Source organism: Elephas maximus, chromosome X (genome assembly GCF_024166365.1).
Source record: "Elephas maximus indicus isolate mEleMax1 chromosome X, mEleMax1 primary haplotype, whole genome shotgun sequence".
In the NCBI taxonomy this organism is placed as follows: domain Eukaryota; kingdom Metazoa; phylum Chordata; class Mammalia; order Proboscidea; family Elephantidae; genus Elephas; species Elephas maximus.
This window is the reverse complement of record NC_064846.1, coordinates 86,809,097-86,881,185: the sequence shown is the minus strand read 5'-3', so window position 1 is coordinate 86,881,185 and position 72,089 is coordinate 86,809,097. Positions and strand designations below refer to the sequence as shown.

Sequence of the window (72,089 nt, the reverse complement as noted above, 5' to 3'; positions counted from 1 at the left end):
TGGGAATGGGTTGTCTTTGTTATGTTAATGAGGCTGGATTAGTAAAGGGTATGTCTTGAATCAGTCTCTTTTGAGATATAAAAAAGATTAAGCAAGCAAGCAAACAAGCAGAGATGGGGGAAGATTGATGCCAAGGCACATGGAGATCTCTAAGGAACCAGGAAACAACCCAAAGAGACAGGGACCTTCCTCCAGAGCTGACAGAGAGAGAAAGGCTTACTCTAGAACCAGCACCCTGAATTCATACTCTAGCCTACTAAACTGAGAGAAAATAAATTTCCCTGGTATTTCTGTTATAGTAGCACTAGATAACTAGGATAGCCACTGAGCTCTTTGTGACCTCATCTCCCACGTCTTAGTTATCAAGTGCTGCTATTGGAGAAATACAAGTGGGTGACTTTAACAAATGGAAATTAATTTTCTTTTAGTAAGTAGGCTAGAAGTCCAAATTTAGGGTGCTGACTCTAAGGGAAGGCTTTCTCTTTCTGTCCACTCTGGAAGAAGGTTCTTGTCTCTTCTGTTCCTCAGCAGTCTTCATGTGGCTTAGCATCTATCTTCCCCATCTCTGCATGATTAATCTGTTCCTTTTATGTCTCAAAAGGGATTGACTCAAAACATACCCTACACTAATAAAAGTAAAAAAGAAAACCCATTCCTAAATGGGATTATAACCACAGGTATCGGAATCGACTCGACAGTACTGGGTATAGGGGTTAGGATTTACAACATTTACTTTTGGGGGACACAATTCAATTAATAATACCCCCATGGTGTTGTAAATTATATCAAATCCCCTTTTTCTCATTTATTATAGAAATATTCAAAGTTTGTCTTCAAAACAGGGAAAAAGTGAATATCTATGAGATTTTTACACATTTTTCCCTAAAGGTGAAGGAGAAAATTAGTTGCATAAGCAAAGTTTCAGAGAAATGAAAGGTGGTGTATTCTATAGAAAAGTTTCATAAAAATGCCTAAGGTTACTGGATTTCAGTTCTCTCTAGTAGAATGGGTTTCAGATATGCTTTCATTTTCTTTTTGTTTTAAGAGAACATGCAGTCTATCTAAATTTAAGAAATCCATTTCCTGGCTGCAATGTATTACCTTGTATTTTAACCATGTGGACCTTCATAGTAGTTTTTATAGACCCTAATATAATTTGAGGAGCCCTGGTGGCACAGTGGTTAAGAGAGCAGCTGCAAACCAGAAGGTTAGCAGTTTGAATCTATGAGCCACTCCTGGGAAACTCTGTGGGGCGGTTCTACTCTGTCCGATAGGGTTGCTATGAGTTGGAATTGACTCGAAGGCAACAGGTTTGGTTTTGAGGTGAATATAATTTAAAAACAAAATCTTGTGATGTGATCTATAACTGAATAGTATGTACTAACTTAATAAGTGGGCAATAAAGAAACATACTGTATTTTAAAAAATGCCATTGAGTCTATTCTAACTCACAGTGACCCTATCAGACAGTAGAGCTGCCCCATAGGGTTTCCAAGGAGCAGCTGGTGGATTTGAACTGCCAACCTTTTAGTTAGCAGCCAAGCTCTTAACCACTGTACCACCAACTATATATGTTCAAAATTGTTTGGTTCTCCCATTTCCTTTGGCTCTAATATAAGTGCAAAAACCAACCCATTGCCATTGAGTCAATCCTGACTCATAGTAACCCTATAGGACAGAGTAGAACCGCCCTATAGGGTTTCCAAAGAGTGCCTGGTGAATTCGAACTGCCGACCTTTTGGTCTGCAGCCCAGCTCCTAATCACTGTGCCACCAGGGCTCCAATATAAGTGCAATGGGTACATATTGCCAGAGCATGCTATGTATAATCAAAGATCTATTGCATTTAAAAAAATCAAGTTATCTAGTTTTAATTATAGTGTTTATTTGTGAAATACTTGAACAATGGGAAAAAACTTATTCTTGTGTCTGGTATCTATTTAATTGATAAGCAGTTCCACTTTTAGTATATGCCTTCTACGTTGTTGTTGCCGTCGATTCCTACTCATGGCAACCTTAAATATGGCAGTAGGCATTTTATGCACGGACTAATTAACTTTATTTAGGTATTGCCTTGTTGCTAGGTGTCATCGAGTTGGATCCGACTCATAGTGACCCTGTGTACAACAGAACAAAACACTGCCCAGTCCTGGTCCATCCTCACAACTGTTGCTGTGCTTGAGCCCATTGTTGCAGCCACTGTGTCAATCCATCTCATCAAGGGTCTTCCTCTTTTTCACTCACCCTCTGTTTTACCAAGTATGATGTCCTTCTCCAGGGACTGATCCCTCCTGATAACATGTCCAAAGTATGTGAGACGTAGTCTCACCATTCTTGCTTCTAAGGAGCATTCTGGCTCCAAGACAGACTTGTTCGCTCTTTTGGCAGTCCATGGTCTATTCAATATTATTCGCCAACACCACAATTAAAGGCTTCAGTTCTTCTTTGACTTCCTTATTCATTGTCCAGCTTTCACATGCATATGAGGCCATTGAAAACGCCATGGCTTGGGTCAAGTGCACCTTCGTCCTCATGGTGACATCCTTGCTTTTCAACACTTTAAAGAGGTCTTTTGCAGCAGATTTGCCCAATGCAATGCATCTTTTGATTTCTTGACTGACGCTTCCATGGGTATTGATTGTGGATCCAAGTAAAATTAAATCCTTGACAACCTAAATCTTTTATCCATTTCTCATGATGTTGCTTATTGGTCCAGTTGTGAGGATTTTTGTTTCCTTTATGTTGAGATGTAATCCATACTGAAGGCTGTGGTCTTTGATCTTCATCAGTAAGTGCTTCAAGTCCTCTTCACTTTCAGCAAGCAAGGTTGTGTCATCTACATATTGCAGGTTGTTGATGAGTCTTCCTCCAATCCTGATGCCCCATTCCTTTTCATATAGTCCAATTTCTTGGATTATTTGTTCAGCATACAGATTGAATAGGTATGGTGAAAGGATACAACCCTGACACACACCTTTCCTGAATTTAAACCATGTGGTATTTCTTTGTTCTGTACGAACAGCTCCCCCTTGACTTTAGTACCTCTTGACCTTCAAAAAAAATAAAACAACCCACTGCCATCGAGTCGATTCCGACTCATAGCGACTCTATAGTACAGTCTAGAACTGCCCCATAGAGTTTCCAAGGAGCTCCTGGTGGATTCGAACTGATGACCTTTTGATTAGCAACCATAGCTCTTAACCACTACGCCACCAGGGTTTCCCTCTTGCCCTTAGTGCCATGAATTTTACGAAGTTAATATTTTGTTCTAAACCTTTCCACCAACAGTGACTTAGAAAGTAGCATAGTTATCTTTTTTTTTGTTACAAAAAAATTTAGCGACCTTAATAAGTTTTATTTGATGAGCCATATATTCCAGTGTTCATTCATTGGAATATGCCACAAAGTTGGTCATGCTATTCTTTTTGAAACATTCTCCTCTTAGTTTCCCTAATAATATACACTCCTTACTTTACTTCTTCCTCCCTGCTCACTTCTTAGTCTCCTTTGCTAGCTTTACTTCATCCATCTGCCCTCTAAAGTTGGATTCATAACGCATCTGTTGTGGTTCCTCTTCTGTCTCTACACTCTTTTCCTAGATTGGTTCTTTGATTCCCATGACTTTAAATTCTACCTGTATACAGACTGAGAGCAGTGGTGTTTCAGTGGTAGAATTCTCGCCTTCCATGCGGGACACCTGGGCTCAGTTCCCAACCAGTGCACCTCAAGCGCAGCCACCACTCCTCTGTTAGTAGAGGCTTGCATGTTGCTATCATGCTGATCAAGTTTTAGCAGAGTTTCCAGACTAAGACAGACTTAAGAAGAAAGGCCTGGTGATCTACTTCGAAAAATCAGCCAGTGAAAATCCTGTGGATCACAACTGTCCAATCCTGTTGTGCATGGGCTCCCCATGAGTCAGGGGTTGGCTGGATGACAGCTAACAACAACATATACAGATTATTCCCAAATTTAGGTATCCAGGTTAACCTCCTCCTCAGAACTCGAGACTCAAAAACCCACTGCCTACATTATGTCTGCAAGGTGATGTCTCTCAAACATCTCAAATTTAATATATTTGTAACTGAACTGATGCACAACCTTATTTCAACACACATACACCTGTTTTCTCCCTCTTTCCTACAGTTCAGTAAATGACACCAACATTCACACACATTGCTCAAGCCAGAAGACAGGGATTAATTCTTCACTCCTTCCTCCTCCTTACATTCCGCATTTAATCCATCATCAAGTCTTATGGATTCTACCTCAAGAACATTTTTGTCTCTTTTCGTTTCTCTCTGTGTCAAATGAGATTATACTGAAAAGCGTCCTTTTGGTTTGTCAATATGTACGCTGTACATGAATTTAAGAATATTTTCAGTGTAGTTAAGGTCAGGGAAATGGAAGCCAGCTTGGATAGGGTTAAAAGTGAATGAATGGGTTGGGTGCAGAAGAGGATGAGAGATCAATCAGAATTCTTTTGTTTATTTAGTTTGAATATGTAGGTTCAAAATATAAACATAAAAAAAACATACACACATAGAAATATACATATATATACACATATACATATGAATTAAATAGTGAAGTTTCCTTCCTATCCCTATCCTTCATTTATCTGATCGTCTCTATTCCACCAAACCCAAATGATTAATCTCTTACTTTTGTTACTTTTTACAATATTGTTTCATAGTTTCTGTTCACAAGTATAAATATGTGTTTTTATTTTATCTCTAAGAGAGATTCTTTTTTTTCCCCAAGATTGGAAATCCTATCTGTGTTGTCCTTGGCAAGGTCTCCTCTACTTCTTGATGCCACTTTTCTTTATCAGGAAGAGGAGCTCAAATGAAGTCATTGGTATTTCCTTCAGTATGACCTCATACACTGTATATTGAATAGACACTCCTCAAAATTTCTTTCTGATATGTAGATTTATCACAGTCTTAAATTTTAAGTGATGATATGTTTTTTTTTTCTTTTTTCGTATTCCTTTGTATATTTTCATAGGAAATTGAGAGTATGGAACTTAAATGCTAGTACTCAAAATTTGGTCTTACTAAGAAATTGTAGAGTATACTTTATAACTTAAAATTTCATGGGATCAGAAAAGGATTGTCAGGAGTTATATTTCCAAGTTTTCTAAGTTCTTTGTCTTTTAAGATAATTATATAACTTATAGTGTTCCTAATGTTAAGGAGCTTAAAACGAAAAAAAAAAATCCATTGCCATCAAGTCGATTCTGACTTATAGTGACCCTATAGAACAGAGTAGAACTGCACCATAGGGTTTCTAAGGAGTACCTGGTGCATTTGAAATGTTCACCTTTTGGTTAGCCGCCGAACTCTTAACCACTATGCAACCAGGGTTTCTGTTAAGGAGCTTACTATCTAAGAAAGCTTGACTGTCACAGAGTAAGTATTCTGCTCATTTTCTTTGTAAAAAACATCAGAACCATCCATTGCATAAATTTCTGTTTATTTATCTTTTTATTTTAAAAGTTTTGAAAGAAACATAAGATTTATGGGATTCTAAATAATCTATTATTTTAAGGATTATTCAATATTTTCTAATGTTGTTAAATGTTTTATACATAGTAGTCTAAAAGTCTTTGTGCACTTTGTGCCTGTTGAAACAAGTAAACCCAGTATAGGGTTAAAAAACCCAGTATAGGGATAAAAAAAAATACTTAAAAAATAGAGAAAGAATTCCTAATATCCCTCTGGTCTTGAACTTGGAATCATAAAATAAAAAAGCTAAAAACATGTCTAGGGAAAAATAAAAACTCTTGCAACATGCTTTTCTTTTGATTGCTGATGATTTAAGGAGCCCATAGAAACTTACAGACAATCCGTTTAGATGCCAAAATATATCTAGTGCTTATTTAGTCTGTTATGCTTTCTGATTTCCTGATACACTTGGTTTGTTGCATTGCACCAACATCTCTTCAACTAGCAATTTAACTTTTTAAGTATAAAAAACTGCTGAAGGCTAGGTGGTCATTGAGGTATATGCTGATTTTCTGACATCCTGAATTTTCTGATTAAGGTAAATATTTCTGCTTGGCAGTAAAATATACTTTGTTACAAACATGATTTTTTCAGCTATTGACTATAGCAGCTACAAAGGGGTTCCCAGGCTAAATGTGAAATTCTGTAACTGTATATTTGTTGACTATAATTATCCCATACTGTGGATTGCTTTTAGAGAGTGATGGTGAAGGGTTGAGGATAGCATAGATTTGAAGAATATACTTACTAAAACAAACCTGCCCTAAAAAAAAAGGATGGGGAAAGTATTTTATTTACATTTTGTGATAATTAGAGGCACCTAAGAACATTTTAAAAGTGACAAAGAATAGTGGTAAAGATTGATAATGTCTGCTGTTAGTTGCTGTTGAGTCGGCTCTGATTCATGGTGACCTTATTATAACAGAACAAAACGTTGCCTGGTTTTGTGCCATCTCCATGATTTTTTTGTGTGTGTGTGGTGTTTATTTGTTTATTTATCTTTTTCATTTTATAGTATATGTTACGTTTATTATTGTTGAGAATATACACAGCAGAACATACACCAGTTCAACAGTTCCTATATGTACAGTTCAGTGACACAGATTATATTCTTTGAGTTGTACAACCATTCTCACCCTCCTTTTCTGAGTTGTTCTTCCTCCATTAACATAAACTCACTGCCCCCTGAGTTTCCTATCTAATCATTCGAGTTGGCTGCTGTCAGTTTGATCCTATATAGATAGATGTTAAAAGAGCACAATGCTCAAGACAGACATTCTTTACTAGTTAAGCTAAACTACTGTTTGGTTTTAAGAACTTCAGGGGATATTTTTGGTTTAGCGTTTAAAGATTATCTCAGAGCAATAGTTTTGTGGGCTCATTAGCCTCCATGGCTTCAGAAAACCTGGATTCCATGAGGATTTGAAATTCTGTTCTGTATTTTCCCCCTTGTGATCAAGATTCTTCTATAGACTCTTTGATCAAAAGGTTCAGTACTGGCAGCCAGGCACTATCCAGTTCTCATGGCAAAGGGGGCAGTTGTTCATGGAGGCAATTCACCACAAATCCCATTTCCTCCTCCTCTCCCTGACTTTTCTTCTTCCTTTGTTGCTCTAGTCCATGATCTGTTACGTGTTTGAGCTCATTGTTGTGGCTATTGTGTCAATCCATATCATTGATGGCTTCCCTCATTTTTGTTGGCTCTCTACTTTACTAAACATGATATCATTTTCTAGCAATTGGTCTTATCTGATGACGTGTTCAAAGCAAGACAAGGTCTCTCCATTCTTGCTTATAAGGAGCATTCCAGTTGTATTGTTCTAAGACTGATTTGTTTGTTCTTTTGGCAGTCCGTGGTGCATTCAATATTCTTCGCCGCCACCACATTTCAAATGCAACAATTGTTCTTCTATCTTCCTTTTTCATTGTCTAGCTTTTATATGCATATGAGGTGATTGAAAAGACCATGGCTTGGGTCAGGTGAACCTTAGTCATCAAAGTGACATCTTTGCTTTTTAGAACTTTAAAAAGATCTTTTGCTGTATATTTTTAAATCATAGATCAAGAGATTTAAAATTTTTAAATCAAAATCAGAAAAGCCATGAACTATTAGAAGAGAAACAAAATAAGGGTGTCAGTAAAACAAAGAAATATTCAGAAATAGCTATGAGCTTTTACCCACATTTACCCAGGACGGAACATGAATGGTAGTGCAAAAATATCCACGTTTTAAATACCCAGGCTAAAAAAGAAAAATAAAACTGGAAGGGGGAGAACATGTAAAGTTTTAAATTCAGAAGGAATAATGGACAACTAGTGTTCTTGGAGAAAAAATCCAAAAGTTATAGGAATATAGATGTGTATTATCTACTGAACCTATGAGACTTGTTTTGCTGAATAGAACAGGAAAGCAGATTATCATATTGAGGCGATAAGAAAATAGGTATTAAGTGATCGACTTTGCCAGAATTATATGGAATACTTTGGCAATAAATAATGATGACAGAACTTCCTGTTGAGGTCAGAGCACATAAAAATGGGCACGAGAATAACCATAACTATATGGTGTGGTTTATCTCACGACCATAAATTAGATCTAGAATGTTACTTACTGATGTCATGTCTGACTAAAAAGTAAAATGAACCCAGTCAATAAAACTGTTTATTCTCTAACTCTCTGTATAATCTAATGTAACTTTGAAAAGCCATTTTTAGAAGAATCAGTTCATGTCTAGCTACTGTGAACCTTGCTTTATTTAGTCGAACTAGCACCATTCCAAGTTATATACTATGGTGCTGCATACAAACTAAAAAAGAAAACAAACAAGCTCAGAATCCCTAAACTTGAAAGGTTTCCAAAAATACTCTGATTTAGCCAGTCATCAGTCTATAATGTGATCAGTAATCTTATATCAAAACAAAATAAAACTCTGTGGCCAGTAGATTTTCACCTTGATTCTTTTTTTTTACCTTGTAATTATCTTTAGCAACCAACTAGGTCTTTCTTTTTATTTATAAAATATGGCTTTAATTTAAATCTCTTCCTTCTCTGCTTGTCATTTGTCAAAGTGAAGAAAAAGTAAGAAGAGGCAAAGTAATTCAAGTTAGTTATAGGTTTCTCTAGGGCTCATCAAATTCAAGATCGTAGTATTTGTGTGTGTGTGTGTGAGTGCATGCACGCGTGTGTATAGCCTTCCATCTTCCTCATAATCATTGAGAATAAAACATAACAACCCTGACTCTTCTCTCTAGTCATGAAAATTGCCAAGGCTGATGAAAAAATTTTTTTTTAATTTCTTGTCTTACTGTATAACACAGCTTCATTTCACAGTGTTGGTTGGATTTTACTCCTTGAAATTTTCTACTCCATTCAAACAAAAAAAACCAGACCCAGTGCCGTCAAGTCAATTCTGACTCATAGCAACCCTATAGGACAGAGTAGAACTGCCCCATAGAGTTTCCAAGGAGTGCCTGGTGGATTTGAACTGCCGATCCTTTGGTTCGCAGCCATGGTGCTTAACCACTATGCCATCAGGGTTTCCTTCTACTCCATAAAAAAACCCACTGCCGTCGAGTCGATTCCGACTCATAGGAATCCTATAGGACAGAGCAGAACTGCCCCGTAGAGTTTCCAAGGAGTGCCTGGTGGATTTGAACTGCCGGACCTTTTGGTTAGCAGCCGTAGCACTTAACCACTACACCACAAGGGTTTCCTTCTACTCTATAATAAAAAAAAAAAAATAGCCCTCTTTAAGTAAGCATTTTTCTTGCCTCTCTTTTTACATATTTAACTGTGCATTCTCTGTGTGTTTCATAGACTTCTTTAATTTTCTCTGCCTTCTAAATGTTGTTGTTCCCAGGATTCTATTAATTATTTTTTCTTATTTTACACTCTTGTTAGGTGAACTGATTTGTACTTTGTTATCATCTACTATCTATATGACGATGTTTCACAAATCTCCATGTTCAGCCCACGTTTCTCTTACAGCGTCATACTGGGTTATCCAACTCTTGCTAGATACTTCTGTTCCATAGGCACTTCAAAAAAAAAATAGGCACTTCAACATTTTTAAAATTGACCTATCTTTCTCCTCAAAAGAGTTCTTCATTAAGTATTTTCTGTCTCATCTGGGGGAAACTCTGGTGGCGTAGTGGTTAAGTGCTATGGCTGCTAACCAAATGGTTGGCAGTTCGAATCCACCAGGTGCTCCTTGGAAACTCTATGGGGCAGTTCTACTCTGTTCTATAGGGTCGCTGTGAATCGGAAATGACTCCATGGCAGTGGGTTCAGTTTGGTCAGGTCGGGGTATCTCATCCGGAGGCACTATTTTCCACCTGGCTACCAAACAAGGATTTATCTTTTTTCTTCTTCTTCCGCATATTTCCTATTTAGTTTGTTACTAGGTCCTACTGATTTGATCTAAGTATTTCTTGAATCTGTTCCTTCCTTTCTGATCCTACTACACTATTATAGTTTGGGCTGTCAGCATTTCTTGCATGGACTATAAGAGTTGCAATTGTTCATTTGTTCATTCATTCCTTTATTGAACAAATATTGTTCTTACCTCCTGTCTTAGCTGGGTTCTCCAGAGAAACAAAGCCAGTAAAGTGTATAAATATATAAAGAGATTTATATTAAGGAAATGGCTCACACGGTTGCAGTGGCTGGAACATTCCAATTCCATGGGTCAGGCTGGAGGTTTCTCCTGATTCACATACCCGTGGGGCTGGCGAACCCAGGATTGACAGGTCAGACAGCAGGGCTCTTGCTCATAGGCTGCGAGGACCAACAAAACCCAAGATTGGCAGACAAGACTGCAGGTAACCTGCTAACTCAAGTCCCAAGAACCAGAGGTCAGAACAGCAGGAGCCAGCTGCAGGATCCAGAGTGAGCAGAAGTCCCCAAGCCTTGCCAGAATGTCTCCTTGTATTCGATGCAGGCCACATACCCAAGTAAGCTCCCTTTCAACTGAGTGGCTACTCGCAGCAGATCCCATCATGGAGGTGATCACATTATATCAGATCCTATCATGGAAGTGATCACATCATCATATGACTGCCAAACTATATCATAACTGCCAGCCCACTGAGATTCATGGCCCAACCAAGTTGACACACAACCTTAATGATCACACCTCCATTCTTATCCATTTCAAATCCATCCACTCTACAGCTACCAGAAAGCTCTAGCTAAAATAGAAATATGATGATGCCACAACTTAGCTTAAAGTCCTTTAATGGTTCCCATCAGCTACATCAGAAAGTTCGAGCAAAATCCCTCTTCACCTGTGAAATCTAGGATACATTTATCTGTTTCTAAATTACAATGATGGAACAGGCACAAGGTAGACATTTCCATTACAAATGGGGTAAAATTGAAATGAAAGAAGGGATAATGGGCACCAAGCAAGTCCAAAACCCAGCAGAAAAATTACATTAGCTCTCAAGGTTTAAAAATAATCTTCTGTTCTCTGGGAGTATCTGGGCAATAGTCCTGCCCTGGAGTGGAGGGGCTTCTGGATTCTGGGTGGAGGCCTGTTGACCCTGGGCTTCAGCCCCATATTCCAGGCCCACTGGGATGGCAGCTATGCTCCCTTGGCTTTGGGTGCCCTATTCTCTTAGTCCTTCTAAGTGGGGATCCCACTTCCTCGGCCCCAGCAAGCCCTGTTCTTCTGCCCCTTGGATATGGCAGCCCTGCCCCCTCAGCTTGGGGCAGCGGCTCCATCCTCTGGGCAACCTGAAGGGCAGCGCCATACTCCAGAACCGAGTTGGTGAAGATCTGACTCTTTGAAACCTAAGAGGCTGTGACTCTACTCTTTGAAATCCAGGAGGTCGTAGCTGCACCTTTTGAAACCTAGGAGGTCGTGGCTCCCTCCACCTTTTGAAAGCAAGTCAGCTCTGCTTCCCATGCTCCTTGGAACAGTTCTGCTGATTTCCAAACTTATCTAGGGATGGTCTTTTTCTTTTCTTGGAGGACAATAGATTTAGTTTCTTTGGCCTGTTTCCTGCCTGTAGAATTCCAAGAGGCAGACAGCTTTCTTTCCTTTTGTCCTGTCCCTGTCCCTGTGATGGTTAAGATTGTGTGTCAACTTGGCTGGACCATGATTCTCAGTGTTTTAGCAGTTGTATAATGTGATCAGTTCCCTGTTGAAATTTGATATGTAATCACCCCCATGATGGAATCTGCTGAATTGTACCGGTGGGCGCAGGGCCTATTGGCGGCTCATGACCCCCTCAGCCTTCATCTCTCTGCCTTCTGCTGCCTATTTCCTTTCTGCTCCCCTTGCCAAGGCTTTTGGCTTGTTCTGGATCTCGCAGCTGTCTCTTGTCGTCTGACCCCTGGTTCTTGGGGCTTAAGCTAGCACCTTACCTGTTGATCTTGGGATTTATTGATCTTCACAGTCTGTGAGCAAGAGTGCTGCTCCCTGACCTGCTGATCTTGGGTTTGCCAGCTTCTGCGGCTATATGAATTGGGAGAGGCCTCTATACTGATCCATAGACTTGGGACATCCCAGCCTCTACAATTGCATGAGCTGTTTCCTTGATACAGATCTCTCTCTATATATTTATACGTTTCACTGGTTTTGCTTCTCTAGAGAACGCATCCTAAGAGAGTCCCCTTTAGTCTAACCTGGTGGGTTTTCTGCTGCGGTAGTTAGTTATATCCATCAGTCCACAGGCTTAATCTATTTAACAAAAGATTGAGTTACCCTGTCCTTGGTGAGACTTTTAGGGTACAAGTCCTGAGTTTGTACAACAGAATTTTCCAAATCTTTTGTGTTCTGGTTACATTTTGCCCAGTTCATTTTTAAGTCCATCTCTCTCCCCTCACATTTTACTGTAAACAGCAAGGAGAAACCACACAGCCCCAAGATCTTGCTTAGAAATCTCAGCCAAATATGCAGGTTCATCACTTTATAAGTTCTACCTTCCACCAAACGTTTGGACATATTTCAGACAAGTTCTTTGCCACTGCATAAAACACATCACCTTTCCTCCAGTGTCCAATCACAAGTTCATTTCCTTTTGGAGAAGCACATTTAACATCCTTATTCCTAGCAACATTCTGTTCATGATAGAAGCTCTCATCACAGCTCTCAATTCTTTCTGAGCCCTCGTCAGGATCATCTTTGACAGCCATAACTCCACCAACAGTCTCTTCAAGACAACCTAGGGCCTTACAGTGAAACACATCAAAATCCCTCCAGCCTCTACCCATTACTCAATTCCAAAACCACCCCATATTTTAGGTATTTGTTAGAGCAGCACCCCACTCTCTGGTACCAAATTCTATCTTATTTATCTAGAGCTGCTATAACAGAAACAGCATTAAGTGTATGGCTTTAATGAACAGAAATTTATATTCTTAAAATTTAGGAGGCTACACAAAATCAAGGTGCCAGTTCTAGGGGAAAGCTTTCTCTCTTTGTCGGCTCTGAGGGAAGGTCCTTGTCTCTTCAGCTTCTATTCCTTGGCTCCTTGGTGATCTTCATGTGATGTGGCATCTCTCTTCCCCCATCTCTGCTTCTCACTTGCTTGTTTAATCTCTTTTATATCTCAAAAGAGATTAAGACATACCCTACACTAATACTGTCTCATTAATGTAACAAGAAAAACCCATTCCCAAATGGGATTATAACCACGGGTTTAGGGGTTAGGATTTGCAACACATTTTTGGGGGAAACAAAATTCAATCCATAACAGTTCAAATTAATTTATATTTCTCCTGAGACTTCGTCTTTGATCCATGTGTTATTTAGAAATGTGTTGTTTAATCTCCAAATATTTTGGAATTACTGAATTCTAGTTTAATCCCATTGTGGTCTGAGAGCATACATGGTGTGATTTATATTATTTTAAATGTGTTAAGCTGTGTTTTATGGCCCAGGATGTGGTCTATCTTGGTGAATGTTCCATGTGAGTTTGAGAATAATATGAATTCTGCTGTTATTGGATGAAGTATTTTATAAACATCACTTAGGTTCAGTAGATGATGCCTGTTCTATTCAACTATATCCTTACTGATTTTATGCCTCCTGGATATGTCAAGGAGCCCTGGTGGCATGGTGGTTTCCTGCTTGGCTGCTAATCAAAAGGTTGGCAGTTCAGATCTACCAGCTGCACCTTGGAAAACTAATGGGGGCAGTTTTACTCTGTCCTATAGGGTCACCATGAGTTGAAATCGACTGAATGAAAACAGGTTTTTGGTTTGGATATGTCAGTTACTAATAGAGGGGTGCCTAAGTCTCCAATGATACTAGTGTTTTTAACTATTTCTCCTTGCAGTTTCATCAGTTTCTGTCTCGCATATTTTGACACTCTGTTGTTAGGTGCATACACATTAAGGATTGACATGTCTTCTTGAAGAACTGACCCCTTTATCATTATGTAATGCCCCTCCTTATCCCTGATAATTTTCTTTGCTTTCAAGTTTGATTTATCTGAAATTATTCCAGCATTCTTTTGATTAGTGTTTGCATCTTATATCTTTCTCCATGCATTTAATTTTAGTACACATGTGTCTTTATATTTAAAGTGGCTTTCTTGCCGATAACATATAGTTGAGTCTTCTTTAAATCTACTCTGTGTTTTAAGTGATGTTATTAGACCATTCACATTTGATGTGTTATTTATATAGTAGGATAAATATCTAACATGTTTGTGACTTTTTTATTCATTGCCCTTTTTCTGTGTTTCCTTTTTGTATTCTACTCTTTTTTCTGCCTTCTGTGGTTTTGATTAAGCATTTTATATGATTACATTTTCTCTCCTCTCTTAAAATATCAATTATACTTTAAAAAAAAATTTAGTGGTTGCCCCAGAGTTTTCAATATACATTTACAACCAATCTAATTCCACTTTCAAATAGCACTGTATTGGTATTGTAACGGATATTCCTAATTACTCTCACCTGTCCCTTTTACATTGCTGCCATTCATTTCACTTATCCATAAGCTATAACCCAGAAAATTGATCACGCAGTATATTGTTATTATTTTGAAAAAAATTACCTTTTAGAATAATTAGGAATAAGAAAAATAAAATATTTTATTTTACCTTCACTTATTTCTTCTCTAATGCTCTTCCTTACTTTATGTAGATCTGAATTTCTGACCTATATCATTTTACCTCTCTCTGAAGTCTTGCTTTTGTTTTTACCACTTATTTCTTCACAGTAGTTTATAATATTTCAGAGGTCAAGAACTGTCTTATACTTCATGTATATACACTTCACCTAGTTTGTACCTTATACATTATTATGAGTTGAATATATATATATATATGAATATATATATATAAAGTATAATAGGGAGAAGAATATACTATGGCTCTTAGTGAATGCCAAGTGTGAGAGAGATCAGGGAAGACTTCAAGAAGGAAATGGCTTTTGAAAAGGACCTGAATGATGACTGATAGCAGGTTTAGAAAGAGTATAGGGTAGGACAGGATATTAAGAAGCAGAGTTTAAGAGCAGCATTGAGGGGATCATCTCAGAGAGTGAGGAATAAATTATTGGAGGGTAGAAAAGCCTAAAGTATGTTCTAGAAATAGAAAGTTTGTTAATACAGAGTCACATTACATCTTGCTTGGTTAGAGTCATGCACTATTTTTTAATTTTGCCAAACAAAACATTCTCGTCATAAAGAGGCCATGATATTTTACTTGAGAAATATGTGTAAATGCTTCAAGTCTTCTTCCCTTTGTGCAAGCAAGGCTGTGTCATCTGGATATCGCAGGTTGTTAATAAGTCTTTCACCAATCCTGATGCCACATCCTTCTTCATGTAGTCCAGCTTCTCTGAATACTTGCTCAGCATACAGATTGAATATGTATGGTGAAAGAATGCAACCCTGATACATACCTTTCCTGATTTTAAACCATGCGGTATTCCCTTGCTCTGTTCAAATGACTGCCTCTTGGTCTATGTACAGGTTTGGCTTGAACACAATTAAGTGTTCTGGAATTCCCATTCTTCGCAATATTCTTCACAATTTGTTATGATCCACACAGTTGCATGCCTTTGCATAGTCAATAAAACACAGAGAAACATCTGGTATTCTCTGACATCAATGAAGATATCCCTCCGTCCACGTCCTCTTGTGAATTCAGCTTCAGTTTCTGGCAGTTCCCTGTCTATGTACTAATGCAACCACTTTTGAATGATCTTCACCAAAAATGTGTGATATTAATAATATTGTTTGATAATTTCTGCATTCTGTTGAATCCCTTTCTTTGGAATGGGCATAAACATGGATCGCTTTCAGTCGGTTGACCAGGTAGCTGTCTTCCAAGTGAGTACCTCCAGTGCTGCATCCTCTTGTTGAAACATCTCAATTGGTATTCCGTCAATTCCTGAAGTCTTGTTTTTCACCAATGTTCCCACTGAAGCTTGGCCTCCTTCCTTCAATACCAGTGGCTATTGATCATATGCTACCTTCTGAAATATTTGAAAATCAACCAATTCTTTTTGATACAGTAACTCCGTATGCTCTTTCCATCTGCTTTTAATGCTTCCTGCATCATTCATTATTTTGCTCATAGAATCCTTCAGAGTTGCAACTGAGGGCTTGAATTTTTTTTTCAGTTCTTTCAGCTTGAGAAATCCCAAGCATGTTCTTGCCTTTTGGTTTTCTAACTCCAGGCCTTTGCACATTTCATTATAATATTTTGTCTTCTTGAGCTGCCCTTTAAATCTTCTGTTCAGCTCTTTTACTTCATCATTTCTTCATTCACTTTAGCTACTCTGTGTTCAAGAACAAATTTCAGAGTTTCTTCTGACATTTATTTTGGTCTTTTTTTCTTTCTTGTCTTTTAAATGACCTTTTGGTTTCTTCATGTATGATGTCCTTGATGTCTTCCCACAATTCATCTGGTCTTCAGCCATTAGTGTTCGTTGTAATAAATCTGATCTTGAGATGATCTCTAAATTCAGGTGGGATTTTTTTTTATATTCAAAGTCATATTTTGGCTCTTGTGGACTTGTTTTAATTTTCTTCAGCTTCAACTTGAACTTGCATATGAGCAATTGATGGTCTGTTCCGCAGTCAGTGCCTGGCCTTGTTCCGACTGATACCGAGCTTTTCCGTCATCTTTTTCCACAGATGTAGTCGATTTGATTCCTGTGTTTTCCAATCAGTAAGGTCCATGTGTATAGTTGCTGTTTATGTTGTTGAAAAAAGTGTTTGCAATGAATAAGTCATTGGTCTTGCAAAATTCTGTCATGCACTCTCTGGTTTCATTTCTATCACCAAGGCCACATTTTCTAACTGCCAGTCCTTCTTCTTAGTTTCCAACTTTCACGTTCCAGTCACCAGTAATTATCAATGCATCTTGATTGCATGTTTGATGAATTTCAGTCTGTAGAAGTTGGTAAAAATCTTTAACTTCCTCATTTGGGGCATTAGTGGTTGGTGTGTAAATTTGAATAATAGTCCTACTAATTGGTTTTCCTTGTAGGAGTATGGATATTATCCTATCACTGACAGTGTTGTAAATCAGTATAGTTCTTGATATGTACTTTTTGATGATGAACATGACACCATTACTCTTCAATTTGTAATTCCTGGCATAATAGACCATATGATTGTCTGATTCAGAATGGCTAATACCAGTCCATTTCAGCTCACTAATGCTTAGGTTATCGATCTTTATGTGTTCCTTTTCATTTTTGACAATTTCCAATTTTCCTGAGTTCATACTTCGTACATTCCGTGTTCTGATAATTACTGAATGTTTGCAGCTGTTTCTTCTCATTTTGATTCATGCCACATCAGCAAATTAAGGTCCCAAAACTTGACTCCATCTATGTTGGCAGTTCTTCCACAGTCATATTTTGAGTGCCTTCCAACCTGGGGGGCTTGTGTTCCCACAGTATATCAGTGTCCTGCTGGTATTCATAAGGTTTGCACTGGCCTTTTTTTTTCAGAATTAGACTGCCAGGCCTTCCTTCCTACTTTGTCTTAGTATGGAAGCTCTGCTAAACCTATCCAGCAAGAATGACCCTGCTGGTATTTGAAATACTTGTGGCAAAGCTTCCAGTATCATAACAACATGCAAGTCACAACAGTACAACAGACAGACGTGTGGTGGCATAAGTCTGTACTACAATAATAATTAGCAAGCTAATGATGCTAGTTAACGTAACCAGTGTTCTGCTTACACTTTTGCTGTGAGTGTTAGGCATTGTATCTAAAAATGCAGATACAAACCTGTGTGTTTAAGTGGAAACAGGCGTCTCTGAGAGGCCATGTATTGAATCTTAAGGAGCAGGGCACATAGGTAAATATTCCCTAGCCTGCATTCTCTTTGACCTCCCACAATGTTTTGCTTCTTCCATATTCTCTGCCTCTAGAACTAATATATTATATTGGCCCCACCCTACATAAATCCCTGATAGAACACATTTGAACAGTGAATAAATTACAGTCATTTATCTATATGAATCCTGTTTCCCTCATCCATGAAATAAGGCTGTAACATCTGACCTACCTACCTTACAGGTTTGTTATAAGATAATGTATACCAAAAATTGCTAGACACTAAAGAGTTGTAGAAATATTAATATGTTTAAGAAATAAGGTAGTTTGAATGATAGGTTATGGTCTCAGGTATAAGTTAAACAAAAATTATTGACTGCATGGGTTTCATCAGTGAAATTCCAATTAAATTGTAAAAATTCAAATAAATATTTTCTTGTGGGAATTTATAGATTTAATTACATGAAAATCTTACTTAAACAAAATTCTGGCTTTGGATAATAGATGGATAAATAAGATTTCACACTACTGACTGTCTTAACTGTTCTTTTTTGGCTAGAGACATTCCCAGTGGGAAATCAGTCTTTATATACAGAACCACAATCCCTTATTCACAATTGAGAAATCCAAAAAACCTCTGAAAACCTAAAATGTTTTCATTATTAATTTTGGTTGCAAAAGCTGACCTATCTTGAACTCATTTGATAGCAAAACCTAGGAATGTGAGGTGCTAATTATTGTATTCAATTATTCCACTTAGTGCAAATAATCATATGTTTCACTCCAGAAGTATTAATGTTTTTGATTACAGGGTGACACCCTAAAAATCTGAAAAAAATTCTGAACTCCATAAAGACATCTGCTTTGTCCCTGTCAACAGTTTCGGATAAGAGAATTTGAACTGGTAGTAGCATTACATAGCCCCCATCTTCCTTTGCATTCCTAACTGTTTTTAAAATCAGTAGAGACTATTTGATATACAAATAAAGATTAGAAGATAAGAGCAAAGGTTTGTATTATATCACAATAACTACCCTGTTTGGAAAGATCTAGTCTCTTTTTTTTTTAGTCTCTTACCCAAGACCTTTTGGTACCTACAGTTTGTTCTCTCTCTCTCTCTCTCTATATATATATATGTATATATTATATATATAAAATAGTGTATAATATAAAAAAAAATATGCACTATTAAATGGCTATTGGCCTCTGAAGATTTTAACATTAGATTTATTGACCAAATGTAATCTTTGAGTTTATCTCAGTATTTGTTTTTAAGGACCACTCAATCTGAATCAGTGAAAGAAAAAGGCAAATTATGTATTAAAACATGCTTAACTTGCCACTCCAAAATATAGCGTAGCATTTAAAATATAGCAACATTTTACTGGTAATGTTAGGTGAAGTGAAAAATCCTAGGGAAATTATTTTTTCACGCTGATAAGCCTATCAAGAAGTAGATATTAGTGCTCTTCCTCTGACTAGCTCATCTCTGATGGCAAATCGTTTTTATTTAAGATAGAAACCACTGATCAAGGATGTATCCATCTATGTACTTCAAATATTGTGTCTTTTCCATTTCTAGAAGCTTACTTTCATAAATCAGTTCAAGGATCCTTTTGCATCATTTCCATCAAATTCAAAAATCCATTATCCTGATATCTACCCTTCTGGCTCTTCAGAGAACAATTCCTCTACTACTTTTCTCGCAGGAGTTCAGGGAATGAATCAAGTGTTTTACCCTAAGATGTGGTGTGGTATTTCACTCAATAGTTTTAAAAATAATTCTTGTTTGGAAAGAATCTTTAATAATTTTTTTAAAAAATATATCAAAACTGAGTCAAAAGAGATGGTGCACTGTTAATCAAATTGGGAATCATGACTCTTGGAATGAATGGGGTTTAATCAAGACATTTGGATTACTAAACAGCTACTTACTGATAGCTACTTAATGATTTGGACTTCTGTTTTTTTTCTTTTTCTCCTCCCAAGATTCCTGCTACCCATCTTATTCCTTACTTATACATGTACTGTCTTTATTTTGTTACTGTATTGTTTTCCAAGGAGTTTGTCCCATGGAAATTGTTTTAAGTTAATTTTTGTCTCTCCAACTATGGTAACAAGATCCTTGAGGATATGAACCATATTTGATATATATATTTTATTATAAACATATAGTATTCTGTTGAATTGATTATTGTTAATTAATGAACCCTTCCTATGGCATTTTAAAGCTTCTTCACCATAGTGTTTGCTTCTGTATTAAGTGGCATACTCCAAAATATGTTACTTTTTATTCTACCTAAAACCTGTTTTGCATGCTGTGCCTTATCTGTCTCTTAGTTCCTCCTGAGACATTTTATCTATCACTGTTTTTATTAATTTATTTTTATAATTTGTTCTGTATTTTTAAACCTCAATCATGGAGAACTTCTAAAGAACTTCTTTTACGTTCTTTTGAGTGAGGATTAAATGATTTAATTAAAGCACTTAATACCTGACATATTATAAGCACTAATTAATTGTTAATTTGGTTTCTCTGTAGTTGTAACTTAAAAATTCTACCCTCAAAAAGTTAAAAATAATTAAAACTCCATACTCTGTATTACAGATCATGAAATGTAATTTCCATATGATTTTCTTTATAAACCATACAAATATGTTTTCCTTCTCAAATTAAGCTCTGATGTAACATTCTGTTTTTTTATATACATGGTTTCTAGTCTTATATGTTATTCAAAAAATTGTTTTCTTCCTAGTAAATATAGTGACAGGAAAAATTGAGCAGGTATCTTGCTTCACCATTGGCCCTTCAAAACTGTGCTTAGTCTCTTCTACATTTGCCTGTAAAATACCATAGATGGGCTATCCAAAACATATCCCATGGGTCATTGGCTTTGCCAAATAATTTGCATTGTGTATCTCTTTATTTGCTTATCTTTTTAAGAACAGTTATTGGATGATTTCTATAAACTGAGCATACTGTACCAAGACATTATGTTGGGAATAACTCTTTTAAATGGTTTTATATAAATTTTTGGCACTCAAAACAATTATGAATTTATTTAAAAAATATAAAAAAAATAATGAAATCAACCAAAACACTTTCTAGCCACTTAAGGATTTTTAAAAAATGTTTATTAGGAGATAAAAATTAATAGAAAGTATTTTTCCCAAAGTCTGTTTTTCAAAAATTACAACTTAATTTTGAATTCACATAGAGGCAGTTGCAATAGCTGTAAAACAAATATTTGACTATGTCCATCTGTACATGTTACCTATTTGCCTTTCCGTTTTGTGTTAAAGTCCAAGTATTGTGAGGAACATATTTTTAATATTCAGGATGTTCGGCGTAGGATGGAACTGAACTGTTTAGGAACTCATAATTGGCTAATTTAAATTTCTCATCTGAAAATGCTCCTAACACCAAGAGCACTAATGATGCAACAGTGATGTTCCTGATCTCCTGGCAACAGTACCCATGGTATTGTGACAAGCGAGGTGCAGAGAATGTAGGGAGATCAGTTTGTGGGGAACTCTGAACGAGGAAGCTAGTCTTCAGTTTAGGAGTGGTGTTGAATTCAACGAAAAGTGTGCTGTCAAGAGACAAGGTGAGAAGGTGAGTTTCATATTTCCTTTTAGTTTTCAACTATGAGTAGATATCAGAATTGACATTTAAATTACATTTTTTCTAGTAACTTATTTTATTGAACTAAAATGAATATTTATATTGAATTTCTTAGGACATTAACTTGTATATTAATAATTGTACCCATATAGCTGTGGTAAATTGAACTGAGTTAATGTGCTGAAAAAGGCATCATCAATAACTTTAATATTTTACTTTCTGAGCTAACTAGATAGTAAGAGAAGAGAGGCATAATATAACTGATATGTTTATATAGTATCAAGAATTATGTTTATTTAAAACTCCAAGGTAAGGAAATTACAAAACTTCCTAGATTAATCATTGAATAGTCTGATAGTGAATGATTTTCAAAATTTAACTTAAGACATTTCTAAAGAGAAGTATTAAAGTAAAAGTCTGTGCTAAACTCTGTTTTAGATATAAAGTGTCTTTAATTACTACATATGAATACAATAAAGTTATAGCAAGGTAATAATATATATATGTACTTTTTCTGTAAATCTGAACCTCCTGTCTAGATTTTTTCTTCCTCTAAAGCCCTCAGGAGTTATCTCTTTTGTATGGTGTTTACGTACCCTACAAGTGAACTCACTTTATTTTCTATTTTCTCTTGTGAGAAGTGACTGCAGAGATGAGAGAAAACACCAGAACCAGAATTTTTCTAACCAAACCAAAAACAGAAGGTGTGGAAGTGGGAGGAACTCCACATGATAAAGGGAGTTAAGGAAAAAAGTAACTAGATGTATCGCTTGTTTCTGAAAAACTGCTTTCTGGGCATGAACTTGAGTTTGTGTTTATGTTGGAAATGGTTGAAGAAATGTAGAAAGGAGAGGTTATTCATGTGCTTGTGCAGATGGATGGATAGGAGGTAGGGTCGACCTGAGGCTAGATGTTATTTATAAGGATGAAGGATATTTGTTTCAGTGTAAGGAGGGAGAAAAAGTAGTATTGTCCCACTGAAGAAAGTTCAGCACTAAAGGAAAAGAGAAAATAGTGGAGAGGACTCACATATGGGGTAGATAGAAATCTTTTGACTCTGGATATTCCGATAATATGGACCACCTTAATAGTGTGACAACAGGTTACCATGGAAATGGCTTTGCGCTACAAGGGGGATGAGACTGGGAGGAAGCCTGTCAAGCAGAGAGTGGGACTAGAGGAGTGTGCTGGGGGAAGTCATTTCAGCACCCTGTTGACTATGGACAGCAGCAGTTTAACAGCCCTGGCAGCTGGTGCTCATGCTTGCTCTGTGTTCTTTCTTTCCTTTTTTCCTTAATTTCTTTCCTTCTTTCTTTTCTTCCTTACTTCCTCCTTTCTTCTTTTCCCTTATTAAAATTTTCTGCATTTCTCTTTATCTCCCTTCTCCCTAGTGCTTACCAAGCAGGATCCCTTCTGAGCCTAACTGTAGTGCCACACCCCACCCCCCAATTTTTCTCAAGCGGACTGATAAGAAGAGAGCAGCAGTTGGTGAAGTGAGTTCTAAAGACTGAGAGGGTGCAGTTATGGGAGAAGGGGAGAGGTGTGTACAGTGAGTTCCTGTTTTCCTGTTTCTTCCTATAGCGTTCATGTGGAAGTCATGTGGAAGGTGTGTATTGTGTTAGCTATAATTCTGGAGTCCCCTTCGGTCTCCAGAGAATCCCTGATACTTTGAGTGTTTACAGAGTTACCCATAAGGGAGGTAATATATTTGGAATGACTTAGAAAGGCTTTCCAGGTTACTGGGTTTACTGTGAGGGTCATGGCAAGCTGAACAGCTTCCAGTGCAGAGGAGACAGCATTCTGGTCTCACTAGGTATCTTTAGCTCTCAGCTTGCCCAGGAGCTGATTGCATTTCAGGGACTTCACAACGATTCCCCCACCCAGTCAGTCCCTCCAAAGTGATCTGGAGTTCCCTCTGGCCATCCTGGCTCTCCGAGGTTGGTAGCAGTTTGGAGAGGCAGCAACTTTTCCTATTTCAGGCATCAGGAGCAAAAGAAGCCTGACTTTGACACTGCTGAATCCCCATAATTATCAACCTCTACCAATCACTGTAAAGAGCAAATAGCAGAGGGAAAGAGGAAAAAGGAGGCGGTGCTGCGTCGAGCTCACACTTTTGTCATCTTAAGAGATAGGTACTAAACCTGAAGAGAGATGAGAGATGATTTACTTAGAACAGCATATACTTTAAACACTTAAAAACAACAAAAAGTAACGACAGTAATACAAAAAAATGAAAACAAACGCCACAGGGAAAGTTTATGAGTATAGTTTAGGGCATAGAGAGTAAAGAAAATGATAAGATTTCTTTGCGGTTGGAGCAGAGGTGTAGTCTGGAAGAAGGCAGTTCAGTTTTAGTTTCTGAGCACCAGGCTTTTAAAACCAGAGCTGTTCATCTTTGGAACGTGTGTGCTCTTTTGTCTAGTGTTTAGGTTCCTGGCATGTTTACCACCAGGGCCCTTCAACTCCAAGACTATCTTTTAGCATAGTTTTACCTGCATATAAGAATTTCACGGAACCAGTTATTTTCCTATACATCAATGATGGGAAGCCAGAAATTATTGTAAATTCTCAGTCAGTAAGAACACGTAAACTTGTGGGCCAGGAAATGGTGCTAAGCGTAGTATTTGAAAGGAGATGAGCATGAAGTGAAGTGAAGAGAATGGCAGAACTAATGTCTAAAATATATATGCCTGCCTTGTTTTGGGTCTGAATAGAAACTAGAAACCTTTAACACCTCTGTAATCTTTTGGTACAGGAGAAATTGATATTCATTAGCTCCCCATCCCCACCCCCAGGCCAAATCTGAATGTAATAAGCTTAATTACATTTCTGAGCACTATTTTAGTATTTAAAAGGTATGTATTACCTTCATTTTCAATGTAAAACCCTTTTTTAAAAGTTAGGAAAACAATTTAAAATGGACATCTTTCTCTCAAACCTCACAATTCTCTGGGTTACATTTGTGAGTGGATATAAATTTTGAAAATGAGTTTATTCATTTCATTAGTAGAATCAGGAACAAGTTAAATTTTGCAAATGTTTTGGTATGAGCCCTATTGAAACTAAAATTACTTTGTGTATTTACCTAAATTGGAACTGTTTTAGCATCAGTAGTGATATGACCATTCTTCAGATCCAGATTTGAAAATAACTAGTGCTTAAAAGTGGACTAGTATTGGGAACTCCCTTCTGAATCTTTAAATGTTATAGACTGTTAACATCAACAGTAGATCATGGCATAAATGAAAGTGTTCTGTGATGTAAGTATTGTTCTTGGACTTAAGCACCATGGTCAAGTATATAAAAATTACATGCACACAATAATAAAAGCTTCATATAAGCATTCAAATAGCTTTATCTTACTATGACTTCCTCATGCCTATTCAAATTGGTTGTGTTTATCTGTTAAAATAGTATGCATATATATTATAACTCAAAATTCAAGAATACAGGAACCAACTAAATATTGGAATTTTTATCTAAGTAAATACTTTGAAAATATGCAATGGCATTTCCCTTTTACATGTTTACACTTTTTCATTTAAAGCCTTCATCTTTTGCCAGATTTTAACCTGAAATATGGTTTAAGATTGCTTTGTAATTAATATTTGGAATGTAATCGGTTAACAGAAAAGTCTACGAGGAGGAAGAGGCTAATACTGCATTATGATCAATGACTTCTATTCAAGAATGGATTATAAAATAGTTGCCTAATTAGAGGAACAGAGTGATTATAGCATTTGTGAAAAGATCTTTATAGGTTGTCCACAGTGCTTAATGTTAGTACTACTTCTCATAGAGTACAGAGTAAAAAAAACCAAAAACCAAACCCAGTGCTGTCGAGTCGATTCCGACTCATAGCGACCCTATAGGACAGAGTACCTTTAAAATATTTTATATTTACATTTGGACCCTAAACACTTTCTTTCATAAGCAAAACCTACTCAGATGTTAGTGGAGTAAAGAACCAATTATTCTAATTGAAAGTAAGAACTGGTTCTTTAGAATTTTTAACTTCTAATTTACATTATACATATTTTGCAACTTCAGCTATCACATTTTTTATAAATCCAACTATCATGGGCATAACTTACTACTACTGGGATAATCACAGAGAAAGAGAAACTTCCTCAGGGTGTTACAAGTAAGAATCTTCATTTAAAGATAGGTTGGACTACATGAAGTCAACTTTAAGTACATGTACCTATATTTCTTACATCCTGCTATTCAATGGAGTCTTCTTTGTCCCCTTGATGGGATTTATACTTTGATTTTGGGGGAGGGGCATTCTAATTATTAGTTTAGGGTTATATAGGTAGATATAGTAGACATTCAGAAAATAAAATAAAAATAATTACTGTGGACTCAAGATAGCTGACATATATAGAGAAATCTATGAGTTTCTCAAGGCAAAGTAGAAGTGCATTCTTTTTCAATTTCATTCCTATCTATGTAATAAAGACTACTTTAGAAACAGATTCTCACTTTTAATTTGCTTCCTCTGTAAACAGACTACTAAAGTTCTGAAACTCTCTGTTGGTGTAGAGATTACTTTATTACACTAGTCATTGCTTTTACCGTCTCTGACTAATATCCTTGTGCTTTGGGTTAGTACAATAAACAAGGGGAAAAAAAGGTCACTGCATGAGAATTAAAAAAAAAAAAACTAACTTAAGATAATTATGTTACATTTTTCTTATGTACTCCTGCATAACTACTGCAATGCTTTGACTTCTTTTACAGCCCTCCTCCACTCCCAAGCAATCATTGCGTAAAAAGAATATGATTTGAGCAACAACCTACTTGATTGGCATCACAATTTTATTTTTGAAAGGGAGAATGACAAATCAGTGGATATCTTGTCTTTTTTACCACAGAGCCAGACAAAAAAACAGTGGCAATAATGGGAAAGGGTTTCTTTTTGGCTCCTCCTAGCTTATTAGTTCTTAGGTATCCCAATCAGCATTTTATTAACTTTTTCTTCCTTTCAGATCTGAATGAGCCAAATATTGGTAGTAGTCTTATCTTGTTAGTGTAATTCTACACTCTTTACTTTTAACACAGTGAAAACAAAGCAAGACGCTTACGGGAGATGATTAATACTTTTATTTCATAGATATTGTTTTCTTTTTTTAGTGCTTTATACTATTAATGCAGCCTGGGTATTCTACTGTTTTATTGAATACAGAATGGAAAAATAAAAGTGATATGATTTGGTAATCATGTTTTCTTTTGTTTCTACAAATGAATTTGTGTATCTTTAAGGAATAATGATTGTGAGTAAACCATAGTTGAAATAAATATTGCATTGTCATTTAACATCATTTCTCACAGGTATTAACATTCTGTCTTGGAAACAATGCAGTATATCATATAAAATATCCAATACCTCCTTCTATTAGGCAAATGATATTTCCTACTTCTTTGGACTGGTAAAATACAAAAAATTGTGACCACAATCTATCTTTATGTAGGCATATGTGGATCTATATGTCGAAGGTTTCTAAAGGGCGGTAATCCACTTCTATATATAATCATTTATGATAGGTGGGGGTACTAGTTAGACTTCTGTTTTAGACTCATAGTATAAACTTTAGAAAGACTTCCTTTTAGATTTAATGTTCAGTTGAGAAACAATATTGGACTGCTAAAATATAAAAATAAAAATCAAGTACATAAAAATTCTAAAAACTCAGCTTTATTGATATTATCTAGATTTATTCAATGTTATACTTTAAATTTAATGGAGATAGTCAAATTATGAGAGTCTAGGTACTGCTATTGAAATTATTATTCTCTTGGTTTTCTTTTTCAGTTTCCTTTAGAGTAGTGAGTGGTTTTCAAAGTATGGTCCCCTGACTAGCAGCATCAATACCACCTGGGAAGTTGTTAGAAATGCAAATACTCAGGCCGCACACCAGAAAAAAAAAAAAACACAAAAAAAACGTTGCTGTTGAGTCCATTCCAATTCCAACTCATAGCGACCCTATAGGACAGAGTAGAACAGCCCCACAGAGTTCCCAAGGAGCGGCTGGTAGATTCGAACTGCCTACCTTTTGGTTAGCAGCCAAGCTCTTAAGCACTGTGCCACCAAGGCTCCAAGACCTACCAAATCAGAAACTTTGTAGGTGGGACCCAGAAATATGTGTGTCTACAAGCCCTCCAGGAAATTCTGATGCATGCTAAAATTTGAGAACTGCTATTTTAGAGCAATCAACCTATCTATTTCTTTTATATCTGTATCTCTTCCTCCCTCCTTCCCTTCTCTCCTCCTCCTCTTCCTCCTCCCCCTGCTGCCTTCTTCTCCTTCTTCTTCTTCTTCTTCTCCTCCTCCTCCTCTTTCATATATATATGAGAGTGCATGTGTAATTTATCTCATATATTTATATATGAGAGAGCATGCATGTGTAATTTTTAAGACTACTAGCTGGGAGACTTCGGATTACTCATATATAACATTTATCAAAGAACTCTGTCATTGATTTTCTTATCTTTGCAGGTCTCTGATTGGTTCATGAATTTATTCAGTGATAAAATGAAAATTCCTGTTTTCACTGAAGGATCTACTGAATCATCGTATTAATTAAACCGTATTGCTTCCTTGAAAGTAATCCTTCCAATGTAAGTCTTAAATCTTTTCTCATTCTTTTTGAAAACATAGTTGTAATATTAATATGAAAACAGTGGCTAAGTTTGCCTTCTCTTCCCTTGGTCAAAGGGGCTACAGGTTTGTGGTAGAGAGAACAATTATACTTCATGTCCACTAACAGTCCTTTGTGAAATCTTAGCAATGTGTTTTGCCATGCATTCTCAGATGAATTTAGCCAGTCAAATAATGGAAATCACTTTTGTTTTGATTATGTATGCTTGCTAGAGTCACTTACATTATGGTTATACTAAGATTAATAAAGTTAGGTAGGGAAAGTGATAACATAAAGAATAAGTAAATTGGTAATAGGCAGAGGGTCAGAATAAGATTTATATGCTCTGCAAAAGAGTGAACCCATGCTCACCTCCGCATTTGGCGAAGAATAATAAAGAATTTCTGGTTTTGTGCTTCTAATTAGGTGTACTTGGTGAATTGTTGCAAGTTTTGCCTTCAATTTGGGTTTTAGCCCAAGAAAAAATACTTCATGCTCAGTAAACACACTTTCAATACCTAAGAGCTGTACTATACTGAAGACAGAAACAGAAGCAATGTGAATGTTTGTGTTAGAGTCCCCTGCCCCTTAACATACTACTTTATATTTAGCCATGCATTTTTGTTTAAAAACTTCAAATTGTTTCCCAACAAGTTTTCTCTTTTTTTTTTTTTAACTTTGGTATATGGGGGATTCATTGTGCTATATGAGGCGTGACAGTGAAATATCATTACTTTAAAGTCGTAGTTGAACTTTATACTAATGACATTATATTGGTATTTTAAATTAAGTGAAAATGAACAGTAGCTGTGTCAGAGATGTGTAACATTACTGTCAGATTTTGATTATCCATGTTAATGGAGGTGAACACTTGTGTAGATTTCTGGTCAATACAAATCACTTATATTCATTCCATTGTGATTGTGCACATACATGTGTGTATATATATATATATTTGTGTGTACCAGCGTATTTATTATTAAATATTTTCTAAGACTATATATTTTACATTTGTAATTTGCATTTCCTGTACATATACCAGTAGAGGTGGTCAGTGAGATGGTTCCTCAGTTAATAATGAAACTTATGTCAATAGGAAAACATTTTTTAAATAATATTATACTGTGTTTCGGTGAAAATTTACACAACAAATTACGTCCCAAATATACAGATTTTTCAGTGATGTTAATTATATTTTTCACAATATGTCAGCATTCTTTTTAATTGCATTCTGATTGTTCTCTTTCCAGTGCTCTGGTTTCCCTGCCCCCTTGTCTTCTCATCTTTCCTTTAGAGTAATTGTTGACCTTTTGGTCTTATATATATATATATTAATTGTGCTTTAAGTGAAAGTTTACAAATCAAGTCACTCTGTCATACAAAAATTTATGTACACCTTACTATGTACTTGTAGTTGCTCTCCCCCTAATGAGACAGCACACTTCTACTCTCCACACTGTATTCCCCGTGTCCATTCAGCCAGCCCCTGCCCCCCTCTGACTTCTCAATCTCCCCTCCAGACAGGAGCTGCCCACATAGCCTCATGTGTCTACTTGAGCCAAGAAGCTCACTCCTCAACAGTATCATTTTCTGTCTTATAGTCTAGTCCAATTCCTGTATGAAGAGTTGGCTTTGGGAATGGTTCCAGTCTTGGGCAAACAAAAGATCTGGGGACCATGACCTCCGGGGTCATTCTAGTCTCAGTCAGACCATTAAGCCTGGTCTTTTTACAAGAATTTGAAGTCTGCATCCCACTGTTCTCCTGATCCATCAAGGATTTTCTGTTTTTTTTTTTTTTGCCTGTCAGGACCCTCATCGGATGCAGCCGGGCAACTTCTAGTTCTTCTGGTCTTGGTATGATGTAGTCTCTGATTTATGTGGCTCTTTCTGTCTCTTGGGCTCATAATTACCTTCTGTCTTTGGTGTTCTTCATTCACCTTTGCTCCAGGTAGGTTGAGACCAACTGATGAATCTTAGATGGCTGCTTGCTAGCGTTTAAGACCCCAGGCGCCACTCTTCAGAGTGGGATGCAGAACGTTTTTTTAATACATATTGTTATGCCGTTTGACCTAGATGTCCCCTGAAACCATGGTCCCCAGACCCTAGACCCTGCTACTCTAACCTTCGAAGCATTTGGTTGAATTCAGGAAACTTTGCTTTTGGTTTAGTCCAGTTGTGCTGACTTCTCCTGTATGGTGTTTTGTCGTTCCCTTCACCTAAAATTGTTCTTGTCTACTATGTAATTAGTGAATACCCCTCTCCCTCCCTCCCTCCATCCCCATCCTTGTAACCATCAAAGAATGTTTTCTTCTGTGTTCTATTTCTTGAGTTCCTATGATAGTGGTCTCATACGATATTTTTTCCTTTTGCAACTGACTAATTTGATACAGCATAATGCCTTCCAGATTCCTCCATATTATGACATGTTCCACGGATTCATCTTTGTTCTTTATCATTGTGTAGTATTCCATTGTGTGAATAAACCATAATTTATTTATCCATTCGTCCATTGATGGGCACCTTGGGTGCTTCCATCTTTTTGCTGTTGTAAACGGTCCTGCAGTGAACATGGGTGTGCATAATCTGTTCATGTAAAAGCTCTTATTTCTCTAGGATATATTCCAAGGAGTGGGATTCCTGGATCCTATGGTAATTCTATTTCTAGCTTTTTAATGAAGCGACAAATGGATTTCCAAAGTGCTTGTATGTACCATTTTACATTCCCACCAGCAGTGTATAAGTGTTCCAATCTCTCCACAACCTCTCCAACATTTATTATTTTGTTTTTTGGATTAATGCCAGCCTTGTTGGAGTGAGATGGTATCTAACTGTAGTTTTCATTTGTGTTTCTGTAATGGCTAATTGTCGTGAGCATTTCCTCATGTGTCTGTTAGCCACCTGAATGTCTTCTGTGGTGAAGTGCCTGTTCATATCCTTTGCCCATTTTTTAATTGGGTTATTTGTCATTTTGTTGTTGAGTTTTTGCAGTACCATGTGGATTTTAGAGATCAGATGCTGATCAGAAATGTCATAGCAAAAACTTTTTCACAGTCTGTAGGCAATCTTATACTTTTGGTGAAGTCTTTGGATAAGCAAAGGTGTTTGATTTTTAGGAGCTCCCAGTTATCTAGTCTCTTTTCTGGTGTTTGTGCATTGTTAGTAGTGCTTTGTATACTGTTTATGCCATTTGTTAGGGCTCCTAGTATTGTCCCTTTTTTTTCTTCCATGATCTTTATCGTTTTAGATTTTATATTTAGGTCTTTGATCCATTTTGAGTTAGTTTTTGTGTATGGTGTGAGTTACCGGTGTTGATTCATTTTTCTGCTGTATATGGATATCCAGTTATACCAGCACCATTTGTTAAAGAGACTGTCTTTTCCCTATTTAACAGACTTTCAGCCTTTGTCAAATATCAGCTGCTCATATGTGGATGGATTTATGTCTGGATTCTCAATTCTGTTCCATTGGTCTATGTGTCTGTTGTTGTACCAGTACCAGGCAGTTTTGACTACTGTGGCAGTATAATAGGCTCTAAAATCAGGTAGTGTGAGGCCTCCTACTTTGTTCTTTTTCTTCAGGAATACTTTACTTATCTGGGGCCTCTTTCACTTCCATATGAAGCTGGTGATTTGTTTCTCCATCTCACTAAAAAATGTCATTGGAATTTGGATTGGAATTGCATTGTATCTATAGATCACTTTGGGTAGAATAGATATTTTTACAATGTTGAGTCTTCCTATCCATTAGCAAGGCATGTTTTTCAACCTATGTAGGTCTCTTTTGGTTGTTGCAGTAGTGTCTTGTAATTTTGTTTGTATAGGTCTTTTACGTCTCTGGTTAGATTTATTCCTAAGTATTTTATCTTCTTGGGGGCTATTGTAAATGGTATTGATTTGGTGATTTCCTTTACAACGTTATTTTTGTTGGTGTAGAGGAATCCAACTGACTTTTATATGTTTATCTTTTATCCTGATACTCTGCTGAACTCTTCTATTAGTTTCAGTAGTTTTCTGGAGGATTCTTTAGGGTTTTCTGTGTAAAGATCATGTCATCTGCAAATAGAGACACTTTTACTTCTTCCTTACCAATCTGGATGCTCTTTATTTCTTTATCTAGCCTAATTGCTCTGGCTAGGACCTCCAGCACAAGGTTGAATAAGAGTGGTGGTAAAGGGCATCCTTCTCTCGTTCCCGTTCTCAGGGGGAATGCTTTCAGACTCTGTCAATTTAGGGTGATGTTGGTTGTTGGCTTTGTATAAATGCCCTTTATTATGCTGAGGAATTTTCCTTCTATTCCTATCTTGCGGAGAGCTTTTATCATGAATGGGTGTTGGACATCACCAAATGCCTTATCTGCATCAATTGATAAGATCATGTACTTCTTGTCTTGTTTTATTTATATGATGGATTACATTGATTGTTTATTCTAATGTTTAAGCATCCCTGCATACCTGTTATGAATCCCACTTGGTCATGGTAAATTATTTTTTTGATATGTTGTTGAATTCTGTTGGCTAGAATTTTGTTGAGGATTTTTGTGTCTAAGTTCATGAGGAATATAGGTCTGTAATTTTGTTTTTATGTGGTGTCTACATGGTTTTGGTATCAAGGAAATGCTGGCTTCATAGAATGAGTTTGGGAGTATTCCATCCTTTTCTATGCTCTGAAATACCTTTAGTAGTAGTGGCGTTAATTCTTCTCTGAAAAGTTTTGTAGAACTCTCCAGTGAAGCTGTCAGGCCATGGGTTTTTTGGGGGGTAGTTTTTTAATTACCTTTTCAATCTTTTCTTTAGTTATGGGTTTATTTAGTTGTTCTACATTTGTTTGTGGTAGTTTAGGTAGGTAGTGTGTTTCTAGAAAGTTGTCCATTTCTTTGACGTTTTCAAATTTGTTAGAGTACAGTTTTTCATAGTAATCTGATAGGATTCTTTTAATTTCATTTGGGTCTGTTTTGATATCACCCATCTGATTTCTTATTCAGGTTATTTGCTTCCTCTCCTGTTTTTCTTTTGTCAGTCTGGCCAGTGGTTCATCGATCTGGTTAATTTTTTCAAAGAAGCTTTTTTTTGGACTTGTTACCTCTTTGAATTGTTTTTCTGTTCTCTATTTCATTGAATTCTTCTCTAACTTTTATTATTTGTTTTCTTTCCATGCCTGAGGTTTTCTTTTGTTGCTCTCTTTATAATTGTTCAAGTTTTAGGGATAATTCATTGATTTTGGCCCTTTATTTTTTGGATGTATTCCTTTATTGTTATAAATTGACCTCTGAGCACTGCTTTAGCTATGTTTCAAAGGTTCTGATAAGAAGTGTTTTCATTCTCATTGGAGTCTATGAATTTCTTTATTCCATCTTTAATGTCTTCTATAACCCAGTTGTTTTTGAGTAGGGTGTTGTTCAGTTTCCAAGTGTTTGATTTCTTTTCCCTGCTTGTTCTTATACTGATTTATACTTTTACGGCTTCATGGTCAGAGAGGATGCTTTATAACATTTTGATGTTTTGGATTCTGGTAAGGCTTGCTTTATGACCAAATTTGTGGTCTATTCTAGAGAATGTTCCACGAACACTGTAAAAGAAAGTATACTTGGCTGCTCTTGGGTGGACTGTTCTGTGTATGTCTATGACGTCAAGTCAGTTGATTGTGGCATTTAGATCTTCCTTGTCTTTATTGAGCTTCTTTCTGGATGTTCTGTCCTTCACTGAAAGTGGTGTGTTGAAGTCTCCTACTATTATTGTGGAGCTGTCTATCTCACTTTTCAATGCAGTTTGAGTTTGTCTTATAAATTTTGGAGCCCTTTCATTGGGTGCGTAAATATTTAATATGGTTATATCCTCCTGCTATGTTTTCCTTTAATCATTGTATAATATCCTTCCTTATCCTTTGTGGTGGATTTAAGTTTAAAGTCTACTTTGTCAGAGATTAATATTGCCACTCCTGCTCTTTTTTGATTGTTGTTTGCTTGATATATTTTTTCCATCCTTTGAGTTTTAGTTTGTGTGTGTCTTTATGTCTAACATGTGTCTCTTTTAGGCAGCATGTAGATGGATCATTTTTTTATCCATTCTGCCATTCTCTGTCTCCTTATTAGTGCATTTAGTCCATTTACATTCAGTGTAATTATGGATAGTTATGAGTTTAGTGCTGTCATTTTGATGTCTTTTGTGTGTGTTTTTGAAAGTTTCTTTTTTCCACTTAATTTTTTGTGCTGAGTAGTTTTCTTTATATATTGCCTTTTCCTCTTTTCGTTGTTCTTGATTTTCTTTTTGCTCAGACTTTGTTTTATTTTTATGTGTAGAATAGTTAGTCTCCTTTTCGGTTACCTTAATATTTACCCCTATTTTTCTAAGTTTAAGCCAAACTCTTATTTCTCTAAATCACCTTGACTTCCTCTCCATATGAAAGATTTATGACTAGATTTTTTCGTCCCTTTATTGGTTTAATATTTTCATCTTTTACACAATGGTTTCTTTGTTTCCCTCTTTTGAGCGTTTTTTTTTTTTTATCTTATTTTTGTTATTTCCCTATCTGGGTTGGTATCTGGTTCCTCTGTCCTGTTTTTAGTCTTGGGTTGATAAATTATTGATTTTCTAACCAGAGAATTCCCTTTAGTATTTCTTGTAGTTTTTGTTTGGTTTTTGCAAGTTCCCTAAAGTTCTATTTATCTTGAAATGTCCTAACATCGCCTTCAGATTTGAGAGACAGTTTTGCTGGATATATGATTCTCGGCTGGCAGATTTTTTTTTTCCTTAAATGCTTTATATAAGTCATCTCATTGCCTTCTTGCCTGCATGGTTTCTGCGGAGTATTCCGAGCTTATTCTTGTTGACTCTCCTTTGTAGGTGTCTTTTTGTTTATCCTGAGCCACTCTTAAAATTCTCTCTTTATTTTTGGTTTTATCAAGTTTGATTATAATATGTCTTGGTGACTTTCTTTTGAGATCTACTTTATGTAGGGTTCAATGAGCATCTTGGATAGATATCTTCTCATCTTTCACAATATCTTGGAAGTTTTCTGCCAACAAATATTCCATAATTCTCTCTGTATATTCTGTTACTCCTCCCGGTTCTGGTACTCCAATCACTCATAGGTTATTTCTCTTGATAGAACCCCACATGATTCTTGAGAGAGCTAGCTTGATTATTTGTGGCTTTAGTACTCTAATGTCCTGTCACCAGATGGCTAGAGCTATTACTAGGTATATGAGCCTTGGTGTCCATTCACTTGTACGGATTCAGCTCAGGTGTCCAGTTAGTCGGTCACCAAGTGTGTGGTGCAGGCTCTCTTCTACAGTCTTAGAGGGGCAGGGGTGATTGGTGTATGCACAGGTATCTGGTTGCAGCAGGTGGTCATGCTCTGAACAAGGCAGGGAGCTGACTACTTTGTCCTGAGTGTCTGTGAGGAAAGTGCCTCCCTGTTTCCAAGAGCTCACAGGTTGGTGGCTTCTCCAGTAGGACCGTGGGTACTCAATGCTTTTGTTTGTAAGGACTGGAAGGCACCACTTATCCTTTGACCCCCGTCGCGGGTGGCTAGGTGATGTAGGTGGAACCACCTGTCCTCAGTCCCCTGATGTGGGTAGGCGAGGACCCTGTTTAATAGGCAAAGCGGTGTCAAACATCAAAAACCCGCCGCTCTACCACACGGCTGTAACAGTTCAAGCCAGATCTCCAGTACATACACCATTGCAGTCTGCCAACAAGGGCCTAAGCTCCTGAAATGGGCCTACACAGGTTCATGCAGGGGTAAAAATTATTCAAAGTCTGCAGACTGTGCCTGGACAGGAGCTGCCTCTGTCCTGAACTTCCCAGCTTAGGGGAGCTGGCAGATTATCTTTTCCCCCAGTTATTAATTTATTCCTTCTCCAAGGCTGGAAGAATGGCTCAGGATGTGCAACAAGACCGATCTCAGGCCCAGGGAAATCGACAGCCACTGAAGCCAGCTTGGGGGCTGGGGGAACAGTAAAATAAACTCAAGTACTTAGCTTTTGCCGAAAGCACTGTTCTCTCATTCCAGAGGCATGAGTAGCTGTGGGGCCTGCTATCTCTCCCTGAGGAACTTGCATCCTGAACACCACCAGCCCCGCTGTGGTCACACCAGGGAATCGTGCCTGAGGGGCTCTGGGTCCTGCTGAATCAGGTCCGGCAACTTCTCACCACTTCTGATCAGTCTCTCCCTCCCCCTGCCACTCAGTCCAATTTTCTAACTTTGCCTTTGATGTTCAGGGCTTCTAGCTTGTCATATATATAATCATTTCACTTGTTTTTTCAGGTCTTTGTTGTAAGAAAGATCACAGGAAGCATCTGAGTACTCCACCATCTTAACCCCACCTCTCTCAATAGGAAAACATTAAATTAAAAAAATAAGTTTATGTAGTTGTAGATAAAGGTAATAACCTAGCTTGTTATTAAAGCTCTTGCTTTGACAGTTGAATATATTGCTCAACCAAGATACCATTTCCTCACATGTTAGCAAGTTGAGTTCAACTCGCTATTCTATATGTGTATTTTTTAAAGGACTGTACTTAATTCTGATGACCAGAACGTTTGGGAGTCACTGACATAAGTAATTAAGCATCAGCTTGATGACCAGAATGTTTGGGAGTCACTGACATAAGTAATTAAACATCAACTTGATAGTCACACACTGAGGATCAGTTTTCTTCCTAGTTAGAAGATGTAAAATTAAATTTTGGGCTGTTATTCTTTGCAAGATCTCACTTTGATTCTGCCTGGGAAACAAAATTATATCTTCTTCCTTCCTCTTCTGATACCTGTAGTGGAACCAAGATATTAAGTGGAATTTATTATCTCTTCATTTGAAGAACTTTTGAATTTTAGCAGTTAGGTAGTTAATTTAAGAGACGATGGAGAAGTCCAATGTCGTCAGTCAGAACAAGGCCAGGCACCGACTGCAGAACGGACCATCAATTGCTCATAGGCAAATTCAAGTTGAAGCTGAAGAAAATTAAAACAAGTCCACGAGAGCCAAAATACGACCTTGAGTATATCCCACCTGAATTTGGAGGCCATCTCAAGAATAGATTTGACACATTGAACACTAGTGCCCAAAGACCAGACGAGTTGTAGAATGACATCAAGGACATCATACATGAAGAAAGCAAAAGGTCATTAAAAAGACAGGAAAGAAATAAAAGACCAAAATGGATGTCAGAAGAGATCTGAAACTTGCTCTTGATAACAGAGTAGCTAAAGCAAATGGAGGAAATGATGACATAAAAAAGCTGAACAGAAGATTTCAAAGGGCAACTGGAGAAGACAAAGGAAAGTATTATATTGAAGTGTGCAAAGACCTGGAGTTAGAAAACCAAAAGGGAAGAACACACTTGGCATTTCTCAGGCTGAATGAACTGAAGAAAAAATTCAAGCCTTGAGTTGCAGTTTTGAAGGATTCCATGGGCAAAATTTTATAAGGTCGCTATGAGTTGGAATCGACTCAACAGCAACAGGTTTGATTTTTTTTTTTTTTATGGGCAAAATATTGAATGATGCAGGAAGCATACAAAGCAGATGGAAGGAATACACAGTCACTGTACCGAAAAGAATTGGTCGATGTTCAGCAATTTCATGAGGCAGCATATGATCAAGAACCAGTGTTATTGAAGGAAGAAGTCCAAGCTGCACTTGAAGACATTGATGAAAAACAGGGCTTCAGGAATTCATGGAATACCAGTTGAGATGTTTCAGCAAATGGAGACAGCACTGGAGGTACTCATCTATGTCAAGAAATTTGGAAAACAGCTACCTGGCCAACTGACTGGAAGAGATCCATATTTGTGCCCCTTCCAAAGAAAGGTGATCCAACTCAATGCAGGAATTGTCCAACAATATCATTAATATTACACACAAGTAAAATTTTGCTGAAGATCATTCAAAAGTGGTTGCAGCAGTACCTTGACAGGGAACTGCCAGAAATTTAAGTTGGATTCAGAAGGGGATGTGGAACAAGGGATATCATTGCCAATGTCAGATGGATCCTGGCTGAAAGCAAAGAATATCAGAAATATGTTTACCTGTATTTTACTGAGTATGCAAAGGTATTTTGACTGTGTGGATCATAACAATTTATGGATTACATTGTGAAGAATGGAAATACAAAAACAATAGTGCACATGTGGAACCTGTACATAGACCAAGAGGCAGTCATTTGAACTGAGCGAGGGGATTCTGCATAGTTTAAAATCAGGAAAGTTGTGTGTCAGGTTGTATCTTTTCATCATACTTAATCTGTATGCTGAGCAAATAATCCACGAAGCTGTACTATATGAAGAAGAATGTGGCATCAGGATTGGCGGAAGATTCATTAACAACCTGCGATATGCAGATGACACAACTTTGCTGAAAGCAAAGAAGACTTGAAGCACTTACTGATGAGATCAAAAACTACAGCCTTCAGTATGGGTTACACCTCAACATAAAGAAAACAAAAATCCTCACAACTGGACCAATAAGCAACATTATGATAAATGGAGAAAAGATTGACATCATCAAGAATTTCATTTTACTTGGATCCACAATGAACACCCATGGAAGCAGCAGTCAGGAAGTCAAACTTCATATTGCATTGGGCAAATCTGTTGCAAAAGACTCCTTAGAGTGTTAAAAAATAAAGATGTCACTTGGAACACTTAGATGCACCTGACCCAAGCCGTGACATTTTCAGTCACCTCATATGCATGTGAAAACTGAACAATGAATAAGGAAGACTGAAGAAGAATTGAAGCCTTTGAATTATGGTGTTTGGGAAAGAATATTGAGTATACCATGGACCACCAGAAGAACAAACAAGTCTGTCTTAGAAGAAGTACAACCAGAGTGTTCCTTGGAAGGGAGGCTATCGAGATTGCATCTCACGTACTTTGGACATGTTATCAGGAAGGACTAGTCCCTGTAGAAGGGCATCAGGTTTAGTGAAGTAGAGGGTCAGCGAAAAAGAGGAAGGTCCTTGATAAGACAGATTGACACAGTAGCTGCAGTAATGGGCTCACACATAGCAATGATCGTGAGGATGGGGCAGGACCAGGCAGTGTTTCATTCTGTTGTACGTAGGATCGCTGTGAGTCAGAACTAACTGGATGGCACCTAACAATAACAATCATCTTACTCTTTCAGATCTCCCGAAGACACTCTATAAATCATTTTGCTTGATAGATGAATGAGAAAAATCCAACGGACTTATCTGTAAGTCACATCAACCCCAACCAACCAAACCAACCCACTGCTGTCAACTTGGTTCTGACTCATAGCGACCCTATAGGACAGAGCAGAACTGCCCCATAGAGCTTCCAAAGAGCGCCTCGTGGATTTGAACTGCCAACCTCTTGGTTAGCAGCTGTAGCACTTAACCACTATACCACCAGGGTTTCCACATCAACCCCACCCATCTTCAAAGATTGATTTGGATATTCACATATGTGATCAAACTGTAATGACATTAGTAATTGATGTACTTAAAACAAAGCAGGCAACCCATTATGTGGGACATTTCATTACATCATAAAAATAAATATTGACTCTATAATTCATATGTATTGGGATTACATGTAGAAAAACAGAATAGGTTTAGTCTTCTCACTGACACAGATCTGCCATCTCTTATTGGGTCTTTAGCAAAATACATGAACTATTTAAGTTTGTTTCACAGATATCAGATAAGATTATTCTATTAGTTCTTGGTCTACTCAGACAATACCCAGAAAACACAACACTAAATCTTAATTATTCAGACTCTGTTCTGATAACTCCCTGGACAGTCTAAATAGGAATACTGTCTATATAAATCTCTTTTAAGTTTCATATAGTTTGTATTTCTGAAATTTAGGAAAGAATGCTGAACCCCAAAGCTATGTCCATGATGAACTTTACATTCTAGATTTATTTGCTTAGACAGCTTAATAGAGTATTTGCAGATCCATGTAATCACTGTACTTGCACATAATTACATAATAGTATAATTATATCTAATTACATTTATACTTTAAGTTATAAAATTTTATATTATACATTATAAAATTTTACTTTCCTAACACACCCCCATCTTAAAATTTTCTGAGCATGTATTGCACATCTGCATAAAACATTTTTTAAAGCTCAGGAACCTTATGCTTTTGTATATTCTTGCTCTTATTTTGGGGACAAATTTAGTAGTATACTCTTCATTTTAAAGTGACATTCATGAGGGTGGGGCCAAGATGACAGAGTACTCAAACGCTTCCAGTGATCCCTCTTACAACAAAGACCCGAAAAAACAAGTAAAACGACTATATTTATTACAAGCTAGGAGCCCTGAACATCAAGGGCCAAGAAGAAAACAGACTGAGTGGCTGGGGAGGGGAGAGACAGTTCAGAAGCAGAGAGGAGTTGTCAGACCTGAATAAACGGGAACCCTCAGGCAACATTCCATGAAATGGCAGCAGCAGGGCTGGCGGTAGCATTCTGGACGCAGTTTCCTCGGGGAGAGACAGGAAGCCGCACAGCCTACTCACACCTCTGGAACCAGAGAAGAATGGTGCTCTTGGTAAAAGCTAAGTACTTGCGTATATTTCAGGACACCCCAAGCCCCCAAGCTAGCTTCACTGACTTTTGATTTCCCTGGGCCTGAGATAGGCCCTGCTCAGCACTCTGAGCCATTGTCCTGGCCTTGGAGAAGGGATAAATTCACAACTGAGAGAAAAGATAATCTGCCAGGTCCACTAAGCTGGGGAGCTCAGGAAAAAAGTGACTCCTGTCCAGGCATAAATGGTCCGTGGACTTTGAGTAACTTTCCCCCCTGTGTGGATCTGTGTGGGCCTATTTCAGGAGACTCAGCCCTCGTTGGCAGACTGCAACTGTTTCATCTGTGTGCTGGAGAGGTGGGTGTTTTATGTTTGACACCACTTCATCTGTTAAACAGGGTTGTCACCTACCCACATCAGGGGCCTAAGAACTGGTGGCTCCACCCATGTCACCCAGCCACCTGTGACAGGGGTACAAAGATAAATGGTACCTCCCAGTCCTTACAACCAATAGCATTGGGTGCCCATGGTCCATCTGCAGAACCCACCCACCTGTGCGCTCTAGGGAACAGGACATGCTTTCCTCACAAACACTTGGGGGGGTGGTTGTCAGCCCCCTGCCTTTTTCAGGGCGTGACCCCCTGATGGAACCAGATGCCTGTATGTGCATGAATCACTCCTGCCCTCCTAAGACTGTAGGACAGAACCTGTACAACACACTTGATGACCAACCACCTGGACACCTGAGCTGAATCCATACAAGAAAAGTGAATGGACTCCTAGGCTCATATACCTGATAACAGCTCTAGCCATCTGGTGACAGGATGTTAGACCTTCAAAGGCAAAAATAACCAAGCTGGCTCACTCAAGCAGCCTCTTCGGGCATATCAAAATAAAGCAAAGTGAGAAGCTAGGATATGGAAAGCAAACAAAATAAACTAATACAATAACTTATAGATGGCTCGGAGACAACAGTCAATATCAAATCACATAAAGCAGACCATGATCGCATCAATAAGCTCTCAAAACAAAGAATCAAGGGATCTTCTGGATGAAGGTGCTTACCTGGAATTACCAGATGGAGAGTACAAAAGATTAATATACAGAACTCCAAGATATCAGGAATAAGTTCAAGAAGGAGATAAGACAAAAAGTAGAACAAGCCAAGGAACACACAAATAAAGCAGTTGAAGAAATTAAAAAACGTTATTCAAGAACATAATGAAAAATTTAATAAGCTGTAAGAATCTACAGAGAGACACCAATCAGAAATTTAGAAGATTAACAACATAATTACAGAATTAGACAACGCAATAGAAAGTCAAAGGAGCAGAACTGAGCAAGTGGAAGGCAGAATTAGTGAGATGGAAGATAAAACACTTGGCTCCAATATATTTGGAGGAAAATCAGATAAAAGAATTTAAAAAAATGAAGAAACCCTAAGAATCATGTGGGAGGCTATGAAGAGAAATAACCTACGACTGATTGGAGTACCAGAACAGAAAGGGATAACAGAAAATACAGAGAGAATTGAAGATTTGTTGGCAGAAAACTTCCCTGATATCATGAAAGATGAGAAGATACCTATCCAAGATGCTCATTGAAATCCACATAAGGTAGATCACAAAACAAAGTCACTGAGACATATTATAATAAAGTCTGCCAAAACCACAGATAAAGAGAATTTTGAGAGCAGCTAGGGATAAGCAAAAAGTCACCTACAAAGGAGAGTCAATAAGAATAAGCTCAGAATACTCAGTAGAAACCATGCAGGCAAGAGGGCAATGGGAAGACATATATAAAGCATTGAAGGAAAAAAATTGTTAGCCAAGAATCATATATCCAGCAAAACTGTCTCAAATATGAAGGTGAAATTAGGACATTTCCAAATAGACAGACGTTCAGGGAATTCATAAAAACCAAGCCAAAACTACAACAAAAACTAAAGGGAGTTCTCCGGTTACAAAATCAATAATATCAGACATCAACCAAAGATTAGAACACAGGACAGAGCAACCAGATGTCAGCCCACATAGGGAAATCACAAAAAATAAATCAAAATAATAAAATGCCCCAGACAGGGAAACAGCGATGCCATTATGTAAAAGAAGACAACATTAAAACAATAAAGAGGGACGAAAGGTTAACATAGACCTTTCATATGGAGAGGAAGTCAAGGCGATACAAAGAAAAAAAAAGTTAGGTTTAAACTTAGAAAAATAAGGGTAAATATTAAGGTAACCATAAAGGAGACTAACAATCCCACTCATCAAAGTAAAATACAGAAAAAAAAAAAGACTCAGCAGAAACAAAATCAACAATGACAAATAAGAGGAAAAGACAATATATAAAGATAAACTACCCAGGACAAAAAATTAAGTGGGAAAAAAACTGTCAACAACAGAGAAAAAAAGATATCGAAATGACACCACTAAACTCATACCTATCCATAATTACGCTGAATATAAATAGACTAAATGCACCAATAAAGAGACAGAGACTGGCAGAATTCGATTTAAAAAACACAATCCGTGTATATGCTGCCTGGAAGAGACACCCCTTAGACTTAGAGATGCAAACAAAGTAAAACAAAAAGGATGGAAAAAATATATCAAGCAAACAACAATCAAAAAAGCACGGAGTAGGCAGAGCCAAGATGGCGGAATAGACAGACACTTCCAGCGAGCCCTCATTACGACAAAGACTGGAAAAAACAAGTGAAACGAGTATATTTGTGACAAGCTGGGAGCCCTAAGCTTCAAAGGCAAGATTAGAAAATGAACTGAGGGGCAAGGGGAGGAAGAGATCGTTTAGAAGCAGAGAAGAGTTACCAGACCTGAATCGCGGGGAGCCCTCAGGCACCATTCCTGGAGCGGCAGCGGGCTGGTACTACCATTCGGCCAGTTCCCTCAGGGAGAAGCAGCTAGCCACACAGCCTACTCACACCTCCGGAACCTGAGAAGAACAGCGCTCACAGCAAAAGCTCAGTATTTGCATATATTTTAACGCACCCACCACCACAAACCGGCTTCAGCTGCTGAATTCCCTGGGCCTGAGACAGGCACGGTTGAGCACCTAGAGCCATCCTCCCGGTCTTGGGGAAGGAAAAAATTTGCATTTTGGGGAAAATATAATTTGGTAGCTCCACTAACAAGGGCAGTTCAGGACAGAAGCGTCTCCTGTCCAGGCATAAAACATCCGTGGACTTTGAGCACCTTTCCCTTCTGCATGGACGTGTGGGCCTATTTCGGGAGAATAGACCCTTGTTGGCAGACTCTAACCATTTCAGCTGTGCGGTGGAGAGGTGGGTAATTGATGTTTGACATTGCCTTGCCTGTTAAACAAGGTCCTCACCTACCCACATCAGGGACCTAAGGACTGGTAGCTCCACTCAGGTCACCCAGCCACCTGCAACAGGGGTCCAAAGATAACTGGTACTTCCCAGTCCATACAACCAAAAACTTTGGGTGCCCATGGTCCATCTGCAGAGCCTACCCACCTGCACGTTCTAGGGAATGGGGACATGCTTTCCTCAGAGATACTTGGGGGTCAGCTCTCAGCCCCCTGCCTTGTTCAGAGTATGACCCCCTGCTGCAATCAGACACCGGTATATAAACCAATAACCCCTACCCCTCTAAGACTGTAGGACAGCACCTGTACCACACACTTGATGATCCCCTACCTGGAAACCTGAGCTGAATTCATACAAGAAAACAGAATGGACTCCTAGACTGATATACCTGATAACAGCTCTAGCCACCTGGGGACAGGACATCAGAGCTCCAAAGGCCAAAATAATGCAGCTAGCTCACTCAAGCAACCCATAGGGGTATACCAAAACAAAACAAAGCAAGAAGCTGTGACACAGTAAGCAAGCATAAACTAATACAATAACTTATAGGTGGCTCAGAGACAACAGTCCATATCAAGTCACATAAAGAAACAGACCATGATCACCTCAACAGGCTCTCAAAACAAAGAATCCAGGGATATTCTAGATGAAAGTGCATTCCTGGAATTACCAGATGCAGAATACAAAAGTTTAATATACAGAACCCTTCAAGACATCAAGAAGGAAAAGAGACAATATGCAGAACAATCGAAGAAACACACAGATAAAGCAATTGAAGAAATTAGAAAGATTATTCAGGAACATAATGAAAAGTTTAATAAGCTGGAAAAATGCATAGACAGGCAACAAACAGAAATTCAGAAGATTAACAATAAAATTACAGAAGTAGACAACTTAATAGAAAATCAAAGGAGCAGAATTAAGCAAGTAGAAGCTAGAATTTCAGAACTTGAAGATGAATCACGTGGCACTAATATATATGAACAAAAATCAGATTAAAAAATTTAAAAAATGAAGAAAACTTCAGAATCAGGTGGGACTCTATCAAGAGAAATAACCTACGAGTGGAGTACCAGAACACGGAGGGATAACAGAAAATACAGAGAGAATTGTTGAAGATTTGTTGGCGGAAAACATCCCTGATATCGTGAAAGATGAGAAGATAATCTATCCGAGATGCTCATCAAACTCCACATAAGGTAGATGTCAAAAGAAAGTCACCAAGACATATCATACTCAAACTTGCCAAAACCAAAGATAAAGAGAGAATTTGAAGAGCAGCAAGGGATAAACGAAAAGTCACCTACAAAGGAGAGCCAATAAAAATAAGCTCGGACTACTCGGCAGACACCATGCAGGCAAGAAGGCAATGGGATGCCATATTTAAAAAATTGAAGGAAAAAAATGCCTGCCAAGAAACATATATCCAGTAAAACTGTCTCAAATGTGAAGGTGAAATTAAGACATGTACATGAACACAAGTTTAGGGAATTTGAAAAAAAAAAAAAAAAAACTACAAGAAATACTAACGGGAGTTCTTTGGTTAGAAAATCAAAAATATCAGGTATCAGCCCAAGACTAGAAAATTGGGCAAAGCAACCAGAAGCCAACCCAGACAGAGAAATCCAAAAAAAAAAAAAAAAGAAACAAAGCAAGGTAATTAACAAACAAACAAACAAAAAAAGCTCAAAACAGGGTAACAGCAATGTTATTATTTTAAAGAAGACAACATTAGAATAATAAATACGGGCTAAGAAATGTAATCATACACCTTCCACATGCAGACGAAGATACGCTAATACAAAGAAATAAAAGTTAGGTTTAAATTTAGGAAAATAGGGGTAAATAATAAGGTAACCACAAAGGAGGCAAACTATCCTACACATCAAAATAAAATACAAGAAACAAATACAGACTCAGCAGAAACAAAATCAACAACAAATATGAGGAAAGGACAGTATATATAAAGATAATCTACTCAGAACATAAAATTAAGAGGGAAAAAAATTCTCAACAATACACAAAAAAAAGACATCAAATTGATAGCACTAAATTCATTAAAAAAATCATACCTATCCATAATTACCTGGAATGTAAATGGACTAAATGAACCAATAAAGAAACAGAGAGTTGCAGAATGGAATAAAAAAGAAGATCCGTCTATATGATGCCTACAAGAGACACACCTTAAACATGGAGACACAAAACAAACGAAAACTCAAAGGATGGAAAAAAATATATCAAGCAAACAACAATCAAAAAAGAGCAGGAGTGGCAATATTAATTTCTGACAAAATAGACTTTAAATTAACCCATCAGAAAGGATAAGGAAGGACAATGGACAAAGGATAATGATTAAAGGGACAATACACCAAGAAGATATAACCATATTAAATATTTATGCACCCAATGACAGGGCTGCAAGATAATAAAAAAAAACTCAACAACGGGTTTTATCAGCATTGAAAAGAGAGATAGACAGCTCTACAATAATAGTAGGAGGCTTCAACACACCACTTTCGGTGAAGGACAGGATATCCAGAAAGAAGCTCAATAAAGACACGGAAGATCTAAATGCCACAATCGACCAACTTGACCTCATAGACCTATACAAAACAGTCCAACCAAAAGCAACCAAGTATACTTTCTTTTCTAGTGCACATGGAACATTCTCTAGAATAGACCACATATTAGGTCATAAAGCAAGCCTTAGCAGAATCCAAAGCATTGAAATATTACAAAGCATCTTCTCTCACCATAAGGCCCTAAAAGTGGAAATCAATAACAGGAAAAGCAGGGAAAAGAAATCAAACACTTGGAAACTGAACAATACCCTGCTCAAAAAAGACTGGATTATAGAAGATATTAAGGATGGAATAAAGAAATTCAGAGAATCCAATGAGAATGAAAACACTTCCTGTCAAAACCTTTGGGACACAGCAAAAGCAGTATTCACAGGCCAATTTATATCAATAAATGCACACATCCAAAATGAAGAAAGGGCCAAAATCAAAGACTTATCCCTACAACTTGAACAAATAGAAAGGGAGCAACAAAAGAAACCCACAGGCACCAGAAGAAAACAAATTATAAAAATTAGAGCTGAACTAAATGAAATAGAAAACAGAAAAACAATTAAAAGAATTAGCAAGACCAAAACCTGTTTTTTTGAAAAACTCACTAAAATTGATAAACCACTGGCCAAACTGACAAAAGAAAAACAGGAGAGAAAGCAAATAACCCGAATAAGAAATGAGATGGGCGATATTACAACAGACCCAACTGAAACGAAAAGAATCATATCAGATTACTATGAAAAATTCTTCTCTAACAAATTTGAAAACCTTGAAGAAATGGATGAATTCCTAGAAACACAGTACCTACCTAAACTAACACAAAGAAAGAACAACTAAATCGACCCGTAACAAAAGAAGAGATTGAAAAGGGAATCAAAAAACTCCCAACAAAAAAAAAGCCCTGGTCCAGAAGGCTTCACTGCAGAGTTCTACCAAACTTTCAGAGAAGAGTTAACACCACTACTACTAAAGGTATTTCAAAGCATAGAAAAGGAGGGAATACTACCAAACTCATTCTATGAAGCCACCATATCCCTGATACCAAAACCAGGTAAAGACACCACAAGAAAAGAAAATTATAGACCTATATCCCTCATGACGTAGATGCAGAAATCCTCAACAAAATTCTAGCCAATAGAATTAACAACATATCAAAAAAATAATTGACCGTGACCAAGTGGGGTTCATACCAGGTATGCAGGGATGATTCAACATTAGAAAAACAATTAATGTAATCCACCACATAAATGAAACAAAAGACAAGAATCACATGATTTTATCAATTGATGCTGAAAAGGCATTTGACAAAGTTTAACACTCATTCATGATAAAAACTCTCAGCAAAATAGGAATAGGAGGAAAATTCCTAAACATAATAAAGGGCATTTACACAAAGCCAACAGGCAACATCACCCTAAATGGAGAGAGCCTGAAAGCATTCCCACTGAGATCGGGAACCAGACAAAGATGCCATTTATCACCGCTCTTAGTCAACATTGTGTTGGAGGTCCTAGCCAGAGCAATTAGGCTAGATAAAGAAATAAAGGGCATCCAGATTGGTAAGGAAGAAGTCAAAGTATCTCTATTTGCAGATGACATGATTTTATACACAGAAAGCCCTAAGGAATCCTCCAAAAAACTACTGAAACTCATAGAAGAGTTCAGCAGAGTGTCCGGATACAATATAAATATACAAAAATCAGTTGGATTCCCCTACACCAAGAAAAAGAACATGGAAGAGGAAATCACCAAATCAATGAAAATAAAATACTTAGGAATAAATCTTACCAGAGATGTAAAAGACTTATACAAAGAAAACTACAGTACACTTCTGCAAGAAACCAAAAGAAAAACGTACCTTGCTCATGGATAGGAAGGCTTAACATTATAAAAACGTCTGTTCTACCAAAAGCGATCTATACATCTAATGCAATTCCGATCAAAATCCCAAAGACATTCTTTATTGGCAAAGGCCCCAAAATGGTTAAACGGGGAAAAGACAGTCTTTTTAACAAATAGTGCTGGCATAATTGGATATTCATCTGCAAAAAAAATGAAACAAAACCCATACCTCACTCCATGCACAAAAAGGAGCTCAAAATGGATCAAAGACCTAAATATAAAATCTAAAATAATAAAGGTCATGGAAGAAAAAGTAGAGACAATGTTAGGAGCCCTTATTCATGACATAAACCATATACAAAACATTATTAAGAATGCAGAAGAAAAATTAGATAACTGGGAGCTCCTAAAAATCAAACACCTATGCTTATCCAAAGACTTCATCAAAAGAGTAAAAAGACTGCCTACAGACTGGAAAAAGTTTTAAGCTATGACATTTCTGATCAGCATATGATCTCTAAAATCTACATGATACAGCAAAAATTCAACTACAAAAAGACAAATAACTGTATTAACAATTGGCCAAAAGATATGAATAGACACTTCACCAAAGAAGACATTCAGGTAGCTAACAGATGAATGAGGATATGTTCACAATCATTAGCCATTAGAGAAATGCAGATCAAAACTACAATGAGATTTCATCTCATTTCAACAAGGCTGGCATTAATCCAAAAAACACAAAATAGTAAATGTTGGAAAGGCTGTGGGGTTTTTGGAACACTTATACACTGCTGCTGGGAATGTAAAATAGTACAACCACTTTGGAAATCGATTTGGCGCTTCCTTAAAAGCCTAGAAATAAAACTACCATACAATCCAGCAATCCTACTCCTTGGAATATCCTAGAGAAATAAGAGCCTTTACACGAACAGATATTTGCACACCCATATTTATTGCAGCACTGTTTACGATAGCAAAAAGATGGAAGCAACCACGGTGCCCATCGGATGGATGGATAAATAAATTATGGCATATTCACAGAATGGAATACTATGCATCGATACAGAACAGTGAGGAATGTGTGAAACATTTCATAACATGGAGGAACCTGGGAGGCATTATGGTGAGTGAAACTAGTCAGTTGCAAAAGGATAAATATTGTATAAGACCACTATTATAAGAACTTGACAACTAGTTTAAGCTGAGTGAAAACATTCTTTTGTGGTTACGAGAGGAGGGAGGGTGGGAGGGTGGGAGAGGGGTATTCACTAAATTTGTGGGTAAGAACTACTTTAGGTGAAGGGAAACACAACACACAGTACAGTGGAGGTCAGCACAACTGGACTAAACCAAAAGCAAAGAAGTTTCCTGAATAAACTGAATGCTTCAAAGGCCAGTGTAGCAGGGGCAGGGGTTTAGGACCATGAATTCAGGGGATTTCTAAGTCAATTGGCATAATAAAATCTATTATGAAAACATTCTGCATCCCACTTTGAAGAGTGGCATCTGGGGTCTTAAACGCTAGCAAGCAGCCATCTAAGGTGCATCAATTGGTCTCAACTCATCTGGATCAAAGGAGAATGAAGAACACCAAGGACACAAGGTAATTACAAGCCCAAGAGACAGAAAGGGCCACATGAACCAGAGACTACATCATCCGGAGACCAGAAGAACTAGATGGTGCCCAGCTATAACCAATGACTCCCCTGACAGAGAACACAACAGAGAATCCCTAAGGGAGCAGGAGAGCAGTGGGATGCAGACCCCAAATTCTCATAAAAAGACCAGACTTAATGGTCTGACGGAGACTGGAAGGACCCCGGTGGTCACGGCCCCCAGACCTGTCAGCCCAGGACAGGAACCATTCCCAAAGCCAGCTCTCCAGACATGGATTGGACTGGACAACGGGTTGGAGAGGGATGCTGGTGAGGAGTTTCTTGCATCAGGTGGACACTTGAGACTATGTTGGCATCTCCTGCCTGGAGTGGAGATGAGAGAGTAGAGGGGATTAGAAGCTGGTGAAATGGACATGAAAAGAGAGAGTGGAGGGAGAGAGCGGGCTGTCTCATTAGGGGGAGAGTAAATGGGAGTATGTAGCAAGATGTATATAAGTTTCTATGTGAAAGACTGACTTGATTTGTAAACTTTCACTTAAAGCATAATAAAAATTATATATAAAAAAAGAACAGGAATGGCAATATTAATTTCTGACAAAGTAGACTTTAAAGTTAAATCCACCACAAGGATAAGGAAGGACACTATATAATGACTAAAGGGACGATATATCGGGAGGATATAACCATATTAAAATTTATGCACCAAATAGCAGGGCTACAAGATACATAAAACAAACTCAAACAGCATTGAAAAGTGAGATAGGCAGCTCCACAATTATAGTAGGAGTCTTCAACACACCACTTTCAGTGAAGGATGGAACAACCAGAAATAAGCTCAGTAAAGACATGGAATATCTAAATGCCACAGTCAACCAATTTGACCTCATAGACATATACAGAACACTCCACCCAGCAGTAGCCAAGTATACTTTCTTTTACAGCACACATGGAACATTCTCTAGAATAGACCACATATTAGGTCATAAAGCAAGCCTTAGCATAATCCAAAACATTGAAATATTACAAAGCATCTTCTTTGACGATAAGGCCATAAAAGTAGAAATCAATGACAGAACAAGCAGGGAAAAGAAATCAAACACTTGGAAACTGCACAATACCCTGCTCAAAAACGACTGGGTTGTAGAAAACATTAAGGATGGAATAAAGAAATTCATACAATCCAATGAGAATGAAAACACTTCCTGTAAGAAAATTTGGGACACAGGTAAATCAGTGGTCAGAGGTCAATTTATATCAACAAATGCACACATACAAATAGAAGGGCCAAAATCAAAAAATTATCCCTATAACTTGAACAAATAGAAAAAGAGCAACAAAAGAAACCCTCAGGCACCAGAAGAAAACAAATAATAAAAATTAGAGCAGAACTAAATGAAAAACAGAAATACAATTGAAAGAATTAACAAGACCAAAAGCTGGTTCTTTGAAAAAATTAACAAAATTGATAAACCATTGGCCAAACTGACAAAAGAAAAACAGGAGAGGAAGCAAATAACCCAAATAAGAAATGAGATGGGCGATATCACAACGGACACAACAGAAATGAAAAGAAGCGTATCAGATTACTATGAAAAATTGTACTCCAACAAATTTGAAAACCTAGAAGAAATGGATGAATTTCTAGAAACACACTACCTACCTAAAGTAACACAGAGGTAGAAAAACTAAATAAACCCATAACAAAAGAAGAAATTGAAAAGGTAATCAAAAAATTCCCAACAAAAAAAAAGCCCTGGTCTGGACAGCTTTACTGCAGAGTTCTACCAAACTTTCAGAGAAGGTTAATACCACAACTACTAAAGTTATTTCAGAGCCTAGAAAAGGATAGAATGCTACCAAACTCATTCTATGAAGCCAGCATGTCCCTGATAGCAAAACCAGGTAAAGACACTGCAGAAAAGAAAATTATAGACCTATAACCTTCATGAACTTAGATGCAAAAATCTCAACAGAATTTCTAGCCAATAAGATTCAACAACATATCAAAAAAATAATGCACCATGACCAAGTGGGATTCATACCAGGTATGCAGGCATGGTTCAAAATTAGAAAAACAGTTAATGTAATCCATCATATAAATAAAATAAAAGAACCGTATGTTCTTATCAGTTGATGTAGAAAAGGCATTTGACCATGTTCAACACCCATTCATGATATACCTCTCAGTGAAATAGGAATAGAAGGAAAATTCCTCACCATCATAAAGGGCATTTATACAAAGCCAACAGCAAACATCATCCTAAATCGAGAGAGTCTGAAAGCGTTCCCCTTGAGAACAGGAACAAGACAAGGATGCTCTTTATCACCACTCTTATTGAACATTGTGCTGGAGGTTCTACCCAAAAAATCTGGAGATTCTAGCCAGAGCAATTAGGCTAGTGAAACAAAGAAAGGGCATCCAGATTGGTAAGGAAGAAGTAAATGTATCTCTGTGTGCAGATGACATGATTTTATACACAGAAAACCCTAAAGAATCCTCAAGAAAACTACTGAAACTTACAGAAGAGTTCAGCAGGGTATCAAGATACAAGATAAACATACAAAAATCAGTTGGATTTCTCTACACCAACAAAAAGAACATAGAAGAGTAAATCACCAAATCAATACCATTTACGGTAGCCTCCAAGAAGATAAAATACTTAGGAATAAATCTTAACCCAGTAAACCAGTGCCGTCGCATCGATTCTGAGATGTAAAAGTCCTATACAAAGAAAACTACAAGACACTACTGCAGGGAACCAAAAGAGCCCTACATAAGTGGAAAAACTTCCCTTGCTCATGCATAGGAAGACTTAACATTGTAAAAATGTCTGTTCTACCAAAAGCAATCTGTAGATACAATGCAATTCTGATCTAAATACCGACATTTTTTAATGAGATGGAGAAACAAGTCACCAACTTCATATGGAAGGGAAAGAGGCCCCGGGTAAGTAAAAGCATTACTGAAAAAAAACAAAGTGGGAGGCTTCACACTACCTGATTTTAGAACCTATTATACTGCCACAGTAGTCAAAACAGCGTAGTACTGGTACAACAACAGATATATAAACCACTGGAACAGAATTCAGAATCCAGACATGAATCCATCCACATGTGAGCAGTTGATATTTGACAAAGGTCCAAAGTCAGTTAAATGGGGAAAAGACAATCTAACAAATGGTGCTGGCATAACTGGATATGCATCTGCAAAACAATGAAACAAGACAGATACCTCACACCCTGCACACAAACTAACTCAAAATAGATCAAAGACCTAAATATAAAATCTAAAAAGATAAAGATCATGGAAGAAAAAATAGGGACAACTCTAGGAGCCCTAATACATGACATAAACAGTATACAAAACATTATTAAGAATGCAGAAGAAAAACTAGATAACTGGGAGCTCCTAAAAATCAAACGCCTATGGTCATCCAAAGACTTCACCAAAAGAATAAAAAGATTACCTACATAGTGGGAAAAAGTTTTTAGCTGTGACATTTCCAATCAACGTCTGATCTCTAAAATCTACATGATACTGCAAAAACTCAACTGCAAAAAGACAACCCAATTAAAAAAAATGTGCAAAGGATGTGAACAGGCACTTCACTAAAGAAGACGTTCAGGTAGGTAGCAGATACATGAGAAAATGCTCACTATCTTTAGCCATTAGAGAAATGGCAATCAAAACTATAATGAGATTACATCTCACTCCAACAAGGCTGGCATTAATCCAAAAAACACAAAATAATAAATGTTGGAGAGGTTGTGGAGAGACTGGAACACTTATACGCTGCTGGAGGGAATGTAAAATGTACAAGCGCTTTGGAAATCGATCTGGCGCTTCCTTAAAAATCTAGAAATAGAAATACCATATGATCCAGCAGTCCCACTCCTTGGAATATATCCTGGAGAATTAACAACCTTTACACGAACAGATATATGCACATCCATGCTCATTGCAGCACTGTTTACAATAGCAAAAAAATGGAAGTAAGTAAGGTGCCCATCAACGGATGAATGGATAAATAAATTATGGTATATTCACGCAATGGAATACTACGTATCGATAAAGAACAATGATGTATCTGTGAAACATTTCATAACATGGAGGAGTCTGGAAGGCATATGCTGAGTGAAATTAGTTGCAAAACGACAAATATATAAGAACTCGAGAAATAGCTGAAACAGAGAAGAAAATATTCTTTGATGGTGACAAGAGTGGGGAGGGAGGGAAGGAGGGAGAGGGGTATTCACCAATTAGATAGTAGGAAATAACTATTTTAGGTGAAGGGAAAGAAAACACAATACAGGAGAGCTCAGCAAAACTGGACTAAACCAGAAGCAAAGAAGTTTCCTGAATAAACTGAATGCTTCGAAGGCAAGAGTAGCAGCGGCAGGGATTTGGGGACCATGGTTTCAGGGGACGTTTTGGTCAGTTGGCATAATAAAATCCATTAAGAAAACATTCTGCATCCCACTTAGGAGAGTTGTGTCTGGGGTCTTAAATGCTAGCAAGTGGCCATCTAAGATGCATCAATTTGTCTCAACCCACCTGGAGCAAAGGAGAATGAAGAACATGAAAGACACAAGGTAATCATGAGCTCAAGAGAGAGAAAGGGTCACATAAACCAGAGACTACATCAGCATGAGACCACAAGAACTAGATGGTGCCCGGCCACAACCGATGATGGCCCTGACAGGGGACAATGCAACAGAGAGCCCGTGGGGGAGCAGGAAAGCAATGGGATGCAGACCTCAGGTTCTCCTAAAAAGACCAACTTAATGGTCTGACTGAGACTAGAAGGACCCCGGAGGTCATGGTTAGCTCAAGACAGGAACCATTCCCAAAGCCAACTCTTTGGACAGGGATTGGACTGGACTATAGGATAGAAAATGATACTGGTGAGGAGTGAGCTTCTTGGATCAAGTAGACACATGAGACTATGTAGGCAGCTCCTGTCTGTAGGGGAGATGAGAAGGTAGAGGGGGTCAGAAGCTGGCTGAATGGACACAAAAATAGAGGGTGGAGAGAAGGAATGTGCTATCTCATTAGGGAGAGAGCAACTTGGGGTATATAAAACCCACTGCCGTCGAGTCGATTCTGACTCATAGCGACCCTGTAGGGCAGAGTAGAACTGCCCCATAGAGTTTCCAAGGAGCGCCTGGCGGATTTGAATTGCTGACCTTTTAGTTAGCAGCCATAACACTTAACCACTACGGCACCAGGGTTTCCTGGTATATAGCAAGGTGTATATAAATTTTTTAAGAGAGACTGACTTGACTTGTAAACTTTCACTTAAAGCACAATAAAAATTTTAAAAATAAAGAAATAAAGTGACATCCATTATTTCATTTAACCAACATTTCTTAAATGGATACTGGGCACATAGAAGAGGTGATGAATTCGATACTATCCTTATTCTCCAGGAATTCAAGAAATTCCTAGTCTAGTAGAGAACTCCAATAATATTCTTTAGAATAAGAGCAGTTATATATGTGAAAGTGAGTAGTGTATGTAAGAATTCCTAATGCTTTTATGTTAAAGATTCTATATATTGTTTAAATATTATGTTATTCCATCTACTAAATATACCTCCTTTTTACTGTCACTCATGACCTTGTGTCCTCATTTTCTTCCTTACCCAGTCTAGGCTCCATAGTCCATCAGTAAAATCATTCACTTGAATACACTCGAGATGTTTACCCTTCTTTCCCTCCACCATATTTTCATGGCAAAATGCAAGCCCAGTTAAATTCAACTTTTTACATGTTCCACGCCTACATCCCAACAGCTAAATATGGCTGTAAGAACACATGCAAACATGATCTCTGATGATACAGTGGCTAAAGCCCTTAGCTGCTAACCAAAATGTTGGTGGTTCAAAACCACCTGTTGCTCTATGGGAGAAAGATGTGACAGTTTACTTCTGTAAAGATATATAGCCTTGGAAACCCTCTGGGTAAGCTCTACTGTCCTACAGGGTTGCTATGAGTCAGAATCGACTCGATAGCAGTAGGTTTGTTTTTTGTTTGTTTAACCTTAATAAATGTATCATGATTATTTTGTGAACAAATTTAGTACCACCAAATACTATAATTATATTTACATGAGAAAAGATTAAGAAAGGCCACCATTTTGCATCAGTAAGCATTACAATTATTACAACCACAACTAATCCCTGAGAATATATATGTTTGCATACATCAATGGATTTAACAGTTTTGATATAATCATTGTGGATTTTATTTCACTTTTAGATTTAAACATAATTAGATACATTGGTAATTTACTCCCTAGTATTTTCATTAGTTTGGTTTATGTTGAGGGTATGTCTGTTTTTAGTTAACTGTTTCATATGCTTTAGGTATATACTGTTTTTAAAATGTTAACATTTCCTCTCAATATTTTGTTTGCTTTCTAGTTGATCTACCAGCTTCAAAATGTCTGAAATCAGATTCAGCTCTCTCACTTGGGATCAAGTTATAACACTAGATCAAGTGTTAGAGGAAGTAATTCCAATTCATGGAAGGGGAAATTTTCCCACCCTGGAGGTAAAACCAAAAGATATCATTCATATTGTGAAAGACCAACTCATACAGCAAGGAATTATTGTTAAAGATACCCGACTGAATGGTTCCACAGCAAGTTACATACTTGCAAGCCATAATGGAATCAGTTATAAGGATTTGGATGTTATTTTTGGCGTTGAACTTCCATGTGATCAAGAATTTCAGGTTGTTAAGGATTCAGTTCTAGGTTGTCTACTCGACTTTTTGCCAAAAGGTGTTAAAAAGGAAAAGATCACCCCAAAGACCATGAAAGAGGCTTATGTGCAGAAGATGGTCAAAGTTTGCAATAAGCATGATCGTTGGAGTCTCATCTCTCTTTCAAACAACACTGGGAAGAATGTAGAACTAAAATTTGTGAATTCACTCAGACGACAATTTGAATTTAGTGTTGATTCCTTTCAAATCATTCTGGATCCCATGTTAGACTTCTACAGTGACAAAAGTGCTAAACTTACGCAAGAATCCTATCCTGTTGTGGTAGCTGAAAGCATGTATGGAGACTTCCAGGAAGCAATGACACATTTGCAGTATAAGCTTATATCTACCAGAAAACCTGAAGAGATTAGAGGTGGTGGCCTTCTCAAGTACAGCAACTTGCTGGTTCGTGACTTCAGGCCAGCTTGTGAAACAGAAATCAAGACCCTGGAACGTTATATGTGTTCTAGATTCTTCATTGATTTTCCTGACGTAGAAGAACAGCAAAAGAAGATTGAGTCATACCTCCGCAACCATTTCATAGGTGAAGAAAAGAGCAAGTATGACTACCTTATGACCTTGCGTGGAGTTGTGAATGAAAGCACTGTTTGCCTCATGAGTCATGAAAGAAGACAGACTCTTAACATGATCACCCTTATGGCTTTAAAAGTACTTGGAGAACAGAATATCCTACCCAGTACAGACAATGTAACTTGCTTTTATCAGCCTGCTCCATTCTTTGTTGCTGAGGGAAGTTACCCTACTTATTATGTAACATCTGGTCCACCACCCATTTTTTTCCAGCCATACCATCCACTGCACCTACATGTGCCAAATGGTATGGTTTAAAAAAAACACACATACACACAACAGAAACTTGGCTTTAATTAAATACCTCTTAAAGCAAGTTTCCAAATCATAAAATTCAAGATCTATTTTTATTTTGTGTGTACAATCCATCGATTACAGCTTTAAACCATCACAGTTAAATGTGATATCTGTAACGGACCACTTAAAATGATTTTCAAACCTTGCTGACTACTTAAAATGACTTTCAAATTTGTTGTAACAAATACAATATAGAAGTCTACATCTTTGATTAAAATATAAAAGAATAGACATTTAAAATCCAGAGGTACAATGAAGTGCCAGAAATGTTTATATTCAAATGCCTTTGTTACCTTAACTTCAATTTTTCCAGTAATACTGTAACTGAATTTTCAGTGTTTAACAGAAATGCCTAATTTCAAAGACAACTGACTCAGAAGACATTAAAACCCTGGATTTTGCAAGCATTTGTTTCCCAATTGAATTGGGTACAAAAGCCAACTGCAGTTTAAAGGAACACTGAAAAAAAATGCTTCTAGAAAACACTGGGCATTAATAATTTCTCATCTGTCAAATAAGACATTTAGTTCAATCTATGGATCTGAAAAATAATACCATCTAGCTGTACAATCAGTACTGTGACCATTTTTATACAGGTTTCTTCATTTATTCCCCTAAATTAGTTGAAAAGAATGAGAATGACAAACTCTAAATGCGAAAACTTTCTATCATCATCTCTTAAAAAAAGAAATTCTAAATGGCAAACAGGAAAAAACAGGCTAAGGTTTTTAGCCATGACATTTGCCACTTTTGACTAACATCTTAATATGTCTGGAAACATAATGAAAATATTTTCATTATCACAAAATGAAGCATTTTTTTTTTAAATTTTGCCTTTACCAAAGATCAGTTTCTAACATGCCACTCAAGTGCCTCCTCATGTGAGTTTTTGAATAAGACTATAATTTGTTCAACAGTTGGCATATGTTTATCAGGTATCTAAATATCTACTCTGAAAGAATATCTGTTCTGAATGAATATATTTAAAAACATCAGAAAACTTAAATATTTTTACTTGCTCTGGATTGTTTATGAGTTTCCATCTCCATTTTCATTGACCATCACAAATTGTTCCATCACAACATGACCTGACATTCGTATTCTGAAAATTTGTCACTTGCCAGACTGTTTAACCTGTCATCTCTGTTTAACAGTATTGGACACAAGAAGTACACCGAATATGGCATTTTCAAATGATCAGTATTTGATATATTTTATACCACAGCCCTAGTGACCATCAATGTATTTTTAAAGAATTATATGTATCACAGAACCCTGAGGCTTTAAACATATGGACTCATCCCTTCCTTGGGACAAATAAAGCGTCTACAAATACTATATTAAAGAGAAAATGCAGTAATCTATCTACATATTGTCTTGGCTAAAAATGATTGATCTCTGTGCCCTAAGTAGATACACTCTTTAGTTTTCAGTTAGAGATGCTTATACATAAAACTGAAGGAATATATGCCATATTATCAGTACCAAAAAAAAAAATCTCATAAGAACATACAGCAAAACTACTTAAAAATAGAACTGGAATAGTGATGAATCACTGGTAAAAGTTCGGTATTTCCAAGAGTAGTATTTTACACTGAATAGCAGAATTTTGAAGCTATTTGGAAACATTCGGTCCTTTGGGAATTTGAGAATCTTCTTCCCTACAAAGCAAATTTTTCGTGGTATTTCCCTAGAGCCTTAAATCCAGATGGAAGGATAGCTATATGCCTCCTCCTAACCTTTCAAACATTTTCCATTGTAGTAAACAAAACTCAGAATTTGCATCCAAGATTTTCTCGAGAGAAAACATGTTGTATGAGAATGGTATCACTAAAGAGGAAGTGATAGTTTTCTGTCTCATGGCTTGCTTTCTAGAGATACCACAGATAACAGCTAGGCCTTCCTCTGCTCCCAACCAACCTGAAAAATACTATCTTGAATAGTGTATGAGTAGGTACTCTCCAGGATTAGGCTAGTTGCCTTGAAAAGCATTATTACCTCATTCTGGTCATCATTAGGATAATAAATGAGGAAGTTTTTCTATAAGGAATGAATGCTAGCCTCTTGACCTAAAGGAGTTATAATAGAAGTTACTAAAAAAATCTGGCTGTAGAGTATGTGTCATCCCATTACAAGAGAGAAGTAGTGTTGTCCCTGCCTATTTTTTATTATTATAGTCATATACATATAAGACATACAACATTTCATCAGTTTCTTCATGTACACTTCAGTAACATTGATTACATTCTTCAAGTTGTACAACCATGTCTCTGCCTGTTTTAATCTGTGGCCATTTTATTTTGTACAAATCTAAGACTGAGTCTTGGTTTAGGAGATTTTTTTTTCTCCCTGAAACCTAACCAAAACAAACCAAAAAAGAAAACAACTTCTTTGATATAGTTCCAGCATTCCTATCAGTGGGAAAAATTTGGTGTCAGCCACAGGTACATAATTATTTTAAACCAGAATATTCTTGAATTTCACAAATATTCATACATTATTTTCAAAGTTCTACTGGTAGGGCACTTGTAAGTTTTAAATTCAGAGATGTTCTTACAATAGGGTCAAAAGAATACAGCAGTTACATTCATAGAAGATTTAAAAAAAAGAATTGACCTCATAAATTAACATTAAAACAAAGATTGTGAAGTATTTAGAACTATAATTTGGTAACAATCTAATGAAGACCATTTTTGGCAAGGCATAAAGTCAACATTTTAACCTGGTCTGGAATTCATCTATTTTCCCATTATAGAAGAAAATACATCTAAAGATGTTTTGTTTGCATTTCTGCTACCCTTTTTGTGGTTATATCATATGTCATAATGTTATTATCTATGTAATAAGTATTAGAAAATGTCTTGCTGATCCACTGTTCCATTTTACAAACATTTCTTCACCATTTATAACTGGAGGTAGCTAATTTTGGGGGATGTCAATGTATTGCTCTCAAGTGCTTTCTTAAAGAAACTTTTTGTTGAATTTTGTGAGTTTGAGTGAAAACACACCGTTTAGATAGAGTATATGTTATCTGGGAAGCAATTTAACATGTAACTAATGATCTTGAAGCTCAACACATTACACATTTTCTTTTGCTTTGCTTTAATATGGGGGAATGTGAGGTTATTGTTTATAACGTTGTGTCTAATTTAGTGATACAGGAATTCTATAAGTGTTTGAAACAGCAAGACCCTTTTTGTTTAGATGTGACCCCTGAAAGTGCAACAGACACTTTATAAATGCATTTTTTTGTGCATGTGCTTTTTATGCCCCCCCTTGAAAAATCAAATTCCGTATCCTAAAGAAAGAATACTATATAGATAGATTTTCCAGTACCTGGGGACCAAAAAATTAGCCACTATAAATGCATAATTCAATGGCCTTTCTAAGAGAGTGTGGTGGCTTGAGAGGGCCATCTTTGTATTAAAAAAAAAACTAAAAATAGTTTTTTTTTTTTTTAATCTTTGTATTACAGGGCCCCAAATTAAAAGTGATGGATTGAATAACTTTGTTAAATCCAATCCAAGTATTTTTATGGTGATTTATGACACTTCACATGTCAGACATTCTAGACTGGTAGTAAAATTTAAACCATTCTCTAAAATGCTAGTAAGTAATCCACTTGACATTATAAATACATTGTCCAGTCACACCTGGTCCTTTGGCTCAACTAGAGAACCCGGAAGTTTAGGATTAAATTCTTGTTTTAGCATAGGTACAACCCTGGAGATATCAGTGGGGGAGATTGGTCTCCGTGAAAATGCCAGAGAACGGTATGAGTGTGCACATTAATATCTTATTCCACAGTTTAATTTTTGTTACAGGAAGACAGCATAAACAAAACTTTCCTATATAGAATGTGGCTTCAATCCCAACGAAAAAATAATGAATATATTGTTATATCCATAACTTGTAAAATTGGAGTTTAAGAAAATTCTAGTGTATTTGTAGTAATCACTTCCAAATGAATCTTTAAAATAAAAACTAGTATTAGATAGCCATTGATATTTTAAATCTGTTTTAAAAGTTTTTACAAATGCTCACTCCCCCAATAAAATTAAAGAATAGTTTACCCAAGCATATATTAGGGGATGTTTGAGTAAAAAGGATTGGAAATAATTTTCTTTAAGCCTTACATGTGAACTCAAAAGGATTTCTACATAAATTGTTTTCATTATAGTTTGAGGAGTTTTGCAGAGTAGCTTTGAGACACTTCTGATTAAATGCATTCAAAAATCTATGGTTGCTCAGTGAATTCCAAATAAATATTGTCATTGTAATTAAAATTGTCTCATTGTATCTCCTTCAGATTTATTATTAAGTGAAATACTTTCAGAGAGCATCAGTGAGTAAAAACATACAATAGTTTTTATGGTTAAAAATCTACTTTAAACATCTGTATCCATCTTCAAAGTGAAAGCCATCTTCATGGTAAATAATATATGTACCAAAGTAGAAAACATGCCAGGGAGGTTATCTGATTTAGAAATGTAGAGGACTATATTTAATATGGAGCCCTGGTGGCACAGTGGTTAAAAGCTCAGGCTGCTAACCAAAAGGTCAGCAGCTCAAATCCACCAGCTGCTCCTTGGAAACCCTATGGGGCAGTTCTGCTCAGTCCTACAGGGTCACTATTTAATATGCTTTAAATACAGATTTATATGAAATTCAGTGTTTGTTTATTAGTCAAGGAGAGTACCTCCGTAGAAGAAATATGCAAATCCTGTATAATCCTGACAGTTTCTAAAAAGGGGCACATAGTTTATTTGCCTAAAGAGTATGTTTTTAATTCCTCTGGGGGTTTTTTTTTCCTCTACCTTTTCCTCATTTACTAAAATGAGGACTTTGCACTCACAGTGATAAAATGCAAAAAGAAAATAAAAGGCTTGGGGCAATCGATTACTGTTTATATTACCAAAAGACAAATGACATCATTCTAAATTCAGTTCCTAGTAAGGGCAAAGTCTGGAAATGTCATAATTATCTACAGTCAGGTAGGATTGTGATCATAGATGTTCCCATTCTAAAAAATAAAGCTTCCCTATGTGCACTGTAAAAAAATCCAATTTTAGGATCTCTGATTTTTCAAGATTTTCTTAACTAGAATATACTGACAACACTTTAATTTAGAAGCCATTATTCTAGAGATAAGTATTCACTTTTCAGATCTTGAAGAACCATGGGATTCAAAGCAATTACATGTGAAGAAATTATTTGCATAGCTTACCGTATTACGCAGAGGTCAGAGTGGTATAAATTATAAACTAACTTTTTTAGTCCAAGAAACCAAACCCGTTGCCGTCAAGTTGACTCATAGCAACCCTAGAGGACAGAGTAGAGCTGCCCCATATGGTTTCCAAGGAGCACCTGGCGGATTCAAACTGCTGACCTTTTGGTTAGCAGCCATAGCTCTTAACCACTATCCCACCAGTGTTTCCAACTTTTTTAGTAAGAAATAGTAATTATCATTTTAAGTATTGTTTTGTGCTCTTGTATGATTCTTGGGAGTTTTTAAAAAATAAGAACCTGCATTTCAGTTTAGATTCTAATATATAAAAGTTATAACTCAAAGCATTAATGCTTAAAACAAAAAAGCCACATAACAGTTTTGATTTAATATATAAAATTATATGCCAAAGCATACAAACTTATATTTTGAATAAATTCCTACCAAATTAGTGTTACATTAAAATATAAAACTATTAATAGATATTTTACCTTCACAAATTTTAGAGCAATATCACATTTATTGGATAAATAAATGTTAGTATATTTTCTGTATTTGACCCAAAAAGCCTAAGTTTTCCAGGAAAGGTTGGGACTAACCTGTTGGATTGTCCAAATTTTCCACACTTCAACCCATTATATTGTGTGATATCGTCCAATGGTTTTTTTTCCAAATTTGTCTTTAAGTTCTTTAACAATTTAGTTTCCCAATATACAGATGGCTGATTAATTCTACAGCATAAGGTGCTTTGGTGAACATTGCCTTGCAATTTAAGTAAAAACATTGTGCTGCTCTTTTAAAACAAATCCCATACATCTCTGAAAAAATATCTATATCCATAGATTTCTACTAAATTTAATTGAAAAAAAATTCTCTTTGACAATTTGTGGCTGTCTTGTCTCATATAGTCCTTGTTCCAATTGAGTGAAATTAGTGTTAGTAAATTTTCTATTTTGAAAAGCATAACCCAAACCCAAAACCAAACCCACTGCCCTCGAGTCGATTCGGACTCATAGCGACCCTATAGGACAGAGTAGAACTGACCCGTAGAGTTTCCAAGGAGCACCTGGTGGATTCGAACTACCGTAGCACTTAACCACTAAGCCACCAGGGTTTCCTTGAAAAGCATAGCAACCAAAAAGGGCTTTCTTTAAATACCAAGTGTTTCTAGACGGTATAAGAAGGTCTCAACCTGCAAAACAAATAACTAAAGCAATTATCCAGACAATTCAGACCAGAAACACTAGTGAACAAGAAAAAAGGTGCCTAAATTCTTTGTGGTCCAAATCGTTGAATAACTGCATTTGGTCCATGCGGACCAGATTAAAAAAAAAAAAAACTATTGAATATGAAAAAAATCCAATAATATCATCTCATTAGATGTAAAACGATTCATCTGATAAACAATGAATTTACAATTAGAAGAGGGTCTGACTTCAGAGCTAAGCAAACAAATTGGATCCATAAGAATTTATCTTAAAGTTGTGTCTCAGGTTTAAAATATTTCAAATTCATTTGGTTAGCATTAAAGAAAATATTAGAAAAAGGAATTATAGTCACTGATTGGGAAATTAAATAGAAACATCTAAACATAGCTGCCCAGAACCCAGTAAAATTACTGACATGATTCCCTACGGCCTGCATTTTAATATAAAACAGCTCATCATTTTTAGGGAAGCACTGAAATTAAATATAACTTTACAAAGGTGGCTTTTTAGTGTTGTTAGTTCACATCACCAATTTTAGTTTTTTAGTACACAAATTTTGAGGCATTCTTAAGAACTTGCTGTATTTTTATAAGTGAAAATTTTCAGGAGCATTGTTGGAGCATCTAAGAGATGATTGAGATGCCCAGGGATGAGCAAAACATGTATCTTTGCATTACTGTTGACTGTATGTTAAATCAGAATAGTTGTTTTACCATTTTATTACTAATTATATAGTTCTAAGTGAGACTTGTATGGACTATTTTGAAAAATGTATATATTTTACTGTTGACAAAAGTTTAATGTTATGTGAATAGCACAGGATCTCTTATGGTGAATACTATTTTTTAGATAGATTATACAAGGATAATTGTACTCTTACTATTTATCTAGTAGCTCTTATACTTGTTTCCTTTGTTTGTATCTTGCCTTTGTGCACTATGTGGAAAAAGCATTGTACAGACTGTTATTTTATTAAATGAGTTATGAAATAAAACCACTTTGAAATATGCAGCAGTCTGCCAACTGCAAAATGGATAAATGGCTATTATTTCAAACACCATCAAATTGTTTGCAGTCTGTTCAAAAAAGTACTTAGATATTTTACCCTAAAATTTATACAGAATCTCCACTGATTTTATAAGAACTTTTGTATATGTGGAACATGAGAAAAGACTGACCTTCAGTATATGATGGCTCTGAATAATTGATTTTTACAATTTATAATGGATTAACCAGTAAATAACACCATTCACATAGCCTAGATATATAAACGGTTTTTATTTATTCAGTTTCTGAACTTCATTGATTTTTCTTTGGTAAAGTTTACACTTTTCCTTCCTCTCAAGTCATATGCACAACACATTCACTAGTAACATAATCAGTGGTGAAATTAAGAAAATGGCAGAATCATTCAGGAAAATGGGCCAAGATGATATGGCATGATATTAAATCCGTCTCCACTTTCCCCACTGCACACACATCACAATATATTTAGCACAGATAGGATTTCTGCTCAGGTATGTGTACACTGACTACATATGCAAGTAATGATCATAAGTGACAGTGTTATAGTACTCTATGGAGTGAAAAGCTAGGTAAGAATACAATATTTATTAGAAGAATAAAAAACTATGTTAAAAGTAATATGGGAGGTAGCATACCACTCAATGAGGTTTGCTTTAAGTTTTACAGATTTAGTGACAGCCTACCGACTTTATGGAGGACTAAGTATCTTATGTGAAATATATAACAGTGTACAGTAAATAGCCTTATACTAAAGATGGAACATTTTCTCTACATAGTATAAGTTTCCAGATGACTAAACTTTAACTAAAATATATGATTACAATAAAAAAGCAAAATAAGGCAGGCGGGGCCAAGATGGCGGACTAGGTGGACGCTACCGTGGATCCCTCTTGCAACAAAGACTCGGAAAAACAAGTGAATCGATCACATACATAACAATCTATGAACCCTGAACAACAAACACAGATTTAGAGACGGAGAACGAACAAATACGGAGAGGCAGCGATTGTTTTCAGAGCCTGCAGCCAGGGTACCAGTCAGCGGATTTTCTGGAAAAACTAGTTTCCCAGTGATGGCTCGGAGACAGCAGTCCATATCAAACCCCATAAAGAAGCAGACCATGACAGCTTCTCCAAGCCCCCAAACAAAAGAATCAAAATCTTTCCCAAATGAAGATACAATCCTGGAATTATCAGATACAGAATATAAAAAAACTACTTTACAGAATGCTTCAAGACATCACAAACGAAATAAGGCAAACTGCAGAAAAAGCCAAGGAACACACCGATAAAACTGTTGAAGAGCTCAAAAAGATTATTCAAGAACATAGTGGAAAAATTAATAAGTTGCAAGAATCCATAGAGAGACAGCATGTAGAAATCCAAAAGATTAACAATAAAATTACAGAATTAGACAACGCAATAGGAAGTCAGAGGAGCAGACTCGAGCAATTAGAATGCAGACTGGGACATCTGGAGGACCAGGGAATCAACACCAACATAAAAAAAAAAAACAAAGAATTTAAAAAAACGAAGAAACCCTAAGAATCATGTGGGACTCTATCAAGAAGGATAACTTGCAGGTGATTGGAGTCCCAGAACAGGGAGGAGGGACAGAAAACACAGAGAAAATAGTTGAAGAACTCCTGACACAAAACTTCCCTGACATCATGAAAGACGGAAGGATATCTATCCAAGATGCTCATCGAACCCCATTTAAGATTGATCCAAAAAGAAAAACACCAAGACATATTATCATCAAACTCGCCAAAACCAAAGATAAAGAGAAAATTTTAAAAGCAGCCAGGGAGAAAAGAAAGGTTTCCTTTAAGGGAGAATCAATAAGAATATGTTCTGACTACTCAGCAGAAACCATGCAGGCAAGAAGGGAATGGGACGACATATACAGAACACTGAAGGAGAAAAACTGCCAGCCAAGGATCATATATCCAGCAAAACTCTCTCTGAAATATGAAGGCGAAATTAAGATATTTACAGATAAACACAAGTTTAGAGAATTTGCAAAAACCAAACCAAAGCTACAAGAAATACTAAAGGATATTGTTTGGTCAGAGAACCAATAATATCAGATACCAGCACAATACAAGGTCACAAAACAGAATGTCCTGATATCAACTCAAATAGAGAAATCACAAAAACAAACAAATTAAGATTAATTAAAAATAATAATAATACACATAACAGGGAATCATGGAAGTCAATAGGTAAAAGATCACAATAATCAAAAAGAGGGACTAAATACAGGAGGCATTGAACTGCCAGATGGAGAGTGATAGAGGGCGATATAAAACGATACAAGTTAGGTTTTTACTTAGAAAAATAGGGGTAAATAATAAGGTAAACACAAAAAGGTATAACAACTCCATAACTCAAGAAAAACGTAACGACTCAACTAACATAAAGTCAAACACTATGAAAATGAGGATCTCACAATTTACTAAAAAACGTCTCAGCACAAAAAAGTATGTGGAAAAATGAAATTGCCAACAACACACATGAAAAGGCATCAAAATGACAACACTAAAAACGTATTTATCTATAATTAAGCTGAATGTAAATGGACTAAATGCACCAATAAAGAGACAGAGAGTCACGGACTGGATAAAGAAACACGATCCATCTATATGCTGCCTACAAGAGACACACCTTAGACTTAGAGACACAAACAAACTAAAACTCAAAGGATGGAAAAAAATATATCAAGCAAACAACAAGCAAAAAAGAAGAGGAGTAGCAATATTAATTTCTGACAAAATAGACTTTAGACTTAAATCCACCACAAAGGATAAAGAAGGACACTACATAATGATAAAAGGGACAATTGATCAGGAAGACATAACCATATTAAATATTTATGCACCCAATGACAGGGCTGCAAGATACATGAATCAAATTTTATCAGAACTGAAAAGTGAGATAGACACCTCCACAATTATAGTAGGAGACTTCAACACACCACTATCGGAGAAGGACAGGACATCCAGTAAGAAGCTCAATAGAGACACGGAAGACCTACTTACAACAATCAACCAACTTGACCTCATTGACTTATACAGAACTCTCCACCCAACTGCTCCGAAGTATACTTTTTTTTCTAGCGCACATGGAACATTCTCTAGAATAGACCACATATTAGGTCATAAAACAAACCTTTGCAGAGTCCAAAACATCGAAATATTACAAAGCATCTTCTCAGACCACAAGGCAATAAAACTAGAAATCAATAACAGAAAAACCAGGGAAAAGAAATCAAATACATGGAAAATGAACAATACCCTCCTGAAAAAAGACTGGGTTATAGAAGACATCAAGGAGGGAATAAGGAAATTCATAGAATGCAACGAGAATGAAAATACTTCCTATCAAAACCTCTGGGAAACGGCAAAAGCAGTGCTCAGAGGCCAATTTATATCGATAAATGCACACATGCAAAAAGAAGAAAGAGCCAAAAGCAGAGAACTGTCCCTACAACTTGAACAAATAGAAAGTGAGCAACAAAAGAACCCATCAGGCACCAGAAGAAAACAAATAATAAAAATTAGAGCTGAACTAAATGAATTAGAGAACAGAAAAACAATTGAAAGAATTAACAAAGCCAAAAGCTGGTTCTTTGAAAAAAATTAACAAAATTGATAAACCATTGGCTAGACTGACTAAAGAAATACAGGAAAGGAAACAAATAACCCGAATAAGAAACGAGAAGGACCACATCACAACAGAAACAAACGAAATTAAAAGAATCATTTCAGATTACTACGAAAAATTGTACTCTAACAAATTTGAAAACCTAGAAGAAATGGATGAATTCTTGGAAAAACACTACCTACCTAAACTAACACATTCAGAAGTAGAACAACTAAATAGACCCATAACAAAAAAAGAGATTGAAACGGTAATCAAAAAACTTCCAACAAAAAAAAAGCCCTGGCCCGGATGGCTTCACTGCAGAGTTCTACCAAACTTTCAGAGAAGACTTAACACCACTACTACTGAAGGTATTTCAAAGCATAGAAAATGACGGAATACTACCCAACTCATTCTATGAAGCCACCATCTCCCTGATACCAAAACCAGGTAAAGACATTACAAAAAAAGAGAATTATAGACCTATATCCCTCATGAACATAGATACAAAAATCCTCAACAAAATTCTAGCCAATAGAATCCAACAACACATCAAAAAAATAATTCACCCTGATCAAGTGGGATTTATACCAGGTATGCAAGGCTGGTTTAATATCAGAAAAACCATTAATGTAATCCATCACATAAATAAAACAAAAGATAAAAACCACATGATCTTATCAATTAATGCAGAAAAGGCATTTGACAAAGTCCAACACCCATTTATGATAAAAACTCTTACCAAAATAGGAATTGAAGGAAAGTTCCTCAACATAATAAAAGGCGTCTATGCAAAGCCAACAGCCAATATCACTCTAAATGGAGAGAACCTGAAAGCATTTCCCTTGAGAACGGGAACCAGACAAGGAAGCCCTTTATCACCGCTCTTATTCAACATCGTACTTGAAGTCCTAGCCAGAGCAATTAGGCTAGACAAAGAAATAAAGGGTATCCGGATTGGCAAGGAGGAAGTAAAGTTATCACTATTTGCAGATGACATGATCTTATACACGGAAAACCCTAAGGAATCCTCCAGAAAACTACTGAAACTAATAGAAGAGTTTGGCAGAGTCTCAGGTTATAAGATAAACATACAAAAATCACTTGGATTCCTCTACATCAACAAAAAGAACATCGAAGAGGAAATAACCAAATCAATACCATGCACAGTAGCCCCAAAAAAGATAAAATACTTAGGAATAAATCTTACCAAGGATGTAAAAGACCTATACAAAGAAAACTACAAAGCTCTACTACAAGAAATTCAAAAGGACCTACTTAAGTGGAAAAACATACCTTGCTCATGGATAGGAAGACTTAACATAGTAAAAATGTCTATTCTACCAAAAGCCATCTATACATGTAACGCACTTTTGACCCAAATTCCAATGTCATATTTTAAGGGGATAGAGAAACAAATCACCAATTTCATACGGAAGGGAAAGAAGCCCCGGATAAGCAAAGCATTACTGAAAAAGAAGAAGAAAGTGGGAGGCCTCACTCTACCTGATTTCAGAACCTATTATACAGCCACAGTAGTCAAAACAGCCTGGTACTGGTACAACAACAGGCACATAGACCAATGGAACAGAATTGAGAACCCAGATATAAATCCATCCACGTATGAGCAGCTGATATTTGACAAAGGCCCAGTGTCAGTTAATTGGGGAAAAGATAGTCTTTTTAACAAATGGTGCTGGCATAACTGCATATCCACTTGCAAAAGAATGAAACAGGACCCATACCTCACACCATGCACAAAAACTAACTCCAAGTGGATCAAAGACCTAAACATAAAGACTAAAACGATAAAGATCATGGAAGAAAAAATAGGGACAACCCTAGGAGCCCTAATACAAGGCATAAACAGAATACAAAGCATTACCAAAAATGATGAAGAGAAAGCCGATAACTGGGAGCTCCTAAAAATCAAACACCTATGCTCATCTAAAGACTTCACCAAAAGAGTAAAAAGACCACCTACAGACTGGGAAAGAATTTTGAGCTATGACATCTCAGACCAGCGCCTGATCTCTAAAATCTACATGATTCTGTCAAAACTCAACCACAAAAAGACAAACAACCCAATCAAGAAGTGGGCAAAGGATATGAACACACATTTCACTAAAGAAGATATTCAGGCAGCCAACAGATACATGAGAAAATGCTCACGATCATTAGCCATTAGAGAAATGCAAATTAAAACTACGATGAGATTCCATCTCACACCAACAAGGCTGGCATTAATCCAAAAAACACAAAATAATAAATGTTGGAGAGGCTGCGGAGAGATTGGAACTCTTATACACTGCTGGTAGGAATGTAAAATGGTACAACCACTTTGGAAATCTATCTGGCGTTATCTTAAACAGTTAGAAATAGAACTACCATACAACCCAGAAATCCCACTCCTCGGAATATACCCTAGAGATACAAGAGCCTTCACACAAACAGATATATGCACACCCATGTTTATTGCAGCTCTGTTTACAATAGCAAAAAGCTGGAAGCAACCAAGGTGTCCATCAACGGATGAATGGGTAAATAAATTGTGGTATATTCACACAATGGAATACTACGCATTGATAAAGAACAGTGACGAATCTGTGAAACATTTCATAACATGGAGGAACCTGGAAGGCATTATGCTGAGCGAAATTAGAGGCAAAAGGACAAATATTGTATAAGACCACTATTATAAGATCTTGAGAAATAGTAAAAACTGAGAAGAACACATACTTTTGTGGTTACGAAGGGGGGAGGGAGGGAGGGAGGGAGAGGGTTTTTTATTGATTAATCAGTAGATAAGAACTGCTTTGGGTGAAGGGAAAGACAACACTCAATACATGGAAGGTCAGCTCAATTGGACTGGACCAAAAGCAAAGAAGTTTCCGGGATAAACTGAATGCTTCAAAGGTCAGCGGAGCAGGGGCGTGGGTCTGGGGAACATGGTTTGAGGGGACTTCTAAGTCAATTGGCAAAATAATTCTATTATGAAAACATTCTGCATCCCACTTTGAAATGTGGCGTCTGGGGTCTTAAATGCTCACAAGCGGTCTTCTAAGATGCATCAATTGGTCTCAACCCACCTGGAGCAAAGGAAAATAAAGAACGCCAAGATCACACGACAACTAAGAGCCCAAGAGACAGAAAGGGCCACATGAACCAGAGACCTACATCATCCTGAGACCAGAAGAACTAGTTGGTGCCCGGCCACAATCGATGACTGCCCTGACAGGGAGCACAACAGAGAACTCCTGAGGGAACAGGAGATGAGTGGGATGCAGACCCCAAATTCTCATAAAAAGTCCATACTTAATGGTCTGACTGAGACTAGAGGAATCCCGGCGGTCATGGTCCCCAAACCTTCTGTCGGCACAGGACAGGAACCATCCCCAAAGAC

At 36.9% G+C, this 72,089-nt stretch overlaps 1 protein-coding gene across 1 annotated transcript; it reads left to right on the top strand.

The window, feature by feature from the left end:
* Positions 1-27,911: 27,911 nt before the first annotated feature.
* TENT5D (terminal nucleotidyltransferase 5D) lies at positions 27,912-57,562 on the top strand. Its single transcript, XM_049871968.1, has 2 exons — positions 27,912-28,009; positions 56,351-57,562. Exon 2 carries the CDS (start codon positions 56,370-56,372, stop codon positions 57,540-57,542), a length of 1,173 nt encoding a protein of 390 aa, XP_049727925.1. The 5' UTR covers positions 27,912-28,009; positions 56,351-56,369; the 3' UTR covers positions 57,543-57,562.
* Positions 57,563-72,089: the final 14,527 nt, after the last annotated feature.

Coding starts and splice junctions, on each gene's coding strand:
- TENT5D (XM_049871968.1), top strand. CDS start 56,370: ATGTCTGAAATCAGATTCAGCTCTCTCACTTGGGATCAAGTTATAACA.